Below are 72,089 nucleotides of genomic sequence, written 5' to 3'. Positions count from 1 at the left end.
ATATTTTAATATTTTATAAACATTTAATCATTTCCCAATAGGTTATCATATTTTGTTATTGTCTTTATATGGAGAAGCTTTGAATAATCAATGTAGTAGAATTAGATCCGTTCAGTTTTTGTGAACACCTTATACTCGTGTTGTACAAAGTATACAATTATTAACTTGTATAATTATTTTGTGATCGAAATACATTAGAGTCTAATCTACGTTTTTTTGTTCCTAGTCTTACAATGACAATCATAAATTTGTTTGATAAAATATATTTTGTGCATCATAGTCTAAATTGTTCTCAATCTAAATTCAAGAAGGCGTTGTTAAATCCTGACGGGACACCCTGTATCGATAGTAGCAACTCAGGCTTAGAAAAACCTGTTGTCGTACATTGTTTTCTTCGAAAAAATCGTAAAATATTATTTGAACTATTGCTAAAAACCATTTTTTACTGACTACTGTAAAAAAACACACCAAAAAAACTCAAACATGGAAAAATATTTTCGTAGCTAATCCGAAAAAAAATTTGACAGGTTTGAAACCGGCAATTTGAATTTGATATAACTTGGACAATATAAGCCGGATCAATTCGAATTTTTTTAAATACATCGATTAGACTTGCCTCACATGCCCTCAAACCCAAATGTCGACTACCTACCGCCCCACAGTGGTCCGAGAGTGAATTCTAGGCGCTCAAAAGTCCTATTAATAATTATGCAAAAAATATCAAAACAATTATGAATTGTTAATTTTAATATTGTTCTTAGACATAACATAAAATTTCAATGTCATATGTGTATCTGGACGTTTTTTATTACTATTTAAAGTTCAGTTTTTATAGTTTGGCGGTTACTTTGATTTAAAAAAAAAAAATTTCGTTTACAATTTTTTTACCCTTTGATATATTTTTTTTTAATTACATTTTTTCATTTAACTAGAAGATAACCAAAGGGGAAAAATATTTTTTTTTTTAAATTTTTTTTGCAAACTAGTTAAGATAATTTTGAATGTAAAATATCAGACGTTTTACATGTTTTTTTTTTTTGAAGTGAGTAGTACTAAAAGTTGCCAATTTTTACCCACATAGCAATACATAGGTGTTGTAGAAAAAAAATTCAGGTCTTAAAAGTTTATTAATTATGTATTGATTTTAAATGCGACAGCCAAAAATGAATTAGTACACAAGGCGAATAAAATAGTACTATTTTATTGTACTCGTACATACCCAAATCTATTACTATGCTGTTTGACATTTAATTTGTTACGGAATAGGTATAATGCTTCAAAGCTAACAACATTGTATACACTTATTGGTTGGTTTTTTACTTCCTTGTAGTATAAACGTCATTAATAATTGCAAATTTGTAATTTTTCTATTAACTAGTATAATTTTTTTAAATAAACAAATATTTCTGACAAATGTCACAAATCTTCAAAATGTAATTTTTACACAGAATACGTAACTTCGTATATAAATACCAAATTTAACAAAACGTCATCTTTGAAAAATCATTGACGTATGTCGTTTTTGAAACGACTGATTCTTACTTATTTGGTTATCGGAATACATTAAAGTCTAATCTAGGTTCATTTGTTACAATGACCTTCATAAGTTTGCTTGATAAATTATATTTTGTGCTTCATAGAACACAACGATTTAGAAATCTAATTGATGAAAATTTAAAGTGTTCTCAAACTTAATTCAAGAAGATGTTGATAAAACCTGACGAAATACCCTGTATCGATAAGAGCAACACGAGCTTGGAAAATCATGTTGTTGTACATTGTTTTCTTCGAAAAAATCGTAAAATATTATTTGAACTATTGCTAAAAACCATTTTTTACTGACTAATGTAAAAAAACCTAATAAAAAAACACAAACATGAAAAAATATGTTATTGTGCGCCCATATTTTCGTAGCTAATCCGAAAAAAAATTTGATAGGTTTTAAACCGGCAATTTGAATTTGATATAACTTGGACAATATAAGCCGGATCAATTCGAATTTTTTTAAAAACATCGATTAGACTTGCCTCACATGCCCTCAAACCCAAATGTCGACTACCTACCGCCCCACAGTGGTCCGAGAGTGAATTCTAGACGCTCAAAAGTCCTATTAATAATTATGCAATAAATATCAAAACAAATATGAATTGTTAATTTTAATATTGTTCTTAGACATAACATAAAATTTCAATGTCATATGTGTACCTGGACGTTTTTTATTACTATTTAAAGTTCAGTTTTTATAGTTTGGCGGTTACTTTGAATTTAAAAAATAATATTTCGCTTACAATTTTTTTACCCTTTAATTTTTTTTTTTAAATTAAATTTTTTTATTTAACAAGTAGATAACCAAATGGAAAAAATATTTTTTTAAAAAATTATTTTTTCCAAACTAGTTATGATAATTTTGAATGTAAAATATCAGATGTTTTACATGTTTTTTTTTTATGTGAGTAGTAATAAAATTTGCCAATTTTTACCCACATAGCAATATATAGGTGTTGTAGAAAAAGTATTCAGGTCTTAAAAAATGACTTTTAATGCGACAAACAAAAATGTAAAAGTACACAAGGCGAATAAAATAGTACTATTTTATTGTACTCGTACATACCCAAATCTATTACTATGCTGTTTGACATTTAATTTGGTACGGAATAGGTATATTGCTTCAAAGCTAACAACATTTTATACACTTATTGGTTGGTTTTTTACTTCCTTGTAGTATAAACGTCTACATTAATAATTGCAAATTTGTAATTTTTCTGTTAACTAGTATACATTTTTTAAATAAACACAAATATTTCTGACAAATGTCACAAATCTTCAAAATGTAATTTTTACACAGAATACGCAACTACGTATATAAATACCAAATTTAACAAAACGTCATCTTTGAAAAATCATTGACGTATGTCGTTTTTGAAACGACGGATTCTTACTTTTTTGGTTATCGGAATACATTAAAGTCTAATCTAGGTTCATTTGTTACAATGACCTTCATAAGTTTGATTAATAAATTAGATTTTGTGCATAATAGCACACGACGATTTAGAAATCTTATTGATGAAAATTTAAAGTGTTCTCAATCTAAATTCAAGAAGGTGTTGATAAAACCTGACGAAACACCCGGTATCGATAAGAGCAGCACGAGCTTAGAAAAACATGTTGTTTTACATTGGTTTCTTCGCAAAAATCGTAAAATATTAATTGAATTATTGCTAAAAAACAATTTTTACTGACTACCGTAAAAAAACCTAACAAAAAAAACCAACATGGAAAAAAATGTTTTTGTGCGCCCATATTTTCAAATTAGAAAATGGAATGGTTATTAAATAGATGTTATAAAAAATGTATTTTTAGCAATAGTTTAAATAATATTTTACGATTTGTGCGAAGAAACCAATGTACAACAACACGTTTTTCTAAGTTCATGTTGCTTTTATCGATACAGGGTGTCCCGTCAGGATTTAACAACGCCTTCTTGAGTTTAAATTGAGTACACTTTAGGCTATGATGCACATAATATAATTTATCAAGCAAACTTATGAAGGTCATTGTAACAAATGAACTTAGATTAGACTTTGATGTATTCTGATAACAAAATAAGAATACAAGTTAATAATTGTCCAACGAGTGTATGTAGTGTTCACAAAAACAAAATGGATCTAATTCTACAACGTTGATTGTCTATTAATTATTATATTATATTCTTCTATTTATTATGTTAACTGTTAAGGCATTAATTGTAAACAATATTCTGTTACCAACTGTACTTGAGCCCTCTTGGGCGTTAACCCTAAATAAATAAATAAATAAATATAACTGAAAAAAAAATTCAATAATTTAACTGGTCATATTCCCTATTTTAGGCCAGATATTATGTATACAATAAAGTATTGGCCAGAATCTTGATATGTTTTAATATACTAGCCACCGTAGATACTAGCTTGACGAGACATGAAAATGCTGTTTCGTGCTCACAGGATCGTCTGAAAAAAATCCTTTTTGCACACATGCCTTAGTCTATATTATATTGCTAAACAATTTTAAATAGTAACAATTAAAATAACGTTTTAGAAAAGGGTAATATTCAAAATATCACATTTTTCAAAGGAGACTTTTGTAAGCTTCTGCTATTTTGTTTGAGATTATAAACATACAGATTATAATGGGAGATTTTTAAAATCTCATCTCCCTTGAACTTGTTACCGAAGGGAAAACAAATTACAACGACCTTAAAATATCTTTATATGATAAAAACCAAAAAATATTTTACGTAGTTCGTTTTTTTTTATGTTCTTAGAATATGCCATCAAGTCAGGATCGTCTTGAAATCCTAGAGAGCATGATTATTTGTCGACATTAGTTGTACGTTATAATAATGCAAGCTTAAGATGGATATTCGAAAAAGGTTTACAGTACACAAATGAACACTATATTTTACCTACTATGTAAATAGTGCAAAATTTTAACGCACATCAAAATATCACACAAGTTTTTTTTTGAAATTTAAAAATTGTTTTCTCGAGTTGACTTTTAGGTAAGAATATTAGATAAACAATATTTGTACAATTGTTTGTAGTTCTGGGATGTGATTGTTTAAAATACTATTATTATTTAAAAAAAAAAATTGGAAAATTTCACTTTGGAACCTGATGAAAACTATTTTCAGCGAAAAATTATAATATCATAATAATAATAATAGTTATACAAATATTTTATTAAGAAATTATTACATTTTTTGAAATTGCTTATACTTTTATACGTAGATTTTTATTATTAGATAACACATAAAGAATTTTTTGCAAACTTTTTTAGACAATTTGAATTATGGTTAAGAAATGTTTGTGTTGATTTTGGCCTAAAGCGATGCTTCCAGTAAATATTATAATTGTCTATTTATATCGTCACATTGATGTTATGAGTTGATCCAGTATATTGAATTCGCCACCATCACCGCTTGATCCAGCGCTTGGTCCAGCGTCCGCTTCAATTTTAAAGTACTCGTTGGCGCGTCTTACGATAAGTTCGAGTTCTGTGTGGGCGATGTAATTATTTGTTATTTGACAAATGTCTGCATATTGGCTAGTACGTACCAAGCCCATCATGTTACCATATTGTTGGCTAAACTCCTTGCATGTATCACTGAAAAATTCTTTTCGTTCATTCCTCAACCCGCGCCCCTTTATTACATTGATGGCGTTTACTATATGACGCACCGGTCTAGTCGATATCAAATACATTTTAAACTTGTTGAAAATGTGTTCTATTACAGGATCGATCTTTTCGAAGTAAAATATAATATCCCTCGGTGGCTTTTTCGGAGTTATAATATAATTAGATATACGACATATTCTATTTAACATTGTAATGCCTTCACTTTCGATCACGTTCATAACCCGTATAAATGCCTCGGCGTGACGTTCTTCGTTTACACAGTCCTCCACCACTGAGCCCAATGTTCGGTTTACGGCTGGACAGCAATAGGTTTCCTTTACAAAGGCCATAAAATTGTTTGTATTTTTCACAATGGTTGCCAGCGCGTCTCCAGTGAATAAAACGTTATGGCTCAGATCTTCACTAACCGCAAAAGGTGGTGACACATAGAATTTTCTATAATTTTTCACTACAACGTCCGGTGTAGTAAGACATCTTTTTCTCGGGGATTCGGTTTCAAAAGTATAGCACGTATTACCCAAAATTACCAAATTCATAAAATTTGACTCAATTTGATACAACAGTTGAATAGTTTCCAAATTTATTGTCGTAAACAGATGGCAGTGGCAATGGCGAATACCGTATAGTGCGAAAACAAAGATTTGGTAGAAAAACATTTTTAAAATTGTATTTGTTTTTTTTGAAAAAAAAATTAAAACAGGTATCTGCGATAAAATGATCTTTGTTATAAAATAAAAGCTAATATTTTTTACAAAATTATAACTGTTTACTACAAAGTATGTTGTATCGACCGAATCGCTGTTATAACTTACGTGCCAATCCAAAACACTTTTTGCTGTCACATTAAATTTGTTTATAACGATAATATTGTTCGTAGTTGGTAGGATAGATTTTTTTGAAAAACTTGAACAAATAACAAGACAACGTTGGAGAGGTTACCATTTAAGTTTCAAAAGTTGCTTTAAAAAATAACTTAGTTAGGAGGGGGTTAAAAACAAAAAAAATTGTGAAAAATTGAGATCACATTGTATAAAAAAAATAAAAAATTTTAATTGTCAGCTCTTTTAAACCCTATGATATATTGAGTGGTTTACAATAAGTGGATCACCCTGTATATAATAATCCAAAGAGTGTCTTTAACACTAATAAATGTAGATTTTGAAGACTATTATGGGTTTTAAAACTTAAAATTTTACCTAATTATTTTATATTTTTTTATCGGTGTTGCTGAGTTTTTTTTTTACTGTGGATAACTTTGCAGTATACCTACATTTGGAATACTTTAAACAATACGTTATCGGTTGTACGAATAAACAATTGCACAAAATCATAGTTTTTACGCTTTTATCGGTACAGGGTATCCCATCAGTATATTGTAATAGCTCAAATATAATATTCTCATATTTAATCTAATTAGATGGTTTCTCTTATTCGTCTTTATTGGGGCCTAGGAGCTCAGATCAAGAATATGAACAATGGATAGGTAATAAATTAGGCTTTTCTTTAAACCCGTGAAATCCAATTTTTGGATTTCAAAAATAATTCGGATCAGCGGTGCTGAACCTGCTCCTCGGGAAAGGGGGCGGCAGCCTCCCTGTCATAGAGTGGTAGTGGGAGGGTGAGTGGCCGGTTGGTAATGAAAATAGACTCGGCGACGCTTTTTTTACCTAACCACACCTTGAGGTGACCATTATATTGTTTTGCTCATCCCATTAAATTTTAGTTTTGTGCCACAGATCCGGTTTTATGATACACCGTGAAAATAATAAAAGTTATTTTAAGAATTACTACGAATGTTAAACGGCAACTGGGTGTTTTATTTTTTTAATAAAAATGAAAGGACCAAAAACCCTTCATCATTTATTTCGAGTAATAAGTATTTTAAGATATGGAAGACGAACAACGCACCTTATATTTAATATAATATGTCTTGATATAACATTTTTTAACATTTTATAAACTGTTAGTCATTTCCCAATAGGTTATTATATTTTGTTATTGTCTTTATATGGAGAAGCTTTGAATTATCAATGTAGTAGAATTAGATCCGTTCAGTTTTTTTGAACACCTTTTACTCGTGTTGTCGTACAAAGTATACAATTATTAACTTGTATAATTATTTTGTGAGTCTAATCTACATTTTTTTGTTCCTAGTCTTACAATGACCATCATACATATTTAACCTCAGTAAACATATTAATTGAGGACACTACGAACCAGGGGGTATATGACATTTGTTTTATAATCTGTAGTAGGCTATACACACATATGGATCAAAATATTCAATATTTGATGATCAAAACTATGATGCTGTTTTACTTTTCAATTTAATTTTTTTTTTTGATACGTTTTTGTTTTTATTTTCAAGTTAGCCATTTTATTTAGAATAGTTTTTAAAAAAGATTCAGCTATACTAATTTAAAATTGATGAAAATTTAAAGTATTCTTAATCTAAATTCGAGAAGGCGTTGTTAAAACTTGACGGGACACCCTGTATCGATAATAGCAACACAAACTTAGAAAAACGTGTTGTTGTACATTGGTTTCTTTGCAAAAATTGTTAAATATTATTTGAACTATTGCTAAAAATCCTTTTTTTACTAAAGACTATTATGGATTTTCAAACTATAGTTTTCATATTATTTTTTTCGGTGATAAGTAGTTTCTTTAGTGTATAAGGCAATGTGGTATGCTTACATTAAAAAAACTTTAAACAATATTGTATCGGTTGTACGAAAGAACAAATGCACAAACCATTATTTTCATCGCTTATATCGCTAATACAGGGTACCCCATCAGTATATTTTAATAACTCAAATATCATATTCTCATATTCTAGTTATTTCGTTTCTCTTATTCGTCTTTTATGAAGCCTAGGAGTTCAGTTCAGGACTATTAACTATTGATAGAAAATAAAAAATGCTTTTTATAAACCCGTAAAAGCCAATTTTCTGGTTTTGAATTCCTATGAAAATAATCCAAAATAATGGCGCCGAACCTGCTCCTCGGGGTGGCTAGCAAGCCATAAAAATAAACTCGCCTATGCATTTTTTACTTTGAGGTGGATGTCCATAATAATTTTTTGCCCTGTCTAATACATTTTAGTTTGGTGCCACTGATCCAATTTGATCCAATCAACATAAGCGTTCTGAGGGTCTGTTCTTGAAGCCATTAAAAAATTGTTCGTATATTTATTATAAAATTAATTGCATCATAGTATGTATGTACCCCTAGAAACCAAGGAATATAAGGCAACAATTTATTGAATATTTGGATCCATGTGTGTGTATAGCCTACTACAGATTATAAAACAAATGTCTTATACCCCCTGGTACATAGTGTCCTCAATTAATATGTTTACTGAGGTTAAATATAAATATTATAATTACAAAATGTAAAAAAACATTTTGTTTTGAACACAAAACTTAAATAGTTATTAGAATAAAGGTAAAACTATTTAATACAGAAGTTGTATTAAAATAACTGTAGTTATTAAAGTTTGCCTATGATAACAATTACTTTCAACCAATTTTTTAAAAGAATTGGGTTATCGTTTGGGAATTTGGTACAAGCAAATAGTAATAGTACAAGCAGATGGCGCATCTTCCAGAGAAATCAGGCGCCGTGTTATACTTGGGAGGGAAGCAGTCGCAGGCCTATACAAATTTGGAAGGACAGCCAAATATCTGCTGCTTAAGGCACTTACCTTTTCAGTGATGCTTTATATATATATGGACACTCAAAGTGGAAGATGTAATACGTATAAATGCCTTAAAGATGTGGACCTACAGACGGATGCTGAGAATCTCTTGGATGGAAAGGTGGACTAACTTCTCAATTCTGGCCATGCTAGATGTGGAAACAAGACCGACAGAAACGACGCCAAAACCAAGAACACTATTTACAACCACAAACGTTCCGAACCAGGACACGGGGGCAAAAATGCAAGTTCCACTCAGTCCTTATGTGGGTTACATTTCCAATTTGGGGATGTAACAGAAAAGAGTAATTAATCAACCCAAAGAAATGAAGTATACGTGGCCGTAGAAACGACACCAAAACCAAGAACACTATTTGCAACCACAAAACCACAAACGCTCCGAACCGGGACACGGGGGGCAAAAATGCAATCATTGAACCATCCAGATCCCCATATTCGATAAGTATAAGCTGATGATCGAAGGAAAAAAGAAGGTAAAGCCATGGTAGAACACCAATGCGTTGTAAAGATCAAATCAAGAACATCTCTGGCTATCCCCTGGAAGAGGCCATTCGATCGGCAGAAAAATATAGAAAAATAGAAGAAGAATAAAGAAGTGTAAGATATAATAGCCCAAAATAATCAGACACCGAAGGAAAATCAAATCGCAGAAACTACCATGCTCGAAGGCCTCCAAGAGGTCTTAACAAATATAAATAACCTCCATAAAAAGGTCTGTAATCAACCTATAGCGCCACTTCGAAAATCATTCTAGAGTAGATAAATCCTATTATCGGATTTGTTCACCGTCTCGTTTTTAGAACTTTTAAATTGCTGAACCGTTATAATAACAGAAAGTGTTACAATAATCATCTCTGTAGACTTTGATTAGTTAGGCCTAAACGCCTGAGTAATCAAAGGCGTTGTGAATCCATTTTATTCTTCTTACTGTTGAAACTACACATTGATAGGTTTCTTAAAACGACGACTTAATGTTGTAAACTAAAATAAAAGTTTCAATTAAAATATCATCAAGCTTATAATTATCATTATAAAAAAATTAAAAAGTTTCATTTCTTCTAACATATTGAGTCTATGTTAAACTAATCACCCGGTACATATGTAATAAGATAAAATAAAAATGTATTATTATTTTTTTTAATTTCAGGAGGTATCTGGTTAAAAACAAAAAAAAATTGTGAAAAATTGAGATTACGTTTTATAAAAACATTATAAACAAAAAAAATTAAATTATTAATTAAACCCAGTGAGATATTGACTGGTTCAAGATAAAATAATCACCCTGTGTATGTTATGATATACACCAGCACTTTAATGCTTGACTATAGAGTCTCTAAGAATTAACACAATTAGGATTTTTTCAACCCAATTTTTAAATGATAATTTATACAAGTAATTCAATTGTATAGTACATTGATGTTCTTTAAAATAATAGATCATAAAATATACTTTTTTCGAAACAAAACCAGAATATTTGTTTTTAATATAGCTATAAATGCTTCTTAATAGTTCACTAATTTGAACTTTAAATAGCTATAACTTTTAAACAGTTGAGTATAAAAAATTGTTTTTAACATTTTTGTCTTCAAAATATTAAACGCTAACAGAATATTTGTAATAACATGCAAAAGTCAAAATTAAAAACAATCAAAAGCGGCTCTAAAATTAATTTACGCATATAATGATTTGAATTTTAAAAAGTTCTATAAACGCTTAATTTCCAATTTTCTCCTAATCTGTTATCGATAGAAACTATGTATGCCCTGTATCAAAGGGTACCGGGGGGCGTTTTAGTTACTTATTGTTCACACATTATAAGGTAATAATATATAACGAGTCAAATTAACCGCTCTACCTGTGTAGGTAATATTAATTTTTATAAGACTTAAACTATTACATTATTGTATTAATCTTAATGAAAAATTACTTTATCATTATTACTATACAAATTGTGTTGATTCTTATTTGGTCTCGATCCACACAAATCTCAACATTCAACCCTTTTTTTTTTGTGTTGACAGTGTTTATTTTTTTTCAGCCTTAATCAAATAGCAGCGCCGATAGTAAAAATGTTTGGGTATTAAAAAAGTTACTATTGCTGATTTTTTGGGAAATTAAAAAGAAGTAGTATTTATAAGATATAATTTTTCAAACGCATTGTCACGCGTTTCTGTAAAATCGCAGCGAATTTTAAAGCCTATGTAGTAAAGATATTCTTATAACTTATGTATGCAACACGAGCTAAGGTTTTATTTGTTCAATGTTATGTTTGAAGATCTGTTGTGACGCGTTTGACAAAAACCACACAGTAAAGTAATACAAGGTGTTTTTTTGCTGTAAGCTATGAAAAAGACATATAGTTCTTTTTTTATAATTTTATAGTATTTAGTCCGCTTAAATTTGATAAATTTTTTTTCAAAAAGTTATTCAGCCGAGTCTGCAACCACGAAATAGCATTTTCATGTCTCGTTAAAGTACCGAATAAATTTAGAGTAGTGGTGGAATTATAGATAATGATATAGTGTATTAAGAAGCAGTAACAAGTTGGTATATTAAAACATCAAGTTTCTGGCTAATATTGTAGTGTATAATATCTGGCTTAAAACAATTCATAGAGAATTTGGGCCCTTAAACTATTTTGAATTTATCATTTAGTTCTAATTTTAACGTTGAACGTACAACATATCTCTTATTTCCAATATCTTACCCTAATCTCTTATCCCTTATTTCTCACCCCCTATCTCCTACCCCCTATCTTCTACCCCTATCTTCCGTCCCAACCCCATCTCCGTGTGGTAACGTTTTTTTCGGTTATGTACCAGAGCTAATTTTAGTACACCAATTTTTAACCCTTCAATGCGCCATGTGGCTCTCTTGCAACAATCTTTTTTTCCTTTTTTATTATTTAATTTATCACATTTCATCTTACTAATGCGATCTAGTGGATAATTCTAGAATTAAAAAAAAAAAAAATTAGGTCGACCTATTATACTTTGGTTTTCAGTCACGGATTGGTTTAAAAATGATAAAGGCTTAATCAGTATTTTCCCCGATATTTCTCATTTTAAAATTGTTATGATAACAATTTAAAAATGACTAATAAGCGATACCATTATTAAAATAATGATGGGGTTTTTATCTTTTTAAAACAAAATTTGCGGCTAATAACGAAACTATTGGCTGATCTAGAAATTTTTTTATATCAAAAACTTCTGGAAATACCTACTTTTATGCAAGCCCCAATTTTATCAATTTTTACATAGCCATTAGTTGAAAAAATGTTTGTATTGGCTATGACCTAAACTAATGCTATCCGTAAATACTATAATTGTTTTTTTATTACCTCATTTTGGAGTTGATGCAGTACATTTACCGCTTGATTCGGTGTCCGTTTCCTTTTTAAAATATTGAAATCCCAGTTTTAAGATAATTTGTAGTACTTTAGCTGATTTTTGACAATTTTTTTCAAACGTGTTGTCAATGTGTGTTATTAAACATTCGACCGCATCATAGTAAGGTCATCATAGTGAGGTTTCATGTCAAATGCATGTGACTTCTCTAACATCATTCTTATCTGTACATAGGCCATGTAACTGTCTGGATGTTGGTTACCGGTATATAACAGGTATTAATTTATTTTAGTACTATTTTTCACAAATGTTTGTATCGACTGAATCATTGTTATAACTTGCGTGGTAATCCAAAACACATTTTACAGTTACATCAAATATGTTTTTAACGCTAATATTTTTGCTAGTAGGTATATTTCTGTTTATATATTTTTTTACGAAAAACTCGGAATGAATAACAAAACGATTTAGATGCAATGTTTGACTTGGGTGACCTATATTTTAATAATGTGTTGTTTTCACCGTAAGGTGATAATACCCAAGCATTTGGAAATGCGTTCAAAGTTTTTATTATTATTATTAAAATGTAAAAAAAAAACACTTGATTTAGTATGGTAGATTATGCTACTTTAGCGGTCACTGCGGCAGTGTTTGCTAATATGTGGATACTGAACCTGACTTTGGTACTTTCTTGCTGTGCTGGTTTATACATTGAATGTATTTGGTTTAAACTACATTAAAAATAATCAATAATCAGGTAATGTTAACGGTCAGATAAATGATATGTTTAAAGCAAAGTTACAATGGAGCTATTACGTTGTATACATATCACTTTTTTTTCAAAGTTCTGTAATCAAACATTAAGTCATTAGGAGAACCAAAAAAAAAAGGAAAATTGTATTTTGTTAACTGACGAAAACCATTTTGAGCGAACAATTATAATATAATAATTATACAAATATTATAAGGAAAATATATATATATATATTTTTAACTACATATACATATACATATTCATTACGTAGATTTTTATTAAAAGATAACACACAAGGAATTTTTAGCAAACATTTTGAGGTCAAATATAATACTATTACAATTACTTATACATATATATGTATGCAAGCTTTATTTTTATACATTTTTCAAGTCATTTGTTAAAAAACGTGTGTGTTGATTTTAACCTAAACCGATGCTACCTGTAAATATTAAATTTTATACATTCATTTTGGAGTTGATTTTGTACATTTAGTTCGTTACCATCGTCGATTGGTCCAGCGTCCATTTCATTTGTGAAGTACTGGTCTGTACTCTTTAAGATACGTTCGAATTCTTCTTTGGCTTTGTAGATACTCGATACACTATACATGTTCGCATATATGCCAGTATCCACTAAGTCCATCATGTTGACATATCGTTGATTAAACTCTATGCATACATCATTGAAGAATCCTTTTCGTGCTTTAAATGTCGTCATTTTTTTCCTTCCTATTTGTGCTACTAATGTCTTCGTGTCCATCCTTAATACTTCGATGGCCACTTCCATTTGACGCACCGATTCGGTCGATATTAAATAACGTTTAAACTTGTTTTTAATGTGTTCTATTACAGGATCGATCATTTTTAAGTGAAGATCAACCGCCTTCCGTTTCGACTTAGTCTCTATTATAAAACTTGATATACGACATATTCTACCCAACGTAGAAACGCCTACACTTTCGATCACGTTCATAAGCCGAATAAATGCCTCGACGTAACTCGCATTATCCATACACTGCTCCATCACAGTGTACAATGGCTGATTTACGGCTGGACCGCTATAAGATTGCCGTATAAAAGCCATATAACTGTCTGTATATTGTAAAACGGTTGCCAGCGAACTTCCAGTGAACAAAATATTATAGCTCAGATCTCCAGTAACCGTAAAAGGTGGTATCACTTCGTATTGTTCATAATCCACCAAAACTTTCGGGTTACTAACACAACATATCCGCGGTTGTCCGGGCTCTTGAGCATAGCACGTAGTGCCCGAAAACACCAAACTCATAAATTTCCACTCGGTTCGTTGTAAATTTCGAATGATTTCCAATGTGATCGTCGTTTGGCAATGGCGAACACCGCATAGTGCAATATCACATATTTGGAACAAAAACATTTTTTTAGCTTATATTCCTCGCGATCAAATGATATGAGTTTTAATATGGACCCTAATACTTTTCATAAAACTATAACTGCTCACTACGAAGTATGTTGTATAGACTGAATCGTCGTTAAATCGTGGCAATGCAAAACACTTTTTACAGCTCCAATAATTTTGTATGTAACGGTAATAAATTTGGTAGTAGGTAGGTTGAATTTTTTTAAAAAACTTGAACAAATAACAAGACGACACTGAAAAGATACAATGATTGATGTTCGTTTCACGTAATTTACCATTCCCCGTCCTCCCAAAAATTAAGAAAACAATTTCTTTTTTGAATTTTTCCCCGTAACGTTAATATCCAAGCATTCGCAAAGGCGTATAAAGTTTGAACTATTATTCAAATGTAAAAGAAAAATATGATTTACGCATATATAGATATATTTATATGAGTTATCTTTTTTTCAGTTATAAGCAAACTGCAACGCCGATAATAAAATTGGTGCGGTATTAAATCATTTGGTCAATTAACAAGAAGTAATATTTGTAGGATATAAAGATTTCTAGCCAAAAAATTATTAGAAAATATTTAAATGTTTTTCCGAATGGCAAGATATTATCACACTCAGCTCTTGAGGTTATAGAAAAATACAATAAAAAAAGGGACAAGAGTCGACTGCATTGGTACCTATATTTTGTTAATATTCTTATTACATTGTTCGTAGGTACTAATTTATAATTATATTCCAATAAAAGAGAAAATTGAAGAAATCAGTCAATGTATTATCAAAAGAAAATGTTGGGACCACAAAAAGAGTAGACGCATTTACACGTGAAACGGAAGCGTTTAAAACAAGATTAGATAAATGTACAGATGCTAATTATTTCGATCAGCTCGTATTGAACTAAGTTGCAGCACAAATGATGCTTCAAAGCTGGTGTAGGATTGTGTCGAACAATCTTGAATACATTCATAGTTAAAATTAACTGATGTAGAAATAAGAAGTGGAATTTTATAAATTAAAATGTGCTTTTTACGGGGCTGGGCCGTCGTCCCGAAGCTAATCAAAGCTAAAACATTATGAATGTCTGATGTTATAATTTATTTTTTCTCGCGCATTGTTTCCCTCCGGAGAGTATTACAATATTTAAATACTTACTAGTAAACAAGTTAAATAATAATCGCCAAAGAAATCTTCTTCTGGCGATGATGTCGTTGAGCTGACAGATGCTAATTTCGATCAGCTCGTATTGAACTCGGACGACATGTCAGAAAAAGGCACTGTTAGACCTTACAATCACTGTCGTACTCGAGTTGAACCGATTAGATACTAAAGTGAAAAAACAAAAGGAAAAAACTAAGAAGTTAGAAACGAATTATATCCAATTAAATTCGAAAATAATAATAATAATAAGACCGTGAATCAAGTCGTGTCGTAATAATGTTGAAACTTTCCCTTCATTAATTTTTATCTTAATTTAATTCACATTAGTATTTACAATAGTTGGTTTGTGACTTTTTCGGAAACTCGATTCGGGTAAATTACCTCTATCAAAAGAATTTGTATAGTTGAGATGTCTTTACACGTGCCAATTTATTTGATAAATTCATCAGTATTAAGGCAATTTTAATGTTATTAAAGTTAGCTCATTGTTGTGTTTTCAAACCGCGTACTGACAGCATGTCTGTATGTAATGTGTAATGTACATATTAAATATGTACATTCAATTACTGACTGAATCGAAGAAAAACAATGGAAATAAAAATTTATTGATAAAATATATATAGAAAATTAAATTCTAAGAAAAACGTATAGAAGGAACAAGAATACCAGGAATTTACTATTTAAGGAATTGTAGGAATTTACTCAACCGCCAACAAGATTCTTAAATCGCGACAGTTTGGAAGTTTAGTGGTTGAAAATAAGTTTTGGATAATTACTTTAAAAGTTATTTAAAATTAAAATTTATGTCTGGTGGAAGGGTGGAATTATTTTTATCCGAGTACAAAAAAACAGTAAATTTAAATACTAAAACCTTTTATATACCTATACAAAATAAAATATATGCATTTAGATGGTTAATGAAGCCTCATCTTAAGAATAAGAATAATTAAGTATTATAATATTATTGAAAATGATTTTAAATGAGTTGGAATAATATTAACAGTAAATATACTTAATATGTACAAATTATAAATGCATATTTAAATAAAGTAATGAAGGTTGAAAACTAACATTATCTATCTAAACATAATGTTTGTTTTTAGCTAAGGTCAAATTAAAATGGATTTGATAACAATCGCATTTATAAATTAGTTTTATTTAAATAATTATAACAGACCACACGTTTGTGCGCAGGCTAAGTTCCAGCAATGTAAGTGTAACTTTTACGAACCAATTCCCACGGTTTTTTAACTCTGTTATTTACGTTTTAATATTAATCTAATATAATGTGAATTATTATGAAACGATTTTTAAATACTAATTAATTTAAAAATTATGGTATAAATATTATGTAAAAATGACCTACTGGGTAATTTTGAATAACACATTTTCAAACAATGGCTTCCAAGATTAGCTAAATTAATTGATTCAAGTTATCAACATTTAACGAAGATATTACATTAAATTTAGGATAAAATATTTACATTTATATTAAAAATAATATGTCGTTAAAATGTCTGAATCGAGGAGAAACAGTGGAAATAAAAAATTAAATTGACAAAATATACATACTAAATTTAATTTAATTTTTAGTAAATTTTGTAAATTAAATTCAAATGAGTTAAGGGAAAAAAATAATATAGGTAAATGTTGTATAAGAATGATAAGATTAAAATATTATTAATAAAATCATAAAAAAAGCGGAAAACAATTTTGCCAAATAAAAATCTATAGTGAACAAATTAATATTAAATTGAATGTGAATAATATCTAATGAACATAAATATAATATATTTTGATCATCAAGTGTGTATATATAACATTATTTGAAGAGTTATGTATTAAAGAATGCTAAATTTTTTTTTTTTGGTGGGTGGAAAAGTAATGTCTTTCAAGATTAGTCCCCCCCCCCCACAATTTCTATGGATGCACATGCTCGGGAAAAATATTAAATTCCAAAAAAACCTTTTATAAAGAACCAAAATTTCAAAAATGTACTATAAGTGTTTAAAACTTACAAACTTTATAATTATATAATTTCATCAGCAACCGAAAATATGGATTTCGTACTTATAATAATAATATGTTATTTAAAATAAATAGAGTAATTTGTATTATGCTTGATGATATTTTAATTAAAACTTTTATTTTTACAGTATTATGTCTGTTCTGAGAAACTTATAAATGTGTAGTTTTGTGTTCTAATATATTGGTATCTGAATTCAAAGAAAAAATATAAAATTTTTTATGAAAAAATTGAATCTTCAATCATCGTTTACTGAATCAATAATAGGTAAGATAATGTATTTATTGATATAGGTGTATTGTATAAGTACATTTTTTTATTAGAAAAATATAATTAATCGCTTTTTATTATTCATGAACATATAAAATGTTTTTACGTAATAAGTTTTTTTGGATTACTTATGTTTATCATACTTAATATGTTTTATTAAAATGCGTTACTTAAAAATTAACGTTTAACTTAAAAATTATCATACTTGTATAATTATAAAAAATATATGTGTATACTGATATTTGTTGCTTAACCTTATAATTATTTAAGTATCTAAGAAACTTATTTAATTTTTTTAATTATATGTTTTAGTATGTTCAATATTAATATGGACTATCTCAACTTAAATTGATATTTGTTATTGTCTACAACTACACTACTACCAACGTCAAACTTGGTGTATTATATTTTTGTAGTCAATCAGTCTAAACCAATTCCATCAATACATTGTCGAATGTTGTGGTATTCAATTTTCAGTAAATTTATAGGTGTTTTATTTTAAGGTAAAATATATAAGATCATCAGTTTGCAATAATTTAGTAAATTTCTATGAATTCATCACTAACAATTTATTATTATTATTATTATTTTAGTTACTATGGCACACTATTGCAGATAACGGTTTTCCATTAAGTCAGTAAGAAGAATAAGATGGATTCACAAGTTCAAATCAAATATCAGACAACTATATATATTTAGTTATTCAGCTAAAAATGTAATTCAATAAAACAATTTAAAAGTACTTTATCATTTTGAAAGTGACATAAAGTTTTTAAACTCTAAGTATTTAAACACACATATACTTAACATATCTATAATTATTAAACATTATTTATTAATTTTTAATGATGAATTCTTTATTTAATATTAATTTAATCTAAAATGCTGCTGAGAATGTTAATATTTCTAAAATATGTTATTACATATTACACCGCACCGCTAGGAACACTACAGAAAAAACAGATAAGAAGACATTACCCATATAGTATTATTATAGATTTATTATTAGTTCGTTTTCATTGTGACCGACGACCGTCAACTATTAACTTTAATCTACAACCGTATCGTTAATCAATCTTATTTTGTGAAACGTGAGATCCGGCGATAAACGATTTTTTTCTTTAGTTGTAAAACTTATAAAAGCATCTCATATAAGCTAATATTATAAAATTGTAGTAATAAGCTATAACTTTGAAAGTACTTGTCTGATTTAGATAGTTTTTACTCCTAAAACTAAATTAAAAAAAAATAAACACGATCATCAAAAAAAAGTTGGGGGTTACCATTTAAAAATCTAAAGTTGATATGGTTTTAACGCATAAGGGATGGTGTTAAAATTTTGAAAAATACATTAAATTTGTCCCACCTATTAACTATAATAGTATAAAAAAAAAAAAAAATTAAAAAAGTCTAATATCTTCTAAGATATTGAGTGGTCCATAGTTAACCAATCACCCGGTACACCCTATCATACAATATTCAAAGCTAATAAAAATATACTGAAAAACAAAACACTACCTAATTAGTAATACATGTTTTATGATCCACAAAGAGTTTTGTTTTTTGTGTATTATTATGTTATTAAAAGAACAAAGTGTATTTCAATTTTGTTTTAAAACAGTAAACAATCAAAGTAAATTCTACCTTAATTAAAACATATCTAAATATTTTTAATTAATCAATACGATCTTTATTCTATTTTAACGTAACATCCACAGATAAACTCTAGAGCTATGCTTAACTACTATAAATAATGAACACGAAAAGTATTAAGATACATATTTATTTGCTATTTATAATAATAAATACCATTATAATATTATATGAAAGGGAGTTAAATAATACCCAGTGTTAATAATAACCCAGTGTTTTTTTTTACACCAAAACATTTTCCAGTACATAACAATTTATTTTTTAATTAATTACTTGAACAAAACGCACATAAACATTTTAAATTCCAAGCTATTATGTTCTCGGTTCTATTTTAACGTTACATCCATTGCTAAATTCCACTGATAGAGTGATAGATAATCTTAGATCCTTCGGCGTAAGGCATTTTTCCGATGGCGAAAACCGATAGGACCTTACAAGAGTAGATATCGTAGTCTTCATTTGAAGCATTGCGTATTTCATTCCAACACAGTTCCTTGAGCCACCACTAAAAGGAATGTACGCAAAAGGATGACGACGGCGACACACGTCAGGTAAGAAGTTGTCAGGATTAAATTGTTCTGGATCCCTATAGTACTTGGGATTTAAATGCAAACATTGAATACAAATCAGAATATTTGCGTCTATAAAATAATAATATTCGATTACTATGACTTAATCACCATTTAGCTATGAAATTTAAAAAACTTATTTTTCTTATAATATTCTACCTGTCGGGATAACATATTTCCCAATTATCATTTCGTTTTTTACTTTTCTGGTAATTAAGGGTACAATTGAACTAAGCCGCATAGTTTCTTTGATTACTCGTTCTAAGTATTCCATTTTCTATAAATCTTCGTGTGTAGGTGATCGGTTAAAGTCGCCAGCCGAAAATATTGAATTTATTTCTTGATATACCTAGGGTCAAAAATAAGGAATTTTATATTTAAATAAATATGGAATTGTAATTTATTTCAGGAAATATTACATTTTTTTGAACATCTTGATGATGAGCCAGCATAAATATAATTAATGAATTTGATTTTGCAGTTGTTTCATGTCCCGCTTAAACATAAAATACATTTAAATAACGTTATTTAGTAGAATTTCTATTACAATTTTGGAAATTATATTTTATATTTTTTTAAATGTAGCATGCTTAAAGTCTTAGATAAAAAGCAGTGATTTTTTGAAGTTAAAGAGAATGAGGTGAATTTTTTTCATGATGTATTTAATGATATAAGTATTAAATAATACATCATTGAAATACCGAAATTTTTAACTAAAAAATCTAGTTTGAAAACATTGTTAAAACTTTTTACAGCTATAGAATTTAAATATAATTCTTACCACTAATAATGGTTATAAGTTCGTCCCGTATTTCTTTAGGTGATATTTGTTGTTCGCTTGCTAATAGAATTTCAATTAGAGATTTAGGTTTTTGAGAAACACAATCTGTGTCATAACTCCCAATAATTGTAGTTTTCGCCTTTTCATTGAGTTCGACTTGTTTTTTCTGAATTAAGTCATTAACAAATTTATGCATTAAATGTTGACTATTTCGTTGTTCATGTTTTTTCGATGACAGTGAAAATAAAGTCGAAAATAAAAACCATGGATTCGAAAGTCTGTATGCAAACATCTGTAATTAAAATGTAAAAACAATTAACTTCTTAGCGGATATTAGTTTCGTGTAATGTTCTTATGTTACTACAAAAATGAAGAAAAAAAAATTTACTTTTGCTAGACGTTCAAAACTATTTCGGAAATCATGGTTCTCTTTATTTTGTGAATCGAATTCTTCTCCCAACGCTGTTCTTCCAATACTGTCCATCGATGCTAGGTCGAAAAATCGGCCTATTTCAAGTTCAATTGGTTTTCCTTCACACTTTTCACTCAATATGTGTGCAAGAATTTTGGATTCATCGTAGAAAGAAGTTATCATTGATTTTAAATTTGAATACTTTAACCATTGCGATATTATTTTCCTAAATAACGTACGTTTTATTAATAAATTATTCATCTTTTTTAAATAGGAACAGTTTTTTTTTATTAGTTTCTTACAAAATATTTATAATCATAATATTATAGTTACTATATATAACAATTATTTACCTGTTTTTTTTATGGTCATGTACATTACTAGTTGTAAGTACCCCCGTACCTGAGAAAACATCTTCCACTAACAAATAAGGGAAATCCTTTTGAAAACAATTTGAACTATTCATTACTACTTCTATATCATCGGCGTTGGATAAACAAACAATCAGCTTGTTAAATAAACAAACTTTAAATAATGAATGCTCGTACCTTAAACATAATGAGCTTGTTTTAAATTTTGTCCATAAGTACTTATGTTACAAATTTAATTAATTTACAAAATAATAACAGTCAAGGATTCCTTTCTTTTATATGAATAGTTTCTATCTTAACGTTCTGGAGTATATATGTGATTCTCATGTAATTTTTGTTAATGTCCCACATAAAATACTCTACAGAAAAAACTAACTATTCCCAAATCGATCATAAAATTTCGTTGAAAAGTTTTTATATAAAATTAAAAATTTCGTGTTTATATTCATTAATGTGTTTGTTTTAACTATGTTGTTTTTAAAACTCCAATACATAAAGTATAGTTGAAAACTAAATAGATTTTATGGATAATAGTTGAAATTGTTAATTATGTCAAAATTTGATTTTTGTTTGGCTTAAGGCTACATTATTCCACAAAATAAATGCATGTTAACTACAAGTATTTTCATCTTGCATAATTATAAGCTGGTTTCACTATGTCGTCTTTCTAATATTTAACAAATTAGATTACACACGTATCAGTTGTATTTTAACTTAAAAAAGTTTTCAGTAATTAGACAACATTATACCACAAAACTTTACATGCTTATTCGCGATAACTTACATCTTACATAGTCGTTTCATATTCTCTAAGAACTTTTCTGTTCCTTGAGTAAAAATCGTTAGGCTTCCGACAATAAAATGACTTTTTGGACCAGGTATTTGAGCAGCCAAAGTAATTTGTCTTTGGTTTTTTATCCTTTGAATAATTACTATCGATATAACTAACAGGATAGTAAGTATAATGAATTGAAAATAACTCATATTAAAAATCTGAAATTTAAGAAAAATATGAATTGAAAATATTTAACTTACAATGTTATATGGCTCAAATCAATCTAAATATAACATAAATAAAACATATTTTATCATTATGTACTCAAGATAGAGACCAAAGGAATATTATGGTTGCTGATGAAATAATATAGGTATAAAATAAAATAATATTATGTACTTTTTAATGATATTATTATTGTTTCACTATTATAAGTTTGAAACACAAATAAGCACTCAAACATTAAATTGGTAGTGAAACTTACTTGTTAAAATAAAAGAATTATGTTTTTGGAAGCCGACAAAATAATACTATGTACTCTGTAATGATATTTTGATTTCACTAATGGAAGTTTAAAACACAAAAGTAATGAGCCAAATATATTATTCATGTATGGCTATTAATTTGTGTTGGAAAGATCATTAAGGTTACTGATATCATTTTACAGATTTTCTCTCGGTATTATATTTGTTATATCATTTTTATTTTGGACTGATTTTCAACACATTTTATATACAGTTTAAACCCTAAATATATTTATTTGTTTTTAAATAACTTAAAGGTAAGACTATTAAATTTGTTATTGTGTGTTTGTACTTTTAAATTAAAGATAGTTTTTCCATTAGAATTCTTAATTTTTGAAAACTACAGAATAGTGAATGTGTATAAAATATAATACATTTTAAATTATAATCTGATTAACTGACTTAAATATTCTAAAAAATGCTTCACAATATACAGCACGAACATAAACTTTAAAAAGCAAAAAAATTTTTAAAGTATGTACAGTATCATAAATTCGTTTAACATTTCGATGGTTAGAAGGTAAAAGGGCGTAAGCGACAATTTTTTCAAAATTGACTTTTTTGCATAAACATTATAATTATATATTGATTGAACCATTTATATGTTTTTATTTGAATTTAAATTAGCGTTCCTTATTAAATTACGCTTCAATCATATTTCCATTTTTAATTATTGCCTGTCAAAAACGGTTTTTTCTCCCCCATTTATGTACGATTTATTGCACATAACGACTTTGAAACATTCTTCGAAAGATAAGCATTATTTTAGAATACAAGGAGAGTAATAAAATTAGCCAAATGTATTATTCATATAATGGTATTATTGTTTCACTGTTTGAAACACAAATAGTAAATTTCTCATAAATTGGTTCCTTTTAATATCTTAATAAACTTACATATCGATATCATTTGTACCGGGTCATCCAACTAACGTAAGACATCATTTTCTCGGAAATATGAAAACGTTTTACTATGTTTTTCAATACTTTGAAAATGTTTATCTCCATCCCTTATACGATAAAAAGGGTTTAGTTCACGTTTTCAAATGGCAACATATGTTTATAATTCCATAAATTTGTGGGCAAAAATTTTTAAATTATTTTATCGTTTGAATTTTTTATTTTTATCCATCTAGTCGTTAGCTATGACTTTGTAAAGATATTAAATTTTCTCTTAAATATTATTACATTTCTTTGGTTTCCGAAGACCGGGAGCCAATAAAATACTTATTTATGATCGCATTGTCCGATAGGTGAGTATAAAGGTAACCAAACACAGTCAAATGTTTTGTGATAGTCTGGTTGACCAGCGATTCATATCTACAGATCACCGACTTTTCGACATTTACCGAGTTTCGTTGCGTGTTACTTTAGTTTGTATATGTTTTGTAAAATGTATTAAAAATAGCTCACAGAATATACCTGTAAATTAAGCGAAGTATGAATTGGAATATTTTAACTTATACTTTTTTTTATGGCTTCAATCAATTTAAATATATTATAAATATTAACTATTTTAATACATTGCAGTAAAGAAGAAGACGGTAGAAATGATTAAAGGTAATAAGACTTTCTTCGCCTAAACAGACACTTAGCATTTATAGCTATGAATATATTTTGACACGGTCGAGCTTGCTGATTCAGGGTTACCTGATACAAAATATTAATCTTAATGTTACAAAATATTATTACTATTATACAATAGTGTTCATATGTGATAAACTATTTTATCGACTGATTACATTTTAAAAGGCATATTATTGTACTAAAAAATATAGTTTAATAATATTTAGCTAAACATACACAATTGTGATAAATTTTTTATGTCATTCTTTTATATTTGCTATTGTGTGTTTGTACACTAAATTAAAGTTAGTATTCCATTTGAATTCTTATTTTAAAAATCACAAAATAGTGCATGTTTTCAAAACATATTACATTTTAAATTATAATCTGATTATCTGATTATAGTTATTATCTGATTTGAATATTCCTAAAAATGCTTCTGTATAGAGCACTAACAAAAACTTTAAATAACAAAAACTTTTGAACAGTATGTTATTAAAAAGTCGTTTAACATTTTTGGGTTTAAAATATTATTTACTTAAATAATATCCCAAAAAATATAGAGGTTCCGGTTTAAATTTTAAAAGTTACAATAAGTTAAAACTACTGGTAAGATTTAATAGTTAAGCGTTATAAAATAACACCCATCATCTAAAAGTCAAAAAAACTTATAGTGTCTCAAAAATCCTTTGTCTAACATTTTGAACTAACTTACAATGTTTATTGGCACAATAAAATTTAAATAAAATACCAAAAATATATATTTTAACATTGTGTATTTAAGAAAGTGACCTAAGGCGTGAAATGATTGCTATAATTTTAAAAATTTGACGTTTCGTTGAGTACTGCTTAAGGTAATAATAATTATTCTATACGTCTTAAGTTTAAACTTTAATCCTTGAATAATATAAAAAATATAATATTTGAGGCAATGAAACTCTTTAAAAAAAAAAATGGTTTTTACAGAAGATATTTAATGCCAACTTAAGTGTCTTGTAAAGAATAACTACATAAAGTACAAAATCAACAAAATGTTTTTAATTTTGGTAGTGAAACTTACCTGTTGAAATGGAAAGTTCATGTTTTTGGTTGCTGATGAACTTATATAGCTATACAGTGTGTAATTTATGATGATATTATGGATTCACTGATGTATGTTTAAAACACAAATAGTACTATTCCGATACTCTGGTTCCTTTTATACATTTTTCCTTAAATTTAATTTAGTGTATATTTTATGTCAGTTGTTTTTTTTTTATTATTGATTGTAATCTTAATTTTTACATAAAATGTACATAAAATTTACATTCATTATTTCTTTTACCGACTGGTCAACAAACATTTCAAACAACAATGAAAAAAAAAAAATACATCGGCCAGCGGTTCTCCGCAAGTAAAACAAATGAACACAACAAATTACTTCCGACAACTTAATCAACACAAGTATTGATAATAATATTATCATGGAAATCGAAAAACTAGTGATTCACTAGATCCAAAAAAACCAACCCCCCCCCCCACCAATATTCATAAATCATATTTAAATGATTAAGGCTTTTGCGGAGCTGTTCAAAAGACAGTTGTTTCGAAGGAGTTTAGTTGTAAAAGTATTATTAAAGGCTTAAACTACAAACCAACTTATCAGACGACTACCGTAAAATTGTGAGTGTATTTATACAAGAAAATGTTGATTTTCATACTTTCCAAATGCAACAAGACAAACCGTTTACAGTGGTTTTTCGAGACCTACATCATACTACTCCGATTGACGATATAAAACAAGAGTTATCACTTCTTGGTTTCAACGCTCTACAAGTAGTAAATGTACTATAGGGTCGAACTAAATTACCACTGCGGCACTACCCTTATTCTTTATCGACTTAGAACCAAGCGAGCATAACACTAATATATTTTTAATTAAGCTACATTTGTTATACCAAAAAAAATGTGTTGAAGAGTTTGTATTTTTGGTGAGTTCATTCGGCCAACGCAGAGCTTGTTCTACTACTATCTGAACGCCCGGCAATGCGTCAGGCCAAGTTCCAGCAATGCCAGTGTATCTTTACACGAACCAACTACCCAGTTTTTTTAACCCTCCTAACTCTGGTTTCTCTTAAGATGAGCTTTTAAAATGTGAAACATAGAGTAGTTTAAGAGCTTGAGTAGTTTAAGATATTGAAAAAAATTGAGCCTGAATATTAGGCCTTTTCAAAAAGGAACAATTTCAAAGTTTTTATTTTTGTTACTGACTGACTCCACACTCATCATCAAAATTATAAAACACTTTCTGTGTAGGCAGACACGTCAAGTTTGGCACAAAAGTAGGTCTTATAGTGTAACTAAAGGAAAAAACCTGAAAATTGAAATTTTCTCAAAATGAATGCAGTTTTAGGGAGTGTAGTTCTAAATGCATGCGGTGACGCGCATGAACATTACTTGATTCGGTTAGCATGGGTTTCTATTAATAAATCACCGATTCCCGACAATAGGACAATAAGCAATTGTTTGTAATTGACAGAAAATACTTATCAAACATATCCATAAACATCAAACATTATCATGAACCAGTCAGTATTTCACTGGGTTAAATAAATAATAAACTGGAAAAATGCCATTTTTTAATAAAGTCATTTAAAAAAAGACAACATAATGTAAAATAATGTTATATCATAAGTGACGCGCGTCATCTATCGGTAAAAAATAATAATAATCTTATGACGTTTTTACACAATAATGATATGATATTTATTTAAAATATGCTATAATCTCAAAAATAATGTTTTTTGAGTTATGTTACTTTTTAGGCGGGGGTGCGATATGGTTATGTATAGGTTTTAGTATGAAACAATGAAAGTCCTTTAATATAGTGTAGTATGTGTCATTGAAATTCCTCATTTAAAAGTTAAATGTACAAATTCATTATGAGAAAAAAATATATTGAAGAATATTACATTTATAACAAAAAATATTAAATATGTACATTCAATTACTGACTGAATCGAAGAAAAACAATAGAAATAAAAATTTATTGATAAAATATATATAGAAAATTAAATTCTAAGAAAAACGTATAGAAGGAACAAGAATACCAGGAATTTACTATTTATGTTTAAGACTTACACACTGTATAACTATATAATTTCATAAGCAACCAAAAACGTGAATTTTCCATTTCAACAAGTAAGTTTCACTACCAAAATTAAAAAAATTTTAATGATTTTGTACTTTATTTAGTTATTCTTTACAAGACACTCAAGTTGGCATTAAATATCTTCTGTTAAAACCGTATTTTTTTACAGAGTTTCATTGCCTCAAATATTATATTGTTTACATTATTCAAGGATTAAAGCTTAAACTTAAGACGGGTAGAAAGATTATTATTACCTTTAAGCAATACTCAACGAAACGTGAGAATTTTAAAAATATATATTTGCGTAAAATTATATAACTATATAATTTCATCAGTATTAAATATCACCTGTAGTTAATTAAAAACCATTAAATACGTTTTTTTTTTTTTTTTTTTAATAAGTTTTAGTACTTTATGTAGTTTACCTTTACAAGACACTAAAGTAGGCATCTGATATTAATTAAAAATTATATTTTTCGACAGTGCTTTATAGCTTCAAATATGATATCGTCAACATTATAAATGTATTAAAATGTAATCTTAAAACGGGTAAAAAGAGTATTATTACCTATAAGCTATACTCAATAAAACTCCACCTATTTTGAAAATTTTTAAATCATAACATGCCTTATGTCACGTTTTTAAATACCTAATATTAAAAAAAAATTGTTGTATTATATTTAAATTGATTTTAGCCATATTGCATTGTAAGTTATTTAAAACACAAAGAAAACGGCCAATTTTTAGAGCTGATTTTGATTTTTCAAATTCCGATATTTGGACATCTGTAGGTTTTATTTTAGGCACATTTAACGCTTCAATCTAAAATCATAGTATAAGTAGTTAGCGCAAGCATGGTATTAACTTTTAAAATTTAAACCGGGAACCCCTAAATTTGTTGGGATATTCTGTAGTCGATTAATATTTTAAATACACAAATGTTAAAAAAGTTTTTTATAACATACTGTTCAAAAAATATTGCTATTTAAAGTTTATGTTCGTGATGTATTTTATGAAGCATTTTTAGAAATATTCAAATCAGACAATCAGATTATAATTTAAAATGTATTAGGTTTTAAACACAATTGTGTAGTTTTTTAAAGTTAAGAATTTGAATGGAATAACTATCTTTAATTTAGAAAAAAGTACAAACACACAATAACAAATTTAAACACCATTAAGTTATTTTAAAAAATTTAAACATAATTGTATATAAATTATTCTTTTCCAAATTTAAGATTCTTTTACGATATTTTTAGGTCGCCTTAGGCCTTTAAGCCTTTATTGAATGCAATGCATTTGAACATGTGAGGTCAGCCGTGTAACTATCGCTGTTCTCTAGTTGATCGATTATCAACTAAATAGGCGAACAAAAGTAATACATTTTTTAGGCCATAATAAGAAGTGGTGTTAAACCGCGGCTCAACCGCCAACAAGATTCTTAAATCGCGACAGTTTGGAAGTTTAGTGGATGAAAATAAGTTTTGGATAATTACTTTAAAAGTTATTTAAAATTAAAATTTATGTCTGTTGGAAGGGTGGAATGTTGAATTATTTTTATCTGAGTACAAAAAAACAGTAAATTTAAATTCCAAAACCTTTTAAATACTATAACCTTTTGTATACCTATACAAAATAAAATATATGCATTTAGATGGTTAATGATGCCTCATCTTAAGAATAAGAACAATTAAGTATTATAATACTATTGAAAATGTTTTTAAAATGAGTAGGAATAATATTATCAGTAAATATACTTAATATGTCCAAATTATAAATGCATATTTAAATAAAGTAATGAAGGTTGAAAACTAACATTATCTATCTAATCATAATGTTTGTTTTTAGCTAAGGTCAAATTAAAATGGATTTGATAACAATGGCATTTATAAATTAGTTTTATTTAAATAATTATAACAGACCACACGTTTGTGCGCAGGCTAAATTTCAGCAATGTAAGTGTAACTTTTACGAACCAATTCCCACGGTTTTTTAACTCTGTTATTTACGTTGTATTATTAATCTAATATAATGTGTATTATTACGAAACGATTTTTAAATGCTAATTAATTTAAAAATTATGGTATAAATATTATGTAAAATGTCCTACTGGGTAATTTTGAATAACACATTTTCAAACAATAGCTTCTAAGATTAGCTAAATTAATCTTTACAAGACACTAAAGTTGCCATTAAATATCTTCTGTTAATAATTTAAAAACATATTTTTACTGTGTTTTATTGCTTCAAAGATTATATTTTCAATATTATTTAATTATTAAAGTTCAAAATTAAAACGGATAGAAATATTATTATTACCTATAAATAATACTCAACGAAACTCCTCTTATTATTTAAAATTTTGGTCTGGAGGAAGGGTGGAATGTTGAATTATTTTTATCTGAGTACAAAAAAACAGTTAATTTAAATACTATAACATTTTGTATACCTATACAAAATAAAATATATTCATTTAGATGTTTAATGATGCCTCATCATAAGAATAAAAAAAATTACGTATTATACTACAGTTGAATATTATTTTAAGTACAAGTTATATTAACTGTAAATATACACATGTACAAATTATAAAAGAATATTAAAATAAAATATTAAAAGTTAAAAAATAACATTATCTATCTAAACATTATGTTTGTTTCTAGTTAAGGTCAAATTAAAATGGATGTTATAACAATTGCATTTATATATTAGTTTTATTTAATTAGTTGTGCGCGAGCCAAATTCCAACAATGTCAGTGTAACTTTCACGAACCAATTCCCACGATTTTTCTAACTCTCATGAACCCATCTGCTTCCTCTTATAATGGGCTTTTGAAATTTTAAACATAGATTCAGACTAAGAAATTTGGACGCTGTAAAAAATTGAGACTTTAATATGCATCATAAAACGAAAAGTTATAAAATTTCGGATATTGTAAGAGATATTAAGTGTCTTATCCTTAATGAAACTCTATGTCAAGCCAATATATTTGCTAAATCAATTAAATCAATTAAAACATTTTAGTAAATGATAGTGAAAAAAAAAACTATCCTCCTAAGAACGATATTATTTTTTAACGTCTGATATTATTTTATAACTTGTTGTAGGTTTAAATAGAACTTAGTGTCTTTCTAATATAGCGGCTTCTTATTTACGTTTTATTTTAATTTGATTTATTGTGAATTATTACGTATCGTTTTTTTGCTTGCTAATTATTTAAAAAATGTATAATTTAAATATTTCAAAATTTTCTACCGGGTAATTCAGAATAAATCATTGATAGTATCCAAGTTGAATTATATTTATACAAAAAATAATACAATTATTTTATACTTTTAATTATTGTAGAATTATTATCGAAGAAAAACCGTGGAAATAAAAATTAATTGATATAATATATACACTTTATTAAATTTCAAGAAAAACTTATATAATGAAACAGAAAATCACGAGTTTACTATTTGTGTTTAAAACTCACACACTGTATTTCTATATAATTACATCAGCACCGAAAACATGGTTTTGGTACTTCAACAAGTAAGTTTTACTACCAAAAATTAAATACACTTAATGTTTAGTACTTTATGTAGTTAACCATAACTTATTACAACACACTAAATTTGACATCAAAATATACCTGTTAATTTTTTTCAATTGTTTCATTGTCTCAAATAATAAATTATTAATATTATTTTAGTATTAAAGTTTAAACTTAAAACGGCCAGAAACAATAATATGAAACATTATAGAAACATTATTAACTATTTTGTGATCATTGAAATAAAAAATCAAATGGAAAACAAACTTTAATTTAGTGTACAAACACACAATATCAAATATAAAAAAATGACACCTTAAAGTAATTAAAAAAAAATTAATCACAATTGTTATAGTTTAATAACATATAATTATGTTATTAAACTATATTTTTTTGTACAATAATTATATGTTCTTTAAAATGTATTTAGTTGATAACATTTTTTATCACATATGAACTCTAAGATTAATATTTTGGATCAGTTAACCCTGAATCAGCAAGCTCGACCCTGTTACAAAATATATTTATAGTAATAAATGCTAAATGTCTGTATAGGCGAAGAAAGTCTTATTACCTTAAAATCATTTCTACCGTCGTCTTCTTTACTGCGATGTATTAAAATAGTTATTATTTATAATATATTTAAATGGATTCAATTTATTTTGATTCCGATTTATTGTTTGCATTCAAATCCACAAAGCTTTCAACAAGTAAGTTTCACTACCAATTTAGTGTTTGAGTACTTTAAGTAGTTAATATTTTTTAGAAACTAATTTTAGCGTAAATAAAATATACTTATGATGAATCTTAAACAATTACCTCACTCTCGACTGATTGTGATAATATCGCAAACACTTTATTGGCTTAAGTCATATTATCCCCAAAAAAAAGAACACAAACTATAAAAATTACCACTAAACACGAATGAAATTAATTAAAATGAAGAAGATGGAAGATAAAGCTGATAATTTCTTATTAACTAAGTAATTTACTTGATAGACCAATAAAAATATATGTCCGCTTTGTGACTGGCCGTCTCTCGAACACACACAATCTTATTATGCAAAATAAATTATTTTGTTTTATGCGACGTTTAATGTAAAGTTATTATGAATAGTTAAGGAGACAATTTCACCGTGCAAACGACTGTAGTACATATTTTGTTTGCCACGTGACATAGATATTTTATAACAAACGTTTTGTTTTCGGCCGTGTACTTATACTACCTACTATTATCAATTGTAAAGATTTTCGTCAAAATGTTATTGTATATTTATTAATACAATTATCAAAAAACGGCAGTTCAGTGAGGTTGGAGAGCATACTGAGGACGGTTAGGTCATCGGTCTACTGGAATTATATATTATAAAACTGATAAAATCACTTTTAAATAAACGCTTCGACGCAAACCTTAAATTAGTTTGTTCAAAACAGTACAGTCAAAACCATGCACGGTATCAATATACCAGCACTGTAAGAAATTGCCAAAACAATTCGTGGGACCTCCACATTTTTTTTTTTTTTCAAAATATAGTGACATAAATCTCACGTTAGGAATGCTGTTGAAATGTCGACGATTTTAGTTACAATTTTTGTACTCAATAAAAATGTTTATTTCCGTTACAATAAACCTTTGTGGTCTGAACAGAATGCGCCACCATGGGAGTAAAAAACATGTAGAGATTTAAATAACTGAAATTTATAAAAGTAACTTTTAGCTTCGATGCAAAGCCGATAAGATATTGGTTTTACTGTAGTGTAGGCTTTTTTGTGTCTGTAAACACTGTAACTTTTTTAATACTGGACCAATTCCTCCGAGTAGCAACTCTAGGTTTGTAGGGCAAATTATTAATGTTGTAGAAATTATCACAACAAGTTGAAATAAATGTACATTAATCAAAAGAATTTTCTAGAATCTTAAACTAAAATATTTCCCTGTCTTAAATTAATAAGATTTAAAATTTTAATTAAATTTGATTAAATCAAACAGTTAATTAACTAGTTTTTGATTTACTTCCGTGATGATGATGACTGCTGTGATGGTCAATTTTTATCTTACTCTTTTTAAAGAACTCTAACATAATTAAATAATATATTTTTTTTAATTGACGCACTAAAGAGCAAATGATAAAGGTGAAATAAAGTTATACAAAAAGGAATAAAAATGTAACAAATTTATTGATGATTTACACTAAGATCCTCAATATGCGAAACATTTATAAGATAAGCACCATCTATATTATACGTAAACAGTTCAAAAGATCGTTTACGACAAAAAGTGATCTGAACATTTTTAGAGATACTCAAACATTGACCATTTGACTTTTACAATACCCAGTTATGTTCAAATTGTCCTGTTAATTGCGACTATTAACAACTCAACAAACACTTGTATAGAATTTACATCATCGGCCAAAAACAAACAGCAAGAATGATGGAAAAAAAAAGAAATATCATTTATTAAAAATACGATAAATAACGATGGAGTTAAGTGAATACCGGAAGAAAAAACATTATTAATACTAACTGGATGCCACCTACCTGAAGCTTATAAATCAAGCCAGTTAAGATAAGGGTTCTTCAGTTCAACATATTTTAATTTACCACACAGAACATTTCAATTTAATGTATCAACGTTTTTTTATGTTAATAAAAACTGCATCTACATGCCCTCTGGTCACAACAGTAGAAACAATATCGAAATAAAATACAAGTAAAATTAACAATAGTTGATTTAATATTAAATTGTATAATTTACTATTTGTATAATATAGATTATAAATAAAAATTGTAATATTCGGTTTTTGGAAAACCATTGATAATGAACATAAAAAATAATAAGATACATATTTATTTGCTATTTATAATAATTATAACCATTATAATATATAAAAAGGTGTTAAATAACTTTAATTAATACATATTAATTATAACTAATGTACATAGAACCAAGTGCTTTTTTGTACTCTAAAACATTTTCCAGCCCATAACATTTGATTTTTTAAATTTAAGTATATACCCTTTTAAGATATCTCCGTTAACTATACATCCTATTATACAATTTTGAAATCCAATAAAAATACCCTGAGAAACAAAACACTACGTAAGACATGTTATATAATTATCATAGAGTTTTGTTGCTTTGTGTATAATATAATTTTAATAACAAAAATAAGGGTATTTAAATTTGGTTTCTAAAATAGTAAACAATTTCAGTAAATTCTACATAATTAAAAAATATGTAAATACTATAAGCTACCAATTACGATCTTGGTTCTATTTTAACATAACATCCGTTGCTAAATTCCAGTGCTATGGTACACGATAATTTAAGATCTTTCGGAGTAGGGCATTTCTTTGATGGCGAAAAACGGTAGGACCTTACAAGAGTAGATATCGCAGTCTTCATTTGGAGCATTGCGTATTTCATTCCAATACAGTTTCTTGTGCCACCACTAAAAGGAATGTATGCAAAAGGATGACGACTGCGACACACGTCAGGTAAGAAGTTGTCAGGATTAAATTGATCTGGGTCCTTATAGTATTTGGGATTTAAATGCAAACAATAAATGGGAATCGTAATAATTGTGTCTGTAACATAATAATATTTGACAACTATTAATTAGGGACATGCAATTTAAAAAAAATATATTATTTTTAATAGGTTTTACCCGCCGGGATAAGATATTTTCCAATCATCATTTCGTTTTGTACTTGTCTGTGCACAAAAGGAATAGCTGGATAAAGTCGCATGGTTTCTTTGATTACACGTTCTAAGTATTCCATTTTTTGTAAATCCTCGTATGTAGGCGATCGGTTAAAATCGCCATCAGAAAATATTGAATTTGTTTCTTGATATACCTAGGGTCGAATAAAATTAAATAATTTTAATTTTTAATAAATATGGATTTGTAATTTATTACAGAAATAATTACATTTTGTTGAACATCTTGATGATGAGCCAGCATAAATATAATTAATGAATTTACCTTTGCAGTTGTTTCATGTCCCGCTTAAACAAAAATTCATTTAAATAACGTTTATTTAACAGAATTTTGGAAGTAGTTATTATTGTAAGTTAACATTTTATTTTTTTGGGAAGGGGAGAGGGTTTGAATTTGAAAAGAATGAGATGAATTGTTTCCTTATGTTTTATCATCATAAGTATATTTTGAGTACAACCTATGATGTATTAACAAAAACATAATAATATATAATACATCATTAAAATACCTGTAATACCAATAATTTTAACTCCGAAAATAAGCTAGAAGACAATGCTAAAATTTACTTTTTACCGCTATAGAGTTTAAATAATATATTGCTTACCACTTATAATGGTTATAAGTTCGTCCTTCATTTCTTTATGTGTTACTTGATGTTCGTTTGCTAACAGAATTTCAATTAGATATTTCGGCTTTTGATAACTACAACCTTCATCACGACACCCGTTAATGGTAGATTTATCTTTTTCATTGAGTTCGACTTTTTTTTTCTGAATTAAATCATTCACATATTCATGCATTAAATGTTGACTATTTCGTTGTTCATGTTTTTTCGATGACAGTGAAAATAAACTTGAGCTTAAAAACCACGGATTCGAAAGTCGGTATGCAAAGATCTGGAATTACAAAATAAAAACAATAATCTCTTTAACAGATATTCAATAACAACATTGTTAGTCCAAAATTATATCATTTCTGTTCCACTGGATTATTTTGCTACAAAAATGTAAAATAAAAACAAAACATTTTTTACTTCTGCTAGACGTGCATAACTATTTCGGAAATCGTGGTTTTCTTTGTTTTGTGAATTAAATTCTTCTCCCAACGCTGTTCTTCCAATAGTGTCTATCGATGCTAGTTCGAAAAAATGGCTTATTTCAAGTTCCATTGATTTTCTTTTACTCTTTTCACTCAATATTTGTTCAAGAATTCTAGATTCTTCGTAGAATAAAGTAATTAATGATTTTAAATTTGAATACTTTAGCCATTGATTTATAATTTTCCTAAATAATGTACGTATTATTAATTACTCATCTCCTTTAAAAAGGAACAGTATTTTCTATTTGTTTCTTACAAAATATTTATAACTATAATATCATACTATATATAACAATAATTTACCTGTTTCTTTTATAGTCATGTATATTATTATTTGTAATTAATCCCTTAATCGAGAAAACGTCTTCAATTATCGAATAAGGTATATTCTTTTGAAAACAGTTTAAACTATTCATTACTTCCTCTACATCATCGGCGTTGGATACACAAACAACCAACTTGTTAAAAAACCAAAATTTAAATAATGAATGCTTGTACCTTTAACAAAATGAATTCATTTTTAAAATTTGTCCACAATTACTTATATTACATATATAAATAATTAACACAATTATCATAGTCCAGGTTTCCCTATTTTTTTCTAACTTGAATAGTTTCAATGGGATCTTTAAAAAATCGTCACGGTAAAAGGCTATCAGCTATTTCCAAAATGATCATCAAGAGTATTTTGTTGAATAGTTATTATATTAAATTAGAAATATCGTGTTTTCATCCATAAATGTGCGGTTTTTACTATATTGCCTTTCAAAAGTTATAAAAATGTGTACTACAACAAAAATTTACAGAAATTTTCATATCTACAGATTTTAACTGACGTTTAGACTCGTATACTCAATACGTATGTCAATACAGCGGAACGATGACTATCAATCCTGATATAAACTCTGCAATAAATCCGAAAAGTCAGCAAAACATTGGAGACATGAACACATTAAAAAATGTTTTTCATAATATTTCAATACTTAATGTACAGTTTTAAAAACTCCATAAAAAATTATCATATTCGTTGAAATTGTTTATCATCTCAAAATCATGTTTAGTTTGGTGTAGGATCACGTTTTTTCATCAAATATTTGCATGTAAATTACGAGCAATTACTTCTTGTATAATAATAAGCTGGTTTTTACTATATTGTCTTTATAGATTTGAACAAATTATAACTCAAAAACATTTTTTCGGCAACTAGACCACATTATATCACAAAACATATTGTAAATGCTTATTTATGATTACTTACTTCTTACATAATTGTTTCAAGTTCTTTATAAACTTTATTTGTCGTCGAATTAAAATCGTTAGGCTTCCGACAATAAAATGACCTTTTGGACCAGGTATTTGAGCAGCCAAAGTAAATTGTCTTAGTTTTTTTTTCCTTAGCAAAATTACTATCGAAATAACTAACACGATAGTAAGTATAATGGAATAAAAATAACTCATATCATATATCTGAAAATTAAGCAAAATATAAATTGGAAACATTTAACTTACAATGTTATATGGCTCAAATCAATCTAAATATAATGTAAATAAAACATATTTTATCATTATGTATTCAAGAAAGAGACCAAATGATATGGTTGCTGTTTAATATAAATTGCATCAGAAATTTTTAAAGGTAATAAGACTTTCTTTGCCTAGACAGACACTTAGCATTTATAGCTATAAATATATTTTGTAATAGGGACGAGCTTGCTAATTCAGGGTTAACTGATACAAAATATTAATCTTAGTGTTCATATTTTATACAAAATTTTATCAACTGATTACATTTTAAAAAACATATAATTATTGTACTAAAAAATATAGTTTAATAACATATAATTAAACATACACAATTGTGATTAATTTTTTTTTTTATGACTTTAAGGTTTCATTTTTTTATATTTGATATTGTGTGTACACTGAATTAAAGTTAGTATTCCATTTGAATTTGTATTTTAAAGATCACAAAATAGTGCATGTTTCCAGAATATATTACATTTTAAATTATAATCTGATTGTCTGATAACGATTATTATCTGTTTTGAATATTCCTAATAATGCTTCTGTATAGAGCAAGCACTAACAAAAACTTTAAATAGCAATAACTTTTGAACAGTATGTTATAAAAAAGTCGTTTAACATTTTTGTGTTTAAAATAATATTTACTTACATAATATCCCAAAATTATATGGGGTTCCGGTTTAAATTTAAAGAGTTACATTAAGTTAGAACTCTATAAGGCAAGAATTTAATTTAAGTGTTATAAAATAACACCTAACATCCAAAAGTCAAAATTGTAAAAAAACAATGGCGTCTGAAAAATTGCCCATTTTCTAACATTTTGAACTATTTTACAATGTTTTATGGCACAAAAAATTTAAATATAATACAAAAGTTAAATATTTTATCATTATGTACTCAAGATAGAGACCAAAGGAATATTGTGGTTGCTGATGAAATAATAAAGATATAAAATAAAATAATATTATGTACTTTTTAATGATATTATTGTTACACTATTATAAGTTTGAAACACAAATAGTAAATTTCTCATAATTTGGTTCCTCATAAATGTTTCTTTCTTTAAATTGAATTTGTGTAATGGTCGACAACCAGCTTAAAATAATCATTTTTTAAGTTATTTCATCTTAAAATTTTGAATGAGAGGTGGAGTTTCGTTGAGTATTGCTCACACAGTTTTAGTACAGATAATTATAATACTATACTCCATTTTTCTACCCACCTTAAGAATAAACTTTAATACTAAAATACTATTGACGATATACTATGTGTGCCAATAAACCACGTAACAGTAAAAAAATTAAGGTTTTTAATTGAACAGATTTTATATAACGCTAAAATTAGTTTCTAATAAAGGTTAACTACTTAAAGCACTCAAACATTAAATTGGTAGTGAAACTTACTTGTTGAAATAAAAGAATCATGTTTTTGGAAACCGACAAAATAATACAGTAAAATAATACTATGTACTCTGTAATGATATTTTGATTTAAAACACAAATGTAATGAGCCAAATATATTATCTATGTATGGCTATTAATTTGTGTTCACACTAATTTTTACATCAATTTATTCACTTTCAATTATTACATGGAAATCAACTTTTTTTATGTTTTTTCCTTGTTTTTGTATTATTTATTTCCCATAACTTATTTGAAACACTCTAGGTATAATACTGTTGTAAAAAAATCACATCAATGACTTTTAAGCTTCCACCATATAATTTATATATAATTAACTCAATTCTTATTATAATCACATCAAAATTATTTTTAAAAAAATTAGGATTATGATGGTATTTAAGTTCTTCTTGGAATGTAATTTAGTGTATATATTATTATGTCAATTAGTTTTTATCCCCACAGTTTCTCTTCGATAATAATTCTAAAATAATTAAAAGTATATAAAAGTTTTTTTATTTTTAATATAAACGTTAATATTTCATCCTAAATTTAATATAATATGCATCAGAAATTATTAAAGGTAATAAGACTTTTACATTTTTTAATTACTGAGCAAGCTAAAAAACATTACGTAATAATACACAATAAATAATTTAACCTCCGAGCAGTGGTGCCTTTGAGAATCTCGTTGGCGGATGAGCCGCGGTGTTAACACCGCCCAAGAAGATATATTTTGTTTTTTCACCTACCATGTTGATAATCTATCAACTAAAAAATAGGGAACGTTACACAAGGTTGACCTCACATGTTTAAACGCATTGCATTTAGTAAAGGCATAAAGGTTTTAGGTGACCTATAAATGTCGTAAAATAATCTCAAATTTGAAAAATAATAGTACATACACAATTATGTTTAATTTTTTTAAATAACTTGAAATTGTAATTCTATTAATTTATTATTTTAACTTTAACTTTAACTTATAATTTTTTTTATGGCTTCAATCAATTTAAATATATTATAAATATTAACTATTTTAATACATTGCAGTAAAGAAGAAGACGGTAGACATGATTAAAGGTAACAAGACTTTCTTCGCCTAGACAGACACTTAGCATTTATAGCTATAAATATATTTTGACACGGTCGAGCTTGCTGATTCAGGGTTACCTGTTACAAAATATTATTACTATTATACAATAGTGTTCATATGTGATAAACTATTTTATCAACTGTTTACATTTTAAAAGGCATATTATTGTACTAAAAAATATAGTTTAATAATATTCAGCTAAACATACATAATTGTGATTAATTTTTTATGTTATTCTTTTATATTTGCTATTGTGTGTTTGTACACTAAATTAAAGTTAGTATTCCATTTGAGTTCTTATTTTAAAAATCACAAAATAGTACATGTTTTCAAAACATATTACATTTTAAATTATAATCTGATTTTCTGATTAGAGTTATTATCTGATTTGAATATTCCTAAAAATGCTTCTGTATAGAGTACTAACAAAAACTTTAAATAACAATAACTTTTGAACAGTGCATTATTAAAAAGTTGTTTAATATTTTTGTGGTAACTACTGGTATGATTTAAGACTTAAGCGTTATAAAATAACACCCATCATCTAAAAGTCAAAAAAACTTATAGTGTCTCAAAAATTGTCCTTTGTCTAACATTTTGAACTAACTTACAATGTTTATTGGCACAATAAAATTTAATATAATACCAAAAATATATATTTTAACATTGTGTATTTAAGAAAGTGACCTAAGGGGTGAAATGATTGCTATAATTTTAAAAATTTGACGTTTCGTTGAGTATTGCTTGAGGTAATAATAATTATTCTATACGTCTTAAGTTTAAACTTTAATCCTTGAATAATATAAAAAATATAATATTTGAGGCAATGAAACTCTTTTAAAAAAAATGGGTTTAACAGAAGATATTTAATGCCAACTTAAGTGTCTTGTAAAGAATAACTACATAAAGTACAAAATCAATTAAATGTTTTTAATTTTGGTAGTGAAACTTACCTGTTGAAATGTTAAGTTCATGTTTGCTGATGAACTTATATAGCTATACAGTGTGTAATTTATGATGATATTATGGATTCACCGATGTATGTTTAAAACACAAATAGTACTATTCTGATACACTGGTTCCTTTTATACATTTTTCCTTAAATTTAATTTAGTGTATATTTTATGTCAGTAGTTTTTTTTTTTATCATTGATTTTAATCTTAATTTTTACATAAAATGTACATAAAATTTACATTCATTATCTCTTTTATCGACTGGTCAACAAACATTTCAAATAACAATGAAAAAAAAAAAATACGTCAGCCAGCGGTTCCCCGCAAACAAAACAAATGAACACAACAAATAACCTCCGACAACTTAATCAACACATTTTCTGGTAGGCAGACACGTAAAGTTTGGCACAAAGGTAGGTCTTATAGTGTAACTAATAGTATAACTAAAGGAAAAAATCTGAAAATTGCAATTTTCTCAAAACGAATGCAGTTTTAGGGAGCGTAGTTCTAAATGCATACTGTGACGCGCATGAACATTGCTTGATTCGGTTAGCATGGGTTTCGGTTAGCATGGGTGATTAATAAATCACCGATTCCCGACAATATGACAATAAGCAATTGTTTGTAATTGACAGAAACTACTTATCAAACATATCCATAAACATCAAACATTATCATGAACCAGCCAGTATCTCACTAGGTTAAATAAATAATTAAATTTTTTTTTCATATTGTTTTTATACAAAGTTATCTCAATTTTTCATTATTTTTTTTTCGACACCCCTCCCAACTTAAATTTTTTGATAGCAAATTTTGTAACTGAGATGGTAACGTACATATTTTATTACTTTTTTAAATAGAGCATAATGTATTATAAAATTCGACTGGTCGATAACCATTTTCGGATAACTATAGCTATAAGAGTTTAAAAGTTAAAATGGGAGTGGAAGTGGAGTGTAGTAGTATTTTTATCTGCGTGCATTTTCCAACCTCACATATACCCTAAAGAAATACGGGACAAACTTGTAACCATTATAAGTGGTAATCAGTATATTTAAATTGCATAGCGGTAATAAGCAAGTTTTAACAATGTTTTCAAGCTTATTTTTGGGAATTAAAAAGGAAAAATACCTTACGTCGAAGGATGTCAGAGTTTCGTTTAAGGATAGTTGAAGGATGTTACGTTCAATTAGAATCAAGAACTTAACCTGTAATTAAAGATATTGAAAACTATATATTTATCTAGAATGATTTACTGAAATTTTTGTTCGAAATAAAATCTATATCAGAAGCCAATATATCAGAAAGTTACTGTTTGAGAAGCTATTGGTTAGGTTAGGTTTAAAAAATAATTTTTTTAGAAAAATAGTATATGAATTTCTAGTCGAATCTAAGCCAATTATTATTTACTTTCTTCGAGCAATACGAAGCTCTTACGCAAAAGGAACTCATATTCATTCTGAGTTATAACAAATTTACCTGCGTATGTTAAATTTTTTTCGAAATAAGGTAATTCCAGAAATTAATTAAATTTTTTCAGAAAAAAAAACCTACATACGATGATTTACAAAAAATGATATACTTATAAAATGTGTTTTAATAAAACAAACGATTTCATGTAGTTGCAACCCTGGTGACCAAGAAAGTAGAAAATGAAACGACGATAGGATATATGTAATCACAGCAGATAACACCAAAGAAAGAAAATAGTTATTCAAATTTCTTTGCTTGTCGATGTTTAATAAGAATCATAATTATCTATTGAATATTAAATATAAATATAAATATCTGTTATACACACTATTATCGTGATTCCTATTTATTTATTACACTTGTATCGTCAATAATTACTTGATTGAAAACTATTAAAATAATAGGAATCATAATAATGTGTCTATAATATATATTTAAATATTAATGAAAATAAAATACTTAACAAACAGTTATTTTTAGATTTAGCTATATTTATTATCCAATTAAACTATAATATAAATAGATGGTATTGGTTTTTATTAATATTCGATTGGTTGTTAAAATATATATTTGAAAATTTCCCACTAGGAAGGTAAAATTTAATTTCCACTAGGAAATTTCCAAGAACACATTGTATATCGCTAGTAGGAAACCCCAAGGTTAATTAAAACAATTGTTTTATTTTATTAAAATGCAGAGCAATATACAATTATACAAACGTAGTTTTTAAAACTAGCAACTTGGTAGTTCACACTATTTTTTAATAAACATACTTTTTATTTATTCCGCGTATTTGTATTATATTTTAAAAAGTAAATTAACAGGCTAAAGAGCCAAACTTAATATTTAATTAAAAAATACCAAAGTGTAGTATAATAAGGTATCTTGAGGAAAATTAAACAAAACCGTTTTTTAAGAAAATATTATAACAGAAAGTTACTATTGCTTCTCAAATATTAAGTTCTTTAAAACTATTTAAATTTGTAAATGGTTTTATGCTATGGTTAGTATCCAATAATTGTTCCGAAACAGGAGATTTGTGTGCTTCTTGTTCAGAATAAAATTGATTTGATTTTAAGGATAATTTTGCTAATACATTTAAAATTATGTCGCTCTACATAGGTGTATTCATTCTAGAAGTATAAAAATAAAAGTTAATGTTTGACACAAGCCAGTAATAATCCCTTTGAAAATATAGCAAAATTATAAAAATAATAACAACATCTTATATTGTTTTTATGAAATTAGTATATTAATACTATAATCCTTAATTTTTTGTTCAGAATAAATTTGATTTGATTTTAAGAAGAATTTGGTTAATATATTTAATTAGCTAATAAAAACAGACGTGTGCAATTTTTATTGTGATTGGTAATACATTTTTTTAGTATAGTTATTTTTTAGGTTTTAGTATGAAACAATGAAAGTCCTTTAATATAGTGTAGTATGTGTCATTGAAATTCCTCATTTAAAAGTTAAATGTACAAATTCATTATGAGAAAAAAACATAATGAAGAATATTACATTTATAACAAAATTTATTAAATATGTACATTTAATTACTGACTGAATCAAAGAAAAACAATGGAAATAAAAATTTATTGATAAAATATATATAGAAAATTAAATTCTAAGAAAAATGTATAGAAGGAACAAGAATACCAGGAATTTACTATTTATGTTTAAGACTTACACACTGTATAACTATATAATTTCATAAGCAACCAAAAACATGAATTTTCCATTTCAACAAGTAAGTTTCACTACCAAAATTAAAAACATTTTAATGATTTTGTACTTTATTTAGTTATTCTTTACAAGACACTCAAGTTGGCATTAAATATCTTCTGTTAAAACCGTATTTTTTTACAGAGTTTCATTGCCTCAAATATTATATTGTTTACATTATTCAAGGATTAAAGTTTAAGCTTAAGACGGGTAGAAAGATTATTATTACCTTTAAGCAATACTCAACGAAACGTGAAAATTTTAAAATTATATATTTCCGTAAAATTATATAACTATATAATTTCATCAGCAACCAAAAACATGAATTTTCCATTTCAACAAGTAAGTTTTACTACAAAAAATAAATACATTTACATTACGTTTTTTTTTTTTTTTTAATAAGTTTTAGTACTTTATGTAGTTTACCTTTACAAGACGCTAAAGTAGGCATCTGATATTAATTAAAAATTATATTTTTCGACAGTGCTTTATAGCTTCAAATATGATATCGTCAATATTATAAATGTATTAAAATTTAGTCTTAAAACGGGTTAAAAGATTATTATTACCTATACGCTATACTCAAGAAAACTCCACCTATTTTCAAAATTTTTAAACCATAACATGCCTTATGTCACGTTTTTAAATACCTAATATTAAAAAAAAAATGTTGTATTATATTTAAATTGATTTTAGCCATATTGCATTGTAAGTTATTTAAAACACGAAGAAAACGGCCAATTTTTAGAGTTGATTTTGATTTTTCAAATTCCGATATTTGGATATCGGTAGGTTTTATTTTAGGCACATTTAACGCTTCAATCTAAAATCATACTATAAGTAGTTAGCGCAAGCATGGTATTAATTTTTAAAATTTAAACGGGAACCCCTCAATTTGTTGGGATATTCTGTAGTCGATTAATATTTTAAATACACAAATGTTAAAAAAATTTTTTATAACATACTGTTCAAAAGTTATTGCTATTTAAAGTTTATGTTCGTGATGTATTTTATGAAGCATTTTTAGAAATATTCAAATCAGACAATCAGATTATAATTTAAAATGTATTAGGTTTTAAACACAATTTTGTAGTTTTTTAAAGTTAAGAATTTGTTCTTAAGAAGTTCCAGCAATGTAAGTGTAACTTTTACGAACCAATTCCCACGGTTTTTTAACTCTCTTATTTACGTTTTATTATTAATCTAATATAATGTGTATTATTACGAAACGTTTTTTAAATGCTAATTAATTTAAAAATTATGGTATAAATATTATGTAAAAATGTCCTACTGGGTAATTTTGAATAACACATTTTCAAACAATAGCTTCCAAGATTAGCTAAATTAATTGATTCAAGTTATCAAAATTTAACGAAGATATTACATTGAATTTAGGATAAAATATTTACATTTATATTAAAAATAATATGTCGTTAAAATGTCTGAATCGAGGAGAAACAGTGGAAATAAAAAATTAAATTGACAAAATATACATACTAAATTTAATTTAATTTTTAGTAAATTTTGTAAATTAAATTCAAATGAGTTATGGAAAAAAAATAATATATGTAAATGTTGTATAAGAATGATAAGATTAAAATATTAATAATAAAATCATAAAAAAAGCGGAAAACAATTTTGCCAAATAAAAATCTATAGTGAACAAATTAATATTAAATTGAATGTGAATAATATCTAATGAACATAAATATAATATATTTTGATCATTAAGTTTGTATATATAACATTATTTGAAGAGTTATGTATTAAAGAATGCTAAATTTTTTTTTTTTGGTGGGTGGAAAAGTAATGTCTTTCAAGATTAGTCCCCCCCCCCCACAATTTCTATGGATGCACATGCTCGGGAAAAATATTAAATTCCAAAAAAACCTTTTATAAAGAACCAAAATTTCAAAAATTTACTATAAGTGTTTAAAACTTACAAACTTTATAATTATATAATTTCATCAGCAACCGAAAATATGGATTTCGTACTTCAACAAGTAAGTTTTACTGACAAAACTAAATACATTTAATATTACAGTATTTTATGTAGTAATCTTTACAAGACACTAAAGTTGGCATTAAATATCTTCTGTTAATAATTTAAAACCATATTTTTACTGTGTTTTATTGCTTCAAAGATTATATTTTCAATATTATTTAATTATTTAAGTTTAAAATTAAAACGGATAGAAATAATATTATTACCTATAAATAATACTCAACGAAACTCCTCTTATTATTTAAAATTTTGGTCTGGAGAAAGGGTGGTATGTTGAATTATTTTTATCTGAGTAAAAAAAACAGTAAATTTCAATACTATAACCTTTTGTATACCTATACAAAATAAAATATATTCATTTAGATGTTTAAAGATGCCTCATCAAAAGAATAAAAAAAAAAACGTATTATAATATAGTTGAATATTATTTTAAGTAGGTACACCCTATCATTCAAAATTCAAAGCTAATAAAAATATACTGAGAAACAAAACACTACCTGATTAGTAATACATGTTTTATGATCTACAAAGAGTTTTGTTTTTTGTGTATTATTATGTTATTAAAAGAACAAAGTGTATTTCAATTTTGTTTTAAAACAGTAAACAATCAAAATAAATTCTACCTTAAATAAAACATATCTAAATATTTTTAATTACTCAATACGATCTTGATTCTATTTTAACGTAACATCCACAGATAAACTCTAGAGCTATGCTTAACTACTATAAATAATGAACACAAAAAGTATTAAGATACATATTTATTTACTATTTATTATAATAAATACCATTATAATATTATATGAAAGGGAGTTAAATAATACCCAGTGTTAATAATAACCCAATAATAACCCAGTGTTTTTTTTTACACCAAAACATTTTCCAGTACATAATAATTGATTTTTTAATTAATTACTTGAACAAAACGCACCTAAACATTTTAAATTCCAAGCTATTATGTTCTCGGTTCTATTTTAACGTTACATCCATTGATAAATTCCACTGATAGAGTGAAAGATAATCTTAGATCCTTCGGCGTAAGGCATTTTTCCGATGGCGAAAACCGATAGGACCTTACAAGAGTAGATATTGTAGTCTTCATTTGAAGCATTGCGTATTTCATTCCAACACAGTTCCTTAAGCCACCACTAAAAGGAATGTACGCAAAAGGATGACGACGGCGACACACGTCAGGTAAGAAGTTGTCAGGATTAAATTGTTCTGGATCCTTATAGTACTTGGGATTTAAATGTAAACATTGAATACAAATCAGAATATTTGCGTCTATAAAATAATAATATTCGATTACTATGACTTAATCACTATTTAGCTATGAAATTTAAAAAACTTATTTTTCTTATAATATTCTACCTGTCGGGATAACATATTTCCCAATCATCATTTCGTTTTCTACTTTTCTGGCAATTAGGGGTACAGTTTGATAAAGTCGCATGGTTTCCTTAATTACACGTTCTAAGTATTCCATTTTCTGTAAATCATCGTATGTAGGCGATCGGTTAAAATCGCCATCAGAAAATATTGAATTTATTTCTTGATATACCTAGGGTCGAAAATAAATAATTTGCTTAAAATAAATATGGAATTGTAATTTATTTCAGAAAAAGTTACATTTTGTTGAACATCTTGATGATGAGCAAGCATAAATATAATTAATGAATTTGATTTTGCAGTTGATTCATGTCCCGCTTAAACAAAAAACACATTTAATAACGTTATTTGGAAGAATTTCCTTTACAATTTTGGAAATATTGTTTTCTATTATTTTAAATGTAGAATGCTTAATTTTTTAGATGAAAAGCAGTGATTTTTTGGTTTTGAAGAGAATAAGGCGAATTTTTTTATTACATGTCATTATGAAGAATATTTTGAGAACAACACATGATGTATTAAATGGCATCATGGAAATACCGATATTTTTAACTAAAAAAATTAGCTATAAAACATTGTTAACATTTTTTCCCGCCATAGAATTTATATATAATGCTTACCACTTATAACGGTTATAAGTTCCTCCGGTATTTCTTTAGGTGATAGTTGTTGTTCGTTTGCTAATAGAATTTCAATTAGAGATTTAGGTTTTTGAGAAACACAATCTGTGTCATAAGTCCCAATAATTGTAGTTTTCGCTTTTTCATTGAGTTCGACTTGTTTTTTCTGAATTAAGTCATTAACAAATTTATGCATTAAATGTTGACTATTTCGTTGTTCATGTTTTTTCGATGACAGTGAAAAAAAAGTCGAAAATAAAAACCATGGATTCGAAAATCTGTATGCAAACATCTGTAATTAAAATGTAAAAATAATAATCTTCTTAGCGGATATTAGTTCCGTATAATGTTCTTATGTTACTACAAAAATGAAGAAAAAAAAATTTACTTTTGCTAAACGTTCATAACTATTTCGGAAAACATGGTTCTCTTTATTTTGTGAATTGAATTCTTCTCCCAACGCTGTTCTTCCAATACTGTCCATCGATGCTAGGTCGAAAAATCGGCCTATTTCCAGTTCAATTGGTTTTCCTTCACACTTTTCACTCAATATGTGTGCAAGAATTTTGGATTCATCGTAGAAAGAAGTTATCATTGATTTTAAATTTGAATACTTTAACCATTGCGATATTATTTTCCTAAATAACGTACGTTTTATTAATAAATTATTCATCTTTTTTAAATAGGAACAGTATTTTTATTAGTTTCTTACAAAATATTTATAATCATAATATTATAGTTACTATATAACAATAATTTACCTGTTTTTTTTTATGGTCATGTACATTATTAGTTGTAAGTACCCCCGTACCTGAGAAAACATCTTCCATTAACAAATAAGGGAAATCCTTTTGAAAACAATTTGAACTATTCATTACTACTTCTATATCATCGGCGTTGGATAAACAAACAATCAGCTTGTTAAATAACCAAAATTTAAATAATGAATGCTCGTACCTTAAACATAATGAGCTTGTTTTAAATTTTGTCCATAAGTACTTATGTTACAAATTTATTTAATTCACAAAATAATAACAGTCAAGGATTCCTTTCTTTTATATGAATAGTTTCTATCTTAACGTTCTGGAGTATTTATGTGGTTCTCATGTAATTTTTGTTAATGTCCCACATAAAATACTCTACAGAAAAAACTAACTATTCCCAAATTGATCATAAAATTTCGTATATATTCATTAATGTGTTTGTTTTTACTATGTTGTTTTTAAAACTCCAATACATAAAGTATAGTTGAAAACTAAATAGATTTTATGGATAATAGTTGAAATTGTTAATTATGTCGAAATTTGATTTTTGTTTGGCTTAAGGCTACATTATTCCACAAAATAAATGCATGTTCACTACAAGTATTTACATCTTGCAAAATTATAAGCTGGTTTTACTATGTCGTCTTTCTAATATTTAACAAATTAGATTACACACGTATCAGTTGTATTTTAACTTAAAAATGTTTTCAGTAATTAGACAACATTATACCACAAAACTTTACAGGCTTATTCGCGATAACTTACATCTTACATAGTCGTTTCATATTCTCTAAGAACTTTTCTGGTCCTTGAGTAAAAATCGTTAGGCTTCCGACAATAAAATGACCTTTTGGACCAGGTATTTGAGCAGCCAAAGTAATTTGTCTTTGGTTTTTTATCCTTTGAATAATTACTATCGATATAACTAACAGGATAGTAAGTATAATGGATTGAAAATAACTCATGTTAAAAATCTGAAATTTAAGAAAAATATGAATTGAAAATATTTAACTTACAATGTTATATGGCTCAAATCAATCTAAATATAACTTAAATAAAACATATTTTATCATTATGTACTCAAGATAGAGACCAAAGGAATATTATGGTTGCTGATGAAATAATATAGGTATAAAATAAAATAATAATATGTACTTTTTAATGATATTATTATTGTTTCACTATTATAGGTTTGAAACACAAATAATAATAGTAAATTTCTCATAATTTGGTTCCTCATAAATGCTTTTTTCTTTAAATTAAATTTGTGTAATTGTCGACAACCAGCTTTAAATAATCATTTTTAAGTTATTTCATTTTTAAATTTTGAATGAGAGGTGGCGTTTTGTTGAGTATTGCTCACACAGGTTTAGTACAGATAATTATAATACTATACTCCATTTTTCTACCCATCTTAAGAATAAACTTTAATACTAAAATACTATTGATGATATACTATGTGTGGAAATAAACCACGTAACTGTAAAAAAATGAAGGTTTTTAATTGAACAGATTTTATTTAACGTTAAAATTAGTTTCTAATAAAGATTAACCACTAACTAATCATGATAATAATGGGCTATAATATTATTATTATAATTTTTAGGTTACAGACAAAAAATACTCATAATTTTAATTACATAAATATAATTTGTGTTAATTAAATTCAACCCTTAACTTGGCAATGTATCTTTTAAGATCAAAAAAATCGAAATAAATATTCCAGTGTAAATATAAAAGATATATGGACTGTTGTTATTTTTTATGTTCTTTGGAAAGATCATTAAGGTTACTGATATCATTTTACAGCTTTTCTCTCGGTATTATATTTGTTATATCATTTTTATTTTGGACTGATTTTCAACACATTTTATATACAGTTTAAACCCTAAATATATTTATTTATTTTTAAATAACTTAAAGGTAACACTATTAAATTTGTTATTGTGTGTTTGTACTTTTAAATTAAAGATAGTTATTAATAAAAGAATGCTACAATGTGGACTGTTTAAATGATTAAATTGTCTTAAAACTAGATATTTGAAAACAGTGTTATAAGGAACTTACAACAAAATCACAGTTAAGTTTAAAAATGTCATTAGTTATTTTGGAAATCAGAAATTTTGTTAATTGCCAACTTAATTTAAGTCGGTAGTTGAGTAGTTCCAAACAGTTAGGTCATAAAGATTATTTTGATAACCAGATTGCTTTTAAATTTGCTAATGTGAGTTTGTAAGCTAAATTAAAGCTAGTTTATCCAAAAGAATTCTTAATTTAGCCACAAAGTAGTGCATGTTTTTAAAGCATCTTACTTTTTAAATTATATTCTGATTGTCTGATTATAATTATTATTTGATTTGAATATTCCTAAAAATGCTTCTGTATACAGAACGAACATCAACTTTAAATAGCAATAACTTTCGATTAGTATGTTATTAAAAATTGTATTTAAAATATTAATCGATAACAGAATATACAAACGAATTTAGGGGTTTCCATTTATATTACCTGCCGATTCCAAATATCAGAATTTGAAAAATCAAAAATAGCTCTAAAAATTGGCGGTTTTCTAAATGTTTTAACTAACTTACAATGTAATATGGCTAAAATCAATTTAAATGTAATACAAAAATAAATTTGTTTATAATTATGTATTCGAAAAATTGACCAAAAGCATGATATGAATGTTATAGTTTTAAAATTGTATATAATAGGTAGAATTTCATTGAGAATTGCTTAAAGGTAATAATCATCTTTTTACTCGTTGTAAGGTTAAACTTTAATTCTTAAATAATTGTAATGTATAATATTTGAAGCAATAAAACACTGTAAAAAAAATGTGGGTTCTTATTAATATGAGATGGTATTTTTGCCAACTTTAGTGCCTTGTAAAGGTTAACTACATAAAGTACTAAAACATGTTTGAAAAAAAAAAAATAAAAACACGTATTTAATATTTTTAGTAAAACTTACTTGTTGAAATAGAAAATTCATGTTTTTGATTGCTGTTGAAATTATATAGTTTCAGTATGTAAGTCTTAAACACAACTGGTAAATTTCTAATATTCTTGTTCCTTATATACGTTGTCCTTAAAATAAATTTATTGTATATATTATACCTATTAATTTGTATTTTAATTGTTTCTCTTCAATTCAGACTATAATTAAAATAATATAATCATTTTTTAATTTTTTATATAAATGCAAATACTTTATACAAAATTGAATATTTTTCATTAATTTTTTTTCACATAATTAAATTTTTACATTTAACTTCTTATAGCGGGGAATTTTAATGACACATTAATATACTAAAGGACATTCAATAGAATAAATAGCTAACGCAAATGCATAACGCATTATGAATTTAATTTTTGTATTATTTTAAAAGAATATAAAGCTTAGAACATCTATAATCCGGCCAAGTAAATGAAAATTATAAAAAATTCATTAATTATATTATGATACAAATTACTTACTCGAAAGCAGCATCCATTTTACATAAACAGCGTGGAAGTACAAACAAAATGGTAAAATATCTCGTAATAGATGAAAATATAAATAAATGCCAAAAATAGACTTCTAATAACTTTCTTTAAGTTTAACAATTCTTAGCATTTTCTTGATGGTTTTGATGTGAATAGTTAATTATAATTATATTTACCCATTCACAAATATTTGTACCTAACATTTCAAATGTTTCTTTTTCTTCAATAATCTATTTTAAATAATTTATGATTTATGTTATTTACAAAAATAATGTTCGTACAACTGTATGTATAATAATTACTAACTCTGTTCATAATTTAATATATCAGTTTGAGGTTACCTATGTCAAATGGTTTGTACAGTGATTGAATAATTTGTTAGTTTAACAAAAATAGACTTCTAATAACTTGTGCATTTTTTTGATTGTTTTAATAGGTAATATTTAATTTAGTTTAAAATTAATTGACCTTACTCGATATTATGATTTTATCATTAATGGTATATTTGGTCATGCAGTTTTAAATGGTTGTACTTTTGATTTTGTTTAATGAAATCGTGCTTTATGAGTGTCCACTCACTGGTGTCCACATAATGGTGGTGACCATTCACTAGTGTCCACACGTCAGCGTCCACATGCCGGTGTCCACACGCTGGTGTCCACACACACTGTTGTCCACACGCTGCACAGTGGTCCGAGAGTGAATTCTAGGCGCTCAAAAGTCTTATTAATAAATATGCAAAAAATATCAAAACAATTATGAATTATTAATTTTAATATGTTTCTAAGACATAATATAAAATGTCAAGGTCATATGTGTACCTGGACGTTTTTTATTGCTATTTAAAGTTCAGTTTTTATAGTTTGGCGGTTATTTTGATTTCAAAAAATAATATTTCGTTACAATTTTTTTACCCTTTGATATTTTTAAAAAAAACGTTTTAATTATTTTTTTTATTTAGCAAGTCGATAACCAAAGGAAAAAAATATTTTTTTTGAAAAATGTTTTTTTTTCAAACTAGTTATGATAATTTTGAACGAAAAATATCTGATGTTTTACATGTTTTTTTTTTAAGAGAGTAGTTCTAAAATTTGCCAAATTTTACCCACATCACAATACATAGGTGTTATAGAGTAAGTATTCAGGTTTTTAAAAACATTAATTTTTTTTGCGACAGACAAAAATTAATTAGTACACAAGGCAATTTAAAAAGTATGATTTTTCAGTTTAGCGGATATTTTGTTTTCAGAAAATATTATTTCGCTTACAATTTTTTTACCCTTTGATTTTTTTTAATTAAATTTTTTATTTTAACTAGTAGACAACTAAATTAAAACATTTTTTTAAAAGCAACTCTAAAATTCAAGGGTACCGAAAAATTTTTTTAAATATTTAAAATAGTAAGAACTTTTTTTGATATAATTAACCCAACATTCACAATTTGTATTTTAATTCTGACATTTTTTAAACTTTTTTAAGTGCTTGTATTGTAGGGAAAATTAAAGTTTTATATAGAAACCGACTAAAGGACCTTGTTAAAGTTTTCCTCTTTTTAAAGGCACCAATATTTTTATTCTACCGATTCGCTTTGACCTACACGCTTTATCGTAAACAACTTTTTTACGATTGTTTTTAAAAGGTATAACGCCCTCTTAAGATACATATTTATTTGCTACAAGCTATGCGGATCCGGCGTCGCCTGGGATTTAGTTTGCGAGAGCTGAGTAATATAATTACAAATAAGATAGAAAAACTCAGTACTCTAGGTTGTATATTGTAAAGCTTTAACATACCCCGTCCCGGTTTTTTTTGGATATACATATGTACATTACATTTTATTGATTATGCCCCCCTCTTACTCAAGTGTACTATTTCCAATGTTTTTTAGCGTCCCCTGAATAGGTCTGTTCCATTATTCATCACCTACCATTTGCTCGAGTACCTTGGTTACTATTTTAACAAACCAAGTGTTTATTTCGGGTTAGCAACGAAAAATATTTCGTATTTTAAGTGCAAAATTCGTGTTTAAGGACACCCTTAGGGGTGGAATTTACGACAAGACCTATGCAAGTTACTTTTGCAGGAGTGTACTCATCAGCTTCCCAAAGTTTCATGGCGATCGGATGAATTCATTCATTTTTATAAATATAGATTAAAATAATAATTTTATAACTTTAACAAATATATATCAATCGTTATTAATGTACATAGAGGTAAGTGCTTTTTTGTAAACTAAAACATTTTCCAGTCCATAACAATTGAGTTTTAAATGTCAGTGTATACCCTTTTAAGATATTTACAAAAAAAAATGATGTTGACAACAAAATCAATCTCACAATATCGTAATAATTATTATAAAATACATTGGTTAAATATACACCCTATCATACAATATTCAAAGCTAATAAAAATACACTGAGAAACAAAACACTACCTAATTTCTAATACATGTTTTATGATCCAAAAAGAGTTTTGTTTTTTGTGTATTATTATGTTATTAAAAGAACAAAGTGTATTTCAATTTTGTTTTAAAACAGTAAACAGTCAAAATAAATTCTACCTTAATTAAAACATATCTAAATATTTTTAATTACTCAATACGACCTTGATTCTATTTTAACGTAACATCCACAGATAAACTCTAGAGCTATGCTTAACTACTATAAATAATGAACACAAAAAGTATTAAGATACATATTTATTTGCTATTTATAATAATAAATACCATTATAATATTATATGAAAGGGAGTTAAATAATACCCAGTGTTAATAATAACCCAATAATAACCCAGTGTTTTTTTTTACACCAAAACATTTTCCAGTACATAACATTTTATTTTTTAATTAATGACTTGAACAAAACGCACCTAAACATTTTAAATTCCAAGCTATTATGATCTCGGTTCTATTTTAACGTTACATCCATTAATAAATTCCACTGATAGAGTGAAAGCTAATCTTAGATCCTTCGGCGTAAGGCATTTTTCCGATGGCGAAAACCGATAGGACCTTACAAGAGTAGATATCGTAGTCTTCATTTGAAGCATTGCGTATTTCATTCCAACACAGTTCCTTGAGCCACCACTAAAGGGAATGTACGCAAAAGGATGACAACTGCGACACACGTCAGGTAAGAAGTTGTCAGGATTAAATTGTTCTGGATCCTTCTAGTACTTGGGATTTAAATGCAAACATTGAACACAAATCAGAATATTTGCGTCTATAAAATAATAATATTCGATTACTATGACTTAATCACCATTTAGCTATGGAATTTAAAAAACTTATTCTTCTTATAATATTCTACCTGTCGGGATAACATATTTCCCAACCATCATTTCGTTTTCTACTTTTCTGGTAATTAAGGGTACAATTGAACTAAGCCGCATAGTTTCTTTGATTACTCGTTCTAAGTATTCCATTTTCTATAAATCTTCGTGTGTAGGTGATCGGTTAAAGTCGCCAGCCGAAAATATTGAATTTATTTCTTGATATACCTAGGGTCAAAAATAAGGAATTTTATATTTAAATAAACATGGAATTGTAATTTATTTCAGGAAAAATTACATTTTTTTGAACATCTTGATGATGAGCCAGCATAAATATAATTAATGAATTTGATTTTGCAGTTGTTTCATGTCCCGCTTAAACATAAAATATATTTAAATAACGTTATTTAGTAGAATTTCCTTTACAATTTTGGAAATTATAATTTATATTTTTTTAAATGTAGCATGTTTAAATTCTTAGATAAAAAGCAGTGATTTTTTGACTTTGAAGAGAATGAGGTGAATTTTTTCATGATGTATTTAATGACATAAGTATTAAATAATACATCATTGAAATACCGAAATTTTTAACTAAAAAAATTAGTTTGAAAACATTGTTAAAACTTTTTACAGCTATAGAATTTAAATATAATGCTTACCACTAATAATGGTTATAAGATCGTCCCGTATTTCTTTAGGTGATATTTGTTATTGGCTTGCTAATAGAATTTCAATTAGAGATATAGGTTTTTGAGAAACACAATCTGTGTCATAAGTCCCAATAATTGTAGTTTTCGCTTTTTCATTGAGTTCGACTTAAAAATGTTTTCAGTAATTAGACAACATTATACCACAAAGCTTTACATGCTTATTCGCCATAACTTACATCTTACATAGTCGTTTCATATTCTCTAAGAACTTTTCTGTTCCTTGAGTAAAAATCGTTAGGCTTCCGACAATAAAATGACATTTTGGACCAGGTATTTGAGCAGCCAAAGTAATTTGTCTTTGGTGTTTTATCCTTTGAATAATTACTATCGATATAACTAACAGGATAGTAAGTATAATGGATTGAAAATAGCTCATATTAAAAATCTGAAATTTAAGAAAAATATGAATTGAAAATATTTAACTTACAATGTTATATGGCTCAAATCAATCTAAATATAACATAAATAAAACATATTTTATCATTATGTACTCAAGATAGAGACCAAAGGAATATTATGGTTGCTGATGAAATAATATAGGTATATAATAAAATAATATTATGTACTTTTTAATGATATTATTATTGTTTCACTGTTATAAGTTTGAAACACAAATAATAATAGTAAATTTCTCATAATTTGGTTAATCTAATAAAGGTTAACTACTTAAAGCTCTCAAACATTAAATTGGTAGTGAAACTTACTTGTTGAAATAAAAGAATCATGTTTTTGGAAGCCGACAAAATAATACTATGTACTCTGTAATGATATTTTGATTTCACTAATGGAAGTTTAAAACACAAAAGTAATGAGCCAAATATATTATTTATGTATGGCTATTAATTTGTGTTCACACTAGTTTTAACATTAGTTTATTCACTTTCAATTATTACATGGCAATCAACTTTTTTTATGTTTTTTCCTTGTTTTTGTATTATTTATTTCCCATAACTAATTTGAAACACTCTAGGTATAATACTGTTGTAAAAAACCACATCAATGACTTTTAAGCTTTCCATCATATAATTTATATATAATTAACTGAATTCTTATTATAATCACATCAAAATTATTTTTAAAAAAAATTAGGATTATGATGTTAACTAACCATGATAATAATGGGCTATAATATTATTATTATAATTTTTAGGTTACAGACAAAAAATACTCATAATTTTAATTACATAAATATAATTTGTGTTAATTAAATTCAACCCTTAACTTGGCGATGTATCTTTTAAGATACAAAAAATCGAAATAAATATTCCAGTGTAAATATAAAAGATATATGGACTGTTGTTATTTTTTATGTTCTTTGGAAAGATCATTAAGGTTACTGATATCATTTTACAGATTTTCTCTCGGTATTATATTTGTTATATCATTTTTATTTTGGACTGATTTTCAACACAAGAAGGTAAAAGGGCATAAGCGACAATTTTTTCAAAATTGACTTTTTTGCATAAACAGCATAATTATATATTGATTGAACCATTTATATGTTTTTATTTGAATTTAAATTAGCGTTCCTTATGAAATTACGCTTCAATCATATTTCCATTTTTAATTATTGCCTGTCAAAAACTGTTTTTGCTCCCTCATTTATGTACGATTTATTGCACATAATGACTTTGAAACATTCTTAATTATACTACTGTTTTCAAACAACAACTTTTATAACTTTTCGGATTTTCGAAAGATAAGCATTATTTTAGAATACAAAGAGAGTAATAAAATTAGCCAAATGTATTATTCATATAATGGTATTATTGTTTCACTGTTTGAAACACAAATAGTAAATTTCTCATAAATTGGTTCTTTATAATATCATAATAAACTTACATATCGATATCATTTGTACCGGGTCATCCAACTAACGTAAGACATCATTTTCTCGGAAATATGAATATTTTGAAAATTATTTTTTTCCTATTTTTTTTGATACACGTTTTACTATGTTTTTCAATACTTTGAAAACGTTTATCTCCATCTCTTATAGATAAGAAGGGTTTAAGTACACGTTTTCAAATGGCAACATACGCTTATAATTTTATAAATTTGTGGGCAAAAAATTTTAAAATATGTTATGGTTTGAATTTTTTATTTTTATCCATCTAGTCATTGGCTATGACTTTGTAAAGATATTAAATTTTCTCTTAAATATTATTACATTTCTTTGGTTTCCGAAGACCGGGAGCCAATAAAATACTTATTTATGATCGCATTGTCCGATAGGTGAGTATACAGGTAACCAAACACAATCAAATGTTTTGTGATAGTCTGGTGGACCAGCGATTCATATCTACAGATCACCGACTTTTCGACATTTACCGAGTTTCGTTGCGTTTTACTTTAGTTTGTATATCTTTTGTAAAATGTATTTTTTTTTTTTTTTTTTTTTTTTTTTTTATTGATCAAAAGCCTCGGTTACAATGACCATTGGCTATACAATACAATTATCTTATTTTATAACTTTTGATATATACAATAAATATTGTTTATACGAGTACATACAAGTCAGATTGAGAGATAAAATTAACAGTTTTGGAGACGTCGGAATATGGACCCAGAGCTTCCCATAGATCGTCAGGCAGTTGGTTGATTTTTCTGAGGTCTTCGTATTTTTTACATTCAACTAATACATGTTTGACCGTGAGAGAGGTGCCGCAGGTTTGACATACTGGCTTGTTTTCTTTTTTTAGTAAGTACATATGAGTAAGTTTTGTGTGTCCAATTCTTAGTCTGTTTAATATGACTTCAATTTTCCTACTACGTATGCTGTTTTTAGGCCATCTTTTTATACTGTTTTTTATTTCGTTTAGCATTGTGTTTGATTGTTGCCAGATGTTTTGCCATTCTATTTCTATTTTTTCTTGTATTATTCTTTTTATGTTGTGTGGTAATGTTGTTGTTGTACTGTAGTATTCGGATATTGTTTGTTTGGTTGTCCAGGGTATAATTTGGTGTTGTTCTATTTGAGTGATACTTTCAGGATTTATTCCTTTAAGTTTGGCTTGGTCGATTCTTGATTTGTTGTGGTTTATTGCTGGGTTATTTGTTCTTATTAATTTAGCTATGTAAAGAAGAGATAATTTTAAACGACGTAAATGTAAGGGAAGTTCTCCTGCAATATTTAGCATACTATTTATGGGACTGGTTCTAAATGCCCCTAGGGCAAGACGTATCCCATTATTGTGTTTACTTTCTATTTTTTTAAGAGTGTTGGTAGATGCATTATTGTATATTATAGATCCATAGTCAATTTTGGACCTAATAATGGCTCTGTATATTCTCAGTAAAGTTAAGGTGTCTGCACCCCAAGAAGTGTTCGATATCATTTTGATTAAATTTAAGTTTCGATTTAAAGACATATTTAGCTGATTTATATGGGGTACCCATGTATTTTTTTGGTCGTAGGTTAGACCTAATATTTTTATGACTGTGACTTGTTCAATCTCTTTGTTGGCCATTTTTAATGAAAGGTTTTCGGTTTTGCGTTTCATAGTAAAATTGATACATTTTGATTTTTCAGGGGAGAATTGAAATCCTGAGTTAAGTGTCCAATTTGAAAGTTTGTCTAAAGTGTCCTGTAAGAAGTATCTCACTATTTTTATGTTTTTGCTTTTACAAGAGATATTAAAGTCATCGGCAAATAACGTAGCCTGTATTGGTGCTGAGATAGTATTAGCTACATTATTAATACATACTAGAAAAAGCGTAACAGATAATGTCGATCCTTGAGGGACACCATTCTCCAAAATGTATTTATCTGAACAACAATTTACTCCTTTGACCTGAAATGTTCTATTTTGAAGGAAATTTTCAATAAATTTAAACATTTTTCCTTTGTTTATTACCTTAAATAGTTCTGTTTTGATTTTGTGTCTCCATGCTGTGTCATAAGCTTTGGCTATATCTAAACTAACAAGTCCTAGGTTTTGCTTACCCTGTTGAGCCGAATTTATTTCATCTTGTATTTTGCTGAGAGCATCATAAGTAGACCTATTTTTCCTAAATCCACTTTGAATAGGACTGAAGTATTGTATGTGTTCGAGATACCAGACTAATCTAAAATTTATTATTTTTTCTACTATTTTACACATGGTGTTGAGTAATGTAATAGGTCTATAACCATTAACATGAAATTTGTTTTTCCCTGGTTTGTGTATCGCTATTACATTTCCATTTTTCCAGCTATCTGGAATATTACCTGTGTCCCATATTTCATTGAATATTTTTAATAGCTGGTTTTTAGCTTTAGTTCCAAGGTTTTTTAAAAATATGTAGGGGATGTTGTCGGGTCCAGGACTTTTACTTTTGCATTTTGTCATTGCATGGTCAAGTTCATGGATGTTAATTGGTCTGTTCAACTCTGTTAATTCCCATGTTTCGGGATGAATTTCATTCCCAGTAAATGGAAGGTTTTCCATAGTTTTCTTGTATTCCAAAAATTTCTCGTCATAATTGTCAGCGCTACTACATTTTTGGAAATATTTTCCAATTATTGGTGTAACCTCGTCGTCTTTTTCTAATATTTTATCGTTGTCGATTAGTTTAATGCTATTATTTCTATTAAGCCCTTTCAGGGATTTTATTTTATTCCATATTATTTTAGAGTCTGTATATGAGTTTATAGTTGATGTAAAGTTTTGCCATGAGAGTTTCTTTTTATTTTTAATCGTAAATTTAGATTTTGCTCTAAGTCTTTTAAATTCAATAAAGTTTTCCTGGGAGGGATGTTTTCTAAATTTATTGAACGCTGTGTTTTTTATTTTTATAATTTGTTTTATTTCATCATCCCACCAAGGTACCCGGGGCTTCTCTGAAAAAATGGATGCTCTTCCAATGGTTTTATCAGCTATATTAATGATAGTGTTGGTAAATTTTTCTATTGTATTTGTAAGATCTTCAATGGGTTCGGTTGTGTTTACTTCATCTTCGATTAAAGCTGTGAATAGTTCCCAGTTGGCTTTTTTAAGATTCCATCTGGTAGATTTAGATTGTTGGTTATTTTCCGGGGTAGACAGGTGATTAATATAGGGATATGGTCGCTACTATATATGTCTGGAAGTGTATTCCATTCTATACCGTTTGCTAAAGCTGCGTTTGAGAAGGCTAAGTCAATTGCAGATAGATTACCGTTATTAGGGTTAATGCGAGTGGGTTCGCCATTATTTAAAATAACTATATTCTCATTATCTAGTAGTTTCTCTATCTCATTACCCCTTTCGTCGATTTTATATGAGCCCCAAGAGGTGTGATGGCTATTGAAGTCGCCCACAATAATGTAAGGAGAGGGTAGTTGCTGTATAATATTTTCAATGTCGATGCACGAGAATAATTTTTGGTTGGGAATATAGATATTACATATTGTTAATGGTTGTTTGCTTTTTATTTTTGCTGCTACTACCTCTAAGTCGGATTTAATTTGAATTTGCTCGCTAGGGAATGCGGAGTTTATGTAAATCGACACCCCTCCACTGGCCCTATTACATATACTTCTTTCTTTGGTATATTCTACGTAATTTTTTAGAGTTCCGACGTTGTTTTTGCTGAAGTTTGTCTCTTGAAGGCATATAATGTTAGGGCTGTATTTAAATATTAGAAGTTTCAATTCATTTAATTTTGAGAAGAATCCATTAAGATTCCATTGTAATATTTTATTATGAGTCATATTGTTTATTATTATTTGTTTTTTCTTTTCTATTGGGTTAGTGTACAGTAATTGCTTATATGAGTTTTATTTTATATTTAGTATATTTCAACGTTGGATTCGGTTATCATTTCGTTATTGAAAAGGCATTTGAGACGATTTGTTGAAATGTGAGTTATTCATTTGTAGGTAAATGTGATTTTATTATTGTTTGTTATTATTTGTGCGACAGATATTGTGGTTTTTTCATTTGAGGGTTAAAATTATTTAGAACGTTGAAGATTGAAAAAGAAGATTAGACAGTTTAGTTAGTTTCATCTTCATAGAACGATCGTTTATATGTGGTCTGACCTTGTCAATAATTGTCGTCAATGTGGGTATGTCTACGTTGATTTCGTTGCAGAGAGAATGGATGTTGATAGATTTATTTGCGAAATTCTCAACTATGTACTTGAATTGTGTGAGTGAGATAGGAGTTTCTTTATTGTCTGAGAAAACGCCTTCCGCGGGTCTTAGGGTGTCATCAAGTTTATGTGGGACATTTTCTAGAGAATTGCTTTTTTTAAGTTTTTTTTGGCCTAGAGATTTATCGTTTGCTTTATTTGATTCTACCAGTTTTGTTCTAATGTTTTTGGGCTGTATGGGTTTTCGGTCGTCATGTTGTACATCCGTATGTGACGAAAATGTTGGCGAAGAGGGGCAACTTGATGATGGTGGAGGTCTTTTGGTTTGTGTATTTGGTATAAAATGTATTAAAAATAGCTCACAGAATATATCTGTAAATTAAGCGAAGTATAAATTGGAATTTTTTAACTTATAATTTGTTTTATGGCTTAAATCAATTTAAATATATTATAAATATTAACTATTTTAATACATTGCAGTAACGAAGAAGACGGTAGAAATGATTAAAGGTAATAAGACTTTCTTCGCCTAGACAGACACTTTAAGGAAAATTAAGGTTTTTAATTAAACAAATTTTATTTAACGCTAAAATGAGTTTCTAATAAAGATTAACTACTTAAAGCACTCAAACACTAAATTGGTAGTGAAACTTACTTGTTGAAAGCTTTGTGGATTTGAATGCAAACAATAAATCGGAATCAAAATAAATTGAATCAATTTAAATATATTATAAATAATAACTATTTTAATACATCGCAGTAAAGAAGACGACGGTAGAAATGATTTTAAGGTAATAAGACTATCTTCGTCTATACAGACATTTAGCATTTATAGCTATAAATATATTTTGACACGGTCGAGCTTGCTGATTCAGGGTTACCTGTTACAAAATATTATTACTATTATACAATAGTGTTCATATGTGATAAACAATTTTATCGACTGATTACATTTTAAAAGGCATATTATTGTACTAAAAAATATAGTTTAATAATATTCAGCTAAACATACACAATTGTGATTAATTTTTTATGTCATTCTTTTATATTTGATATTGTGTGTTTGTACACTAAATTAAAGTTAGTATTCCATTTGAATTCTTATTTTAAAAATCACAAAATAGTACATGTTTTCAAAACAAATTACATTTTAAATTATAATCTGATTATCTGATTATAGTTATTATCTGATTTGAATATTCCTAAAAATGCTTCTGTATAGAGCACTAACAAAAACTTTAAATAACAATAACTTTTGAACAGTATATTATTAAAAAGTTGTTTAACATTTTTGTGTTTAAAATATTATTTACTTATATAATATCACAAAAAATATAGAGGTTCCGGTTTAAATTTTAAAAGATACAATAAGTTAAAACTACTGGTAAGATTTAAGAGTTAAGCGTTATAAAATAACACCTAACATCTAAAAGTCAAAAAAACTTATAGTGTCTCAAAAATTGTCCTTTGTCTAACATTTTGAACTAACTTACAATGTTTATTGGCACAATAAAATTTAAATATAATACCAAAAATATATATTTTAACATTGTGTATTTAAGAAAGTGACCTAAGGCGTGAAATGATTGCTATAATTTTAAAAATTTGACGTTTCGTTGAGTATTGCTTAAAAGTAATAATAATCTTTCTATACGTCTTTAATCCTTGAATAATATAAAAAATATAATATTTGAGACAATGAAACTCTTTAAAAAAAAATGGTTTTACCAGAAGATATTTAATGCCAACTTAAGTGTCTTGTAAAGAATAACTACATAAAGTACAAAATCAATAAAATGTTTTTAATTTTAGTAGTGAAACTTACCTGTTGAAATGGAAAGTTCATGTTTTTGGTTGCTGATGAACTTATATAGCTATACAGTGTGTAATTTATGATGATATTATGGATTCACCGATGTAAGTTTAAAACACAAATAGTACTATTCTGATACTCTGGTTCCTTTTATACATTTTTCCTTAAATTTAATTTAGTGTATATTTTATGTCAGTTGTTTTTTTTTTATCATTGATTTTAATCTTAATTTTTACATAAAATGTACATAAAATTTACATCCATTATTTCTTTTACCGACTGGTCAACAAACATTTCAAACAACAATGAAAAAAAAAAATACATCGGCCAGCGGTTCTCCGCAAGTAAAACAAATGAACACAACAAATAACCTCCGACAACTTAATCAACACAAGTATTGATAATAATATTAACATGGAAATCGAACAAACTAGTAATTCACTAGATCCAAAAAAACCAACCCCCTACCCAGTTTTTTTAACCCTCCTAACTCTGGTTTCTCTTAAGATGAGCTTTTGAAATGTGAAACATAGAGTAGTTTAAGAGCTTGAGTAGTTTAAGATATTGTAAAAATTTGAGCCTGAATATTAGGCCTATTCAAAAAGGAACAATTTCAAAGTTTTTATTTTTGTTACTGACTGACTCCTCACTCATCATCAAAATTATAAAACACTTTCTGTGTAGGCAGACACGTCAAGTTTGGCACAAAAGTAGGTCTTATAGTGTAACTAAAGGAAAAAATCTGAAAATTGAAATTTTCTCAAAATGAATGCAGTTTTAGGGAGTGTAGTTCTAAATGCATGCGGTGACGCGCATGAACATTGCTTAATTCGGGTAGCATGGGTTTCTATTAATAAATCACCGATTCCCGAAAATAGGACAATAATCAATTGTTTGCAATTGACAGAAAATACTTATCAAACATATCCATAAACATCAAACATTATCATGAACCAGTCAGTATTTCACTGGGTTAAATAAATAATTAAATTTTTTTTTTCATATTGTTTTTATACAAAGTGAGAGCTATTGGTTAAAGCTATTAAAATGTTTGAAAGTAACAATACTAAAAATTCAAATATTTTCTCGAGAGCTTGTAAAAAATAATTGGATCTCATAGTATTACTAAAATGTTTCGCAATTACATATTCATTCTGAATTATAACAAATTTACCTGCGTATGTTAAATTTTTATTGAAAATAGGTAATTCAAGAAATTACATAAATTTTTTCAGAAAAAAAAAACCTACATACGATGATTTACAAAAAATTATATACTTATAAAATGTGTTTTAATAAAACAAACGATTTCATGTAGTTGCAACCCTGGTGACCAAGAAAGAAGAAAATGAAACGATGATAGGAAATATGAAATCACAGCAGATAACACCAAAGAAAGAAAATAATTATTCAAATTTTTTTGCTTGTCGATGTTTAATAAGAATCATAATTATCTATTGAATATTAAATATAAATATAAATATCTGTTATACACACTATTATCGTGATTCCTATTTATTTATTACACTTGAATCGTCAATAATTACTTCATTTTTTAAAAAACTATTAAAATAATAGGAATCATAATAATGTGTCTATAATATATATTTAAATATTAATGAAAATAAAATACCTAACCAACAGTTATTTTTAGATTTAGCTATATTATTATCCTATTAAACTATAATATAAATAGATGGTATTGGTTTTTATTAAAATTCGATTGGTTGTTAAAATATATATTTGAAAATTTCCCACTAGGTAGGTAAAATTTAATTTCCACTGGGAAATTTCCAAGAACACATTGTATATCGCTAGTAGGAAACCCCAAGGTTAATTAAAACAATTGTTTTATTTTATTAAAATGTAGAACAATATACAATTATACAATAGTTTTTAAAATGAGCAACTTGGTAGTTCACATTATTTTTTACTAAACATACTTTTTATTTATTCCGCGTATTTGTATTATATTTTAAAAAGTAAATTAACAGGCTAAAGAGCCAAACTTAATATTTAATTAAAAAACACCAAAGTGTAGTATAACAAGGTATCGTCAGTAAAACTAAACAAAACCCTTTTTTAGGAAAATATTATAACAGAAAGTTACTATTGCTTCTCAAATATTAAGTTCTTTAGAACTATTTAAATTTGTAAATGGTTTTATGCTATAGTTAGTATCCAATAATTGTTCCGAAACAGGAGATTTGTGTGCTTCTTGTTCAGAATAAAATTGATTTGATTTTAAGGATAATTTTGCTAATACATTTAAAATTATGTCGCTCTACATAGGTGTATTCATTTTAGAAGTATAAAAATAAAAGTTAATGTTTGACACAAGCCAGTAATAATCCCTTTGAAAAAATAGTAAAATTATCATAATAATAATAACATCTTATATTGTTTTTATGATATTAGTATATTAATGATCCTTAATTTTTAGTTCAGAATACATTTGATTTGATTTTAAGAAGAATTTGATTATTAATTTTAATTAGCTAATAAAAACAGACGTGTGCAAGTTTTATTGTAATTTGTAGTAGTAATTTTTACACATTTTTTTAGTATAGTTATTTTTTTAATATATCGCAGCCACGCTTAAAAAGTGACACAACTGGAAAAATTTTTTAGTAAAGTCATTTAAAAAAGGACAACATAATGTAAAATAATGTTATACCAAAAGTGACGTGTGCCATCTATCGGTGAAAAATAATAATAGACTTATGACGTTTTTACACAATAATGATATGATATTTATTTAAAATATGCTATAATCTCAAAAATCATGTTTTTTGAGTTATGTTACTTTTTAAGCGGGGATGCGATATGGTTATGTATAAGGTTTAGTATGAAACAATGAAAGTCCTTTAGTATAGTGTAGTATGTGTCATTGAAATTCCTCATTTAAAAGTTAAATGTACAAATTCATTATGAGAAAAAAATATAATGAAGAATATTACATTTATAACAAAAATTATTAAATATGTACATTCAATTACTGACTGAATCGAAGAAAAACAATGGAAATAAAAATGTATTGATAAAATATATATAGAAAATTAAATTCTAAGAACATGACACTAAAGTAGGCATTTGATATTAATTAAAAATTATATTTTTTGACAGTGCTTTATTGCTTCAAATATGATATCGTCAACATTATAAATGTATTAAAATTTAATCTTAAAACGGGTAAAAACATTATTATTACCTATAGGCTATACTCAATAAAACTCCACCTATTTTTAAAATTTTTAAATTAGGTCACGTTTTCAAATACCTAATATTAAAAAAAAATTGTTGTATTATATTTAAATTGATTTTAGCCATATTGCATTGTAAGTTATTTAAAACACAAAAAAAACGGCCAATTTTTAGAGCTGATTTTGATTTTTCAAATTCCGATATTTGGATATCGGTAGGTTTTATTTTAGGCACATTTAACGCTTAAATCTAAAATCATACTATAAATAGTTAGCGCAAGCATGGTATTAACTTTTAAAATTTAATCGGGGAACCCCTCAATTTGTTGGGATATTCTGTAGTCGATTAATATTTTAAATACACAAATGTTAAAAAAGTTTTTTATAACATACTGTTCAAAAGTTATTGCTATTTAAAGTTTATGTTCATGATGTATTTTATGAAGCATTTTTAGAAATATTCAAATCAGACAATCAGATTATAATTTAAAATGTATTAGGTTTAAAACACAATTGTGTAGTTTTTTAAAGTTAAGAATTTGAATAGAATAACTATCTTTTATTTAGAAAAAAAACAAACACACAATAACAAATTTAAACACCTTTAGGTTATTTTAAAAAATTTAAACATAATTGTATATGTATTATTCTTTTTCAAATTTAAGATTCTTTTACGATATTTTTAGGTTTTTTTAACTCCCTTATTTACGTTGTATTATTAATCTGATATAGGTAATGTGTATTAGTACGAAACGTTTTTTAAATGCTAAATAATTTAAAAATTATGATGTAAATATTATGTAAAAATGTCCTACTGGGTAATTTTGAATAACACATTTTCAAACAATGGCTTCCAAGATTAGCTAAATTATTTGATTCAAGTTATCAACATTTAACGAAGATATTACATTAAATTTAGGATAAAATATTTACATTTATATTAAAAATAATATGTCGTTAAAATGTCTGAATCAAGGAGAAACAGTGGAAATAAAAAATTAAATTGACAAAATATATATACTAAATTTAATTTAATTTTTAGTAAATTTTGTAAATTAAATTCAAATGAGTTATGGAAAAAAAATAATATATGTAAATGTTGTATAAGAATGATAAGATTAAAATATTAATAATAAAATCATAAAAAAAGCGGAAAACAATTTTGCCAAGTAAAAATCTATAGTGAACAAATTAATATTAAATTGAATGTGAATAATAGCTAATAAACATAAATTAATATAATATATTTTGATCATCAAGTGTGTATATATAACATTATTTGAAGAGTTATGTATTAAAGAATGCTAAATTTTTTTTTTTTTTGGTGGGTGGAAAAGTAATGTCTTTCAAGATTAGTCCCCCCCCCCCCCAACACTATAAGTGCTTAAAACTTACAAACTTTATAATTATATAATTTCATCAGCAACCGAAAATATGGATTTCGTACTTCAACAAGTAAGTTTTACTGACAAAATTAAATACATTTAATATTACAGTATTTTATGTAGTAATCTTTACAAGACACTAAAGTTGGCATTAAATATATTCTGTTAATAATTTAAAACCATATTTTCAAGTTTAAAATTAAAACGGATAGAAATATTATTATTACCTATAAATAATACTCAACGAAACTCTGCTTATTATTTAAAATTTTGGTCTGGAGAAAGGGTGGTATGTTGAATTTTTTTTATCTGAGTAAAAAAAACAGTAAATTTAAATACTATAACCTTTTGTATGCCTATACAAAATAAAATATATTCATTTAGATGTTTAATGATGCCTCATCATAAGAATGAAAAAAATACGTATTGTAGTACAATTGAATATTATTTTAAATACAAGTTATATTAACTGTAAATATACACATGGTCAAATTATAAAAGAATATTATAATAAAATAATGAAAGTTAGAAAATAACATTATCTATCTAAACATTATGTTTGTTTCTAGTTAAGGTCAAATTAAAATGGATTTTATAACAATTGCATTTATATATTAGTTTTATTTAAATAGTTGTGCGCGATCAAAATTCCAACAATGTCAGTGTATTTATGTATAAATCAATTAAATCAATTAAAACATTTTAGTAAATGATAGTGAAAAAAATAACTATCCTCCTTAGTACAATTTTATTTTATAACTTCTGATATTATTTTATAACTTGTTGTAGGTTTAAATAGAACTTACAATTAGTGTCTTTCTAATATAGCGGCTTCTTATTTACGTTTTATTTTAATTTTATTTATTGTGAATTATTACGTAACGTTATTTTGCTTGCTAATTAATTAAAAAATGTATAATTTAAATATTTCAAAATTTTCTACTGGGTAATTTAGAATAAATCATTGATAGTATCCAAGCTGAATTAAATTTATACAAAAAATAATACAATTATTTTATACTTTTAATTATTGTAGAATTATCATCGAAGAAAAACCGTGGAAAAAAAAATTAATTGATATAATATATACACTTAATTAAATTTCAAGAAAAACTTATATAAGGAAACAGAAAATCACGAGTTTACTATTTGTGTTTAAAACTCACACACTGTATTTCTATATAATTACATCAGCACCGAAAACATGGTTTTGGTACTTCAACAAGTAAGTTTTACTACCAAAAATTAAATACAATTAATGTTTAGTACTTTATGTAGTTAACCATAACTTATTACAAGTCACTAAGTTTGACATTAAAATATACCACCTGTTAATTTTTTTCAATTGTTTCATTGTCTCAAATAATAAATTATTAATATTATTTTAGTATTAAAGTTTAAACTTAAAACGGCCAGAAACAATAATATGAAACATTATAGAAACATTATTAACTATTTTGTGATCATTGAAATAAAAAATCAAATGGAAAACAAACTTTAATTTAGTGTACAAACACACAATATCAAATATAAAAAAATGACACCTTAAAGTAATTAAAAAAAAATTAATCACAATTGTGTATGTTTAATTATATGTTATTAAACTTTATTTTTTAGTACAATAATTATATGATTTTTAAAATGTAATCAGTTGATAACATTTTTTTATCACAAATGAACACTAAGATTAATATTTTGTATCAGTTAACTCTGAATCAGCAAGCTCGACCCTGTTACAAAATATATTTATAGTAATAAATGCTAAATGTCTGTATAGGCGAAGAAAGTCTTATTACCTTAAAATCATTTCTACCGCCGTCTTCTTTACTGTGATGTATTAAAATAGTTATTATTTATTATATGTTTAAATTGATTCAATTTATTTTGATTCCGATTTATTGTTTGCATTCAAATCCACAAAGCTTTCAACAAGTAAGTTTCACTACCAATTTAGTGTTTGAGTGCTTTAAGTAGTTAATATTTATTAGAAACTAATTTTAACGTTAAATAAAATCTGTTCAATTAAAAACCTTAATTTTTTTACAGTTACGTGGTTTATTGCCACACATAGTATATCATCAATAGTATTTTAGTATTAAAGTTTATTCTTAAGATGGGTAGAAAAATGGAGAATAGTGTTATAATTATCTGTACTAAACCTGTGTGAGCAATACTCAACGAAACTCCACCTCTCATTCAAAATTTTAAAATGAAATAACTTAAAAAATGATTATTTAAAGCTGGTTGTCGACAATTACACAAATTTAATTTAAAGAAAAAAACATTTATGAGGAACCAAATTATGAAAAATTTACTATTTGTGTTTCAAACTTATAATAGTGAAACAATAATAATATCATTAAAAAGTACATAATATTATTTTATTTTATACCTATATTATTTCAAATGTTATGGGCTGGAAAATGTTTTGGAGTACAAAAAAGCACTGGGTTCTATGTACATTAGTTAGATTAATATTTATGTAACTAGATTGGAGACAATAATATTATGTATTATCATTATAGTACTGTTATCAACCTTGTACCACGGTTTTATTGTTGTGGTTAAATAGCCATTCGTTAGCCACTTATTTATTTAGGGCTGTCGACCTATCTGTCATGACGGTGTGTTTGAAAAGTCGGTAATCTGTAGATATGAATCGCTGGTCAACCAGACTATCACAAAACATTTCATTGTGTTTGGTTTTCTGTGTACTCACCTATCGGACAATGCGATCATAAATAAGTATTTTATTGGCTCCCGGTCTTCGGAAACCAAAGATATGTAATAATATTTAAGAGAAAATTTAATAACTTTACAAAGTCATAGCCAATGACTAGATGGATAAAAATAAAAAATTCAAACCATAACATATTTAAAATTTTTTTGCCCACAAATTTATGAAATTATAAGCGTGTGTTGCCATTTGAAAACGTGTACTTAAACCCTTCTTATCGTATAAGGGATGGAGATAAACGTTTTCAAAGTATTGAAAATTATAGTATAACGTGTATCAAAAAAAATATGAAAAAAATAATTTTTAAAATATTCATATTTCCGAGAAAATGGTTTCTTACGTTGGTTGGATGACCCTGTACTTATGATATCGATATGTAAGTTGGTTCAATCGATATATAATTATGCTGTTTATCCAAAAAAGTCAATTTTGAAAAATTTGTCGCTTACGCTCTTTTACCTTCTGACCATCGACATGTTAAACGTA

At 26.7% G+C, this 72,089-nt stretch overlaps 4 protein-coding genes across 5 annotated transcripts in view; 1 reads left to right on the top strand and 3 right to left on the bottom strand.

The window, feature by feature from the left end:
* Positions 1 to 20,347: 20,347 nt before the first annotated feature.
* LOC126845499 (cytochrome P450 4C1-like) lies at positions 20,348 to 21,047 on the bottom strand. The gene is made up of 3 exons (XM_050584145.1): positions 20,852 to 21,047; positions 20,490 to 20,566; positions 20,348 to 20,419 (listed from the first exon to the last, which is right to left on the bottom strand). The coding sequence occupies exons 1-3, from the start codon at positions 21,045 to 21,047 to the stop codon at positions 20,348 to 20,350; spliced, it is 345 nt and encodes a 114-aa protein (XP_050440102.1).
* Positions 21,048 to 34,429: 13,382 nt separating this feature from the next.
* Positions 34,430 to 37,433, bottom strand: LOC126845492 (cytochrome P450 4C1-like). Its single transcript, XM_050584137.1, has 7 exons — positions 37,249 to 37,433; positions 36,294 to 36,488; positions 35,926 to 36,175; positions 35,497 to 35,788; positions 35,103 to 35,179; positions 34,839 to 35,028; positions 34,430 to 34,758 (listed from the first exon to the last, which is right to left on the bottom strand). Exons 2-7 carry the CDS (start codon positions 36,404 to 36,406, stop codon positions 34,430 to 34,432), a joined length of 1,251 nt encoding a protein of 416 aa, XP_050440094.1. The 5' UTR covers positions 36,407 to 36,488; positions 37,249 to 37,433.
* Positions 37,434 to 47,037: 9,604 nt separating this feature from the next.
* On the bottom strand, positions 47,038 to 56,700 carry LOC126845493 (cytochrome P450 4C1-like). Of its 2 annotated transcripts, XM_050584138.1 has the most exons (8): positions 51,914 to 51,983; positions 49,706 to 49,914; positions 48,938 to 49,133; positions 48,565 to 48,814; positions 48,177 to 48,468; positions 47,797 to 47,873; positions 47,539 to 47,728; positions 47,038 to 47,451 (listed from the first exon to the last, which is right to left on the bottom strand). In XM_050584138.1, exons 3-8 carry the CDS (start codon positions 48,997 to 48,999, stop codon positions 47,123 to 47,125), a joined length of 1,200 nt encoding a protein of 399 aa, XP_050440095.1. In that variant the 5' UTR covers positions 49,000 to 49,133; positions 49,706 to 49,914; positions 51,914 to 51,983; the 3' UTR covers positions 47,038 to 47,122. The 2 variants fall into 2 exon arrangements, with proteins under 2 accessions (XP_050440095.1, XP_050440096.1); XM_050584139.1 differs by lacking the exons at positions 49,706 to 49,914; positions 51,914 to 51,983 and adding an exon at positions 56,585 to 56,700.
* A 13,331-nt stretch (positions 56,701 to 70,031) lies between these two features.
* LOC126845498 (uncharacterized) overlaps positions 70,032 to 72,089 on the top strand; it is a 6,370-nt gene continuing 4,312 nt past the window's right edge. Inside the window, exon 1 of the mRNA XM_050584143.1 lies at positions 70,032 to 70,091. Within this exon, the coding sequence (XP_050440100.1) occupies positions 70,071 to 70,091 (21 nt within the window). The 5' untranslated portion in view covers positions 70,032 to 70,070. The remainder of the gene's footprint in view (positions 70,092 to 72,089) is intronic.

This window comes from Adelges cooleyi, unplaced genomic scaffold, assembly GCF_023614345.1.
Source record: "Adelges cooleyi isolate 19-005CV unplaced genomic scaffold, UGA_ACOO_1.1 ACOO_flye_CR_arks_rails_tigmint_CR_PRNA_794, whole genome shotgun sequence".
Lineage (NCBI taxonomy): Eukaryota > Metazoa > Arthropoda > Insecta > Hemiptera > Adelgidae > Adelges > Adelges cooleyi.
Note: the sequence above shows the minus strand (reverse complement) of the source record. Positions and strands in the feature narration are given on the sequence as shown.

What these genes read in the sequence shown, in the direction of transcription:
- LOC126845493 (XM_050584139.1), bottom strand. Translation starts at nt 48,999, where the DNA reads ATGTTTTCTCAGGTACGGGGGTACTTACAACTAATAATGTACATGACC. An exon ending in ATGACCATAAAAAAAAACAG is followed by an intron (nt 48,815 to 48,937) that starts GTAAATTATTGT and finishes TACGTTATTTAG; the next exon opens with GAAAATAATATCGCAATGGT. An exon ending in ACTTATAACCGTTATAAGTG is followed by an intron (nt 47,874 to 48,176) that starts GTAAGCATTATA and finishes TTTTTGTTTAAG; the next exon opens with CGGGACATGAATCAACTGCA.
- LOC126845499 (XM_050584145.1), bottom strand. Translation starts at nt 21,047, where the DNA reads ATGCATAAATTTGTTAATGACTTAATTCAGAAAAAACAAGTCGAACTC. An exon ending in ACTTATAACCATTATTAGTG is followed by an intron (nt 20,567 to 20,851) that starts GTAAGAATTATA and finishes TTTATGTTTAAG; the next exon opens with CGGGACATGAAACAACTGCA. An exon ending in ATCAAGATGTTCAAAAAAAT is followed by an intron (nt 20,420 to 20,489) that starts GTAATATTTCCT and finishes TTTTGACCCTAG; the next exon opens with GTATATCAAGAAATAAATTC.
- LOC126845492 (XM_050584137.1), bottom strand. Translation starts at nt 36,406, where the DNA reads ATGAATAGTTTAAACTGTTTTCAAAAGAATATACCTTATTCGATAATT. An exon ending in ACTTATAACCATTATAAGTG is followed by an intron (nt 35,180 to 35,496) that starts GTAAGCAATATA and finishes TTTTTGTTTAAG; the next exon opens with CGGGACATGAAACAACTGCA. An exon ending in AAAATATCTTATCCCGGCGG is followed by an intron (nt 34,759 to 34,838) that starts GTAAAACCTATT and finishes ATTATGTTACAG; the next exon opens with ACACAATTATTACGATTCCC.